Below are 72,089 nucleotides of genomic sequence, written 5' to 3'. Positions count from 1 at the left end.
AGAGAATGGAAAAAGCACATACTATGACATATACTACAGCATCATACCTAGCTCTAGCTGTCTTGTTATTATAAACAAAATGAAATCAACTAATTGATTCACTACTTTAACAGAATTTATGGCAGTATTTCTTAAAGTGTGGTAGAGGGGAATTATACTAAATAGTGCCAAAAAGAAAAAAAAAGTTCCTTTCTTTTTGTTTTATCTTTAAATTCCTCTGATTAAAGCAAAAGAACCAAGTTTCAGCTCGGTTCTATCAGATCTTTACACCTCTCTGAATGTAATCCTTATGTGAGCTAATAGGCCTTAGGGTTATAGCTTTAATGGTAAAAACCTATAACACTCTTCTATCATCACTGCATTGATTCTTAAAGATTCCTTTTATTTATGGCAAATATCTGTTCACTGATGGAAATGACATAGTTTCCTTTTCAAATAATTACACAACAACAACAACAACAACAGCTTAATACCTGAATGTCTCAAATTGGGGAAAATGAGACTATGGTAATTTGGAGAGTGCAAGAGAATAAATGGATTAGATTCCAAAAGTTAAACAAAACTAATTGCTCGTTTCTCTGAGGCTATAGAGTGGTTTTACCGGCCTAAGGAGTAATAAAAACCTAGAGAGGCTCAGTGAGAAAATCCCTGCCTGGCCTATGTACTTGTTGGTAGGAGGGACAAGACAGAGAAAATGCAGATAATATATGGAAATGATGATCAAGATTAGATATCATGAGGCTACTAATGCATGTGAGTGAAGGATTATAAAGTACATCAATGTAGGTTCAACCAGCGGGTAGCAGGAATACTCTAGCCTTAATTTCAATAATAAAGAGATTTTGGTTCTCAAGATACTACTATATATAAAGTTCAATGGTTCAAACTGCTCATTTTTTTTGTACCTACCCTGGTACTGTAATTTTGTAAAAATACCCTTAAAACCCTTAAAAGTTACTAGGCAATCTACTTGATCTTGACTTTACAATACATTAATCAGGAGCTTTTAAAAAATTAGCAAACTGTCTTCCCATTTTGTAAAAATACTATACACTGGAATTCTGCACGGATTTTTTTTTCCCTTAAGGGACTATCTTTTCTCTTTAAAGACATAGTTGATGGAAGAATATCTTAGTCTATTCATAAGTAAAAAACTACTTCCAAGATTTTATGGGAGGAAGAAAAATCAAAATAATTGGTTTAATCACCTGAAAAATGACACAGAGGCACACACACACAGTGCTGCCATGTATGTCATGCACCGTATGTTCTGGGAGTGCCATTCACATTACCATGATAAAGTTTCTCAGTTACTTTAACACTGGTAATCTATGATTTCTTAAATGCTAGTGGGAGGAAAATCAAGAAACACCTTGATTTGTGTGGTTAGGTGGTAAAGTTAGAGACAGCACCTAACTTAAGAATATTTTCTAGGGACTGTATTTCATTTCTTCATTCTTGATGATTTGGGGAATCAAATGCAATGCTTCCCTAGGCAAGTTACTCATAATCTCCCATATAGAGGAATAACTGATTGATTAAATAATTTAAACAAGACACCATAGCAAACTGACTTCAGAATCAAAAAGAAACTTGATCTCAAAATTTTAAAAATAAATTAAACTCAATCATTAAATAATTGCTTTAAGAGAAAATAAATTTATAAACTGAGGAGCCAATTTAGGGGAAGAATAAACCGTTTACTATTAGAGCTACATTTTCCCAAAACTAGTATTAAATCTTAAAAATGAATAATAAATACAGTAATAGCTTCCCATGTACAAATACTTACTATTAGTGCAATAATATTTACCTTGTTGGTTATTTTTTGCTCTGTTAACTTCTTACTTACATCATCATTCTGTTGTGCCTCCTGCATGACAAACTCTCGTACCATGGATGGATTATATTCAACCAAGTATGAGAATATATCAGTAGCAGCACTTCGCACCTGCGTATCATCCATGCCCTGCAGATAAAAAGCACTTACTTCTCCAGTAACTATAAAAATATGGAACTTATTTGCTATGCAAATCCAAAACCTAACAAAAACAAATTATAATAAACATTGCAATATAAAAGGTCAAGGAAATTCTGTTGCATGTAAAACTCCTGTTGTATAGATAATTACAGTTTCTAAATCACTTATTCCTGTTTGCCTCTCTACTTTTACACTTTAATAGTCTGCAAAGTTAAGAAATTATTAAAAATAGAGAAAATTCTTGTAACAGCATTCTTTCAATACTGTGTAAAGACTACGCAAACTCCAAAATACTGTGTAAATCTAGAATTTTATTACCTTCTTTAACTTGATGTAATGCACAGCTAATATTAAAAACTGGCTATAATCAAATACTTGCATATTATATAAAATATTATTTTGTGGTTAAAAACAATGGGAACTTAAAAAGTGGAGAAATAAACTTACAAGGATGACTTCTAAAGCTGGTAATATGCCCATGTTTGACAACGTCTTGAAAAAAGCATCTCTGTTTTGAGGTTGTAGCGTTTGGGAAAACGCACAAAATTCTTTTAAAAAGTTAACCTGAAATTAGGAAAAATGATAAATAAATATAAAACATTTGCTGTTTTAGCTTTATGCCCTATGTAACATCTCATTTCTTACCAATTCCTGTCTTTTTTCCTCATCTGTTGCTTCATCTGTTAGTTGTGCAAATAAATCTGTCAGAAATTTTTCATCTTCCTGTGAAATAAAAGGATAAATTTAATTATGTTAATGGTATGAGTGTACAAAAAATAATTTCAGGATGTTGTAAAAGAAGATATAAATTATACTAGCTGGAAAGAGTAACAATGGTATTGGTAATGCTGTTCTTCATTACAACAGAGAAGGAAAATCCAAACTTTCGAGGATAAACTCGGGATTCATAACAGAAGGATTATTCTTTATATTTTGGGAAAGTTCTTTTCCTAAGCCTATTGAAGGGCATGTGAATGGCTGACAAACTTTTTCTGTAAAGGTTGAGGTAATAAAGATCTTAGGCTTTGGAGGCCATATGTCTTCCGTCACAGCTACTCAACTCTGCTAGTGTAGTATGAAAGCAGCCACAGGCAGTATGTAAGTTAAGGATCATGGCTATGTTCCAAAAAACTATTTCAGAAACCAGTGTGGTCCAGTTCGCCAACCTCTGATTTTCATAAGATATATTACTTAAGAATTTACAGTTCTACAAGCTTTCAAATGAATACTGACAGTCAAGATAAAGCTTCCTTTACATTTTAAAGGCAAAGAAAGTGACAATTATTCAAAGCTTAAACATTATTTGAAGACACAGACACATACATGGGTACTAAATTATTCTGAAAATGAATCAAAGGATATTCTCATAGAACATTAATAGGAGTAAAATAATCAGAAGTACAGAATTTGGATAGAATCTCAGATGTTATCTTATTTTAAAATTGAGGCACAGGTACAGAAATTTACACAAATATTAATCACAACTAGTAGGTGGAGAGCCCTGCTGGTAACCCAATTTAGTTTTTCCCATCTTATTTATTCATCTATATTTTGTTATACTTTAATTCCATACTACCTCAATTAGATTCCATACTATCTCAGATCTATAAACATATCTAAGTCTATATATACACAAACACACATTTACATATGTATACAAGTGTGTATGTCCCATAGATTATAAATTCCATATTCACTGTTGTAGGTGCTCAGGAAACACAGGCTATATGATACTTAACTAGTTTGGTTATTCTCACCTTTACTTTTCCTAAAATATAAAAATAGGCCACACCTAATTGCATATAGCCTTAATCATATGCTTGCTACCAAACAGCATCCAATTTCAAGATGCATCCCAGATATAAAATTCTACCAATCAAATGCTTAAAAAGGTAGACTATCTGAACTGCTGCGGTAGGGGGAACAGAAGAAAAAGAATGTTTAACGGTATTATAAAGGAAGTATCCAATGGTGAGGAGAGAGGGTATGATAAGATGTGATTGTGTGTCTAAGGTAGGAGGGAACCTGCTTTAAATTGTACCACAAACACTCCTTGCCAAAAAAATATGTAAAATGTTCCTTCTCTTCACAATAGCACTTTGGATACAAGTATCTAGCATCAAGAGAAATAGAATATTTTACAGAGCACTGGCAGTCAGCATTTTGCATATATTGTAGGAAAGCAAAGCCTTAACAACTTGAAATAATTAATACTTAAAGATTAACATAGCCATTTCAAGGCACAAAGCCAAAAAAACATGGAAGTGTACAAACAGAACAAGAACTATATGGACCTAAAGAAAGGGATCAGTAGAACTCAGGACTATCCAAGGAAACCAAGAGTCAAAACTGGACCAGAATAGAGGTCCTAGTAGGCAGCTAGCAAAAATTAGATCCTTATCAAAGAATGAATGGGAATGTGTACCAGAATCTACTCCTTCCTCCATTATCATCACTCAAAATATGCTGAGGATTGCTATCATACTTATCAGACTATATTATCTATATTATTTGTTTACATGTCTGTTTTAAGTAAATGGAAAACATGCCAAATTAGTGAACATGAACTATTAAGAGTTCTAGGAAAGCGGTTTACCTAGGTAAAAACTGATGTATCTATTGTAATTTACATATTTATTTAAAGCTGGAAAAGGCAAGGACACTGAAAACAATGCAATTGTCTAAAAAAGAGCAAACATGAAGATTAAACACATTCCCGTTTGTAACGTATGCTACCAAGCAATGATTACTGACATTACTGGCCCTCATTTTTTTAAAAATTCATATTTATTGAGATACATTCACATACCATGCAGTCATACAAAACAAAGCGTACATTCAATTGTTTACAGTACCATTATGTAGTTGTGCATTCATCACCAAAATTAATTTTTGACATTTTCATTACCACACACACACAAATAAGAATAAAAATTAAAGTGAAAAAGAACAATTAAAGTAAAAAGGAACACTGGGTGCCTTTTTTTTTTCCTTTCCCCATTTTTCTACTCATCCATCCATAAACTAGACAAAGGAGTGTGTGGCCCATATTGGCCCTCATTTCTAAATTTAACAAATCTAGGTTTCAAATAGGTATTTCATTCGTAGACCTGAGGTGAAGTCTTACGAGGTAGTATCTTCTAAGTCATATCACATTATCTGTTTTTCTTATATCATGGGTATTAGAGAAACAAAAGAAAAAGACACGGAGGTGTGCAACAAATCTTTGCAATATGTAAACAACTATTTCAGTCAGAAGAGGCCAATTTATGTACTATGGGATAATACAGTGGGAGGTTCAAGCAATTAATAGGTATTTAATCAGGACTTCATTATCTTATTACCTGGGATTTCTATAAATATAAGCATTTATATCTACCCTGAATATCATGTCTCTTGACTCTATTTTATTTTGCTCTTCCAATCTATCTATTCTATGCCAACTGACAGAGCAATAACTCTAAAATTCTGTATTCAATAATTTCATTTAGATCATCCTCTTATAATTTCTGCAAGCCAGACTTCTTAATTACACTTACCTTCCCTACCCCAAACACAACTTTCTGGTCTCATAGCATTATGTATGATAATCTCTTGTAATATCACCAGAATATATGACTTAAGATACAAACATAATTAAAACTCAATTTAGGTTTTTAAAATGATTCCTGTTGGAGATAATTAGCAATTTAAATGGTATCAATCAAGTAGGGTATTTTTTTAAGAAGGAAAAAAAGAAATGCTCTAACTCACCTGCAACATACCAACAATTTCCACCTTATTGAAAAAGATAAAAGAGTGAAGTGTTGATAACATATTTTCTTCAAAGACTGAAGGGGTAGGTAGAACCATATCTTGTATGTACTGAACTCTGTATGTCTGATGAATTTTTTGTTTCAGCTCTGGATCTGATATGGGAATCACTTCTTTAAACTTGGCTGTTTTTGTTAGAAATTCCCTGTGTTTTCGTGGTTGCGATAAAGCAGGATCATATTCTAAGCATCCAATGACGTCCATTATACATTCCTCAGAGAACATAACTTCAAATAGAGCAGTTCGATTCAAGAGGAAGATACCTTTGATAATTTCATACAAGTGGTGCAGTCCTTCAATATTTTCCAAATCCTCACACACATGAAAAAGCTCTAAGAGCTTTTTAATATAACCCTCATTTTCCAGTGCTAGTGCAAGTTTTTCACGACGAAGAGGGGAAGGTAAAGATGATGCCACAAGTTCTGCAATTTCTTCCAGGCGACTTAATTCACATGATGGCAATTCTAAACCTGGTGATGACATATCATCAAAACGCTCCTCTTCAGATTCATCCACAAGGTCCTGAGTGATATCCACTGAAGGGTCCTTTCCTTGAACCTATTAAAAAGGATTTATGATAGCTGACAAAATATAAACCAGCAGATCTTTTTTTTTAAAACCAGCATATCTTAATGATATTCTTAGATGAATACAAGAGATGTTGCATACCCACAACGTAGAAGGCTGGTGCTAAAACATACACTTTCCTCAGGATTGTACTCCAGATAACTACAACCAAGCTCTTCAGTGTTTCATTTTAAGTAAAATTCAAATGAATATCAAATATCATAATGCTGTTATCAAAGAACATATATATAAGCGTAAGCAACAAGGAAGATAACTGATGTCAATTGATTCTAGGAACCAAGAAAGTGCATGTACAAATTGGCTTTGGATCAAGTAAATCACTAATTACTATAAATTTTGGATGGTGGCCCGAAAAATAAAAAAAATGAAGCCACACATGAAATGCAACCTGTATGCAGTACAGCCACCAAGTATCTGCTGAAAGTTAAGTAACCAAACCACGGAAAAGCTTTCCATTTTATGCACCCAAATCTGTACCCTTCACAGCCCCTCAGAAGCTCTAAAGTCTATGATAAACCCCAAACTTTAGGTCAATGTAGAGCCTCAAATTATAAAAAGACAACTTAGAAGTTTTAACAATTAAATACATTAAACGGACTTGAAGGTAAAAGCATTATTTCTACAAAAGATCAAGGATAGAATTTGAAATGAAATGTTTTGCTATCTTGGCTCTACAATTTGAGACAGTGACCACTAAGGCAGCCTAAAAGGCCAAGTAGAATGGTAAAGGGATGGTAAAATTAGGCCTCATATGAAATATCCAAAGAATCAAATTGCTTAGCATGGTTAAGAGATATTATTGGTAGACATAGAAAGGGAAAAGGGCCTGGATTATTTGTCTTGAAATACATGCTGCAAGGTAATATGATCTTGACCTTAACCCAGTGGGCAACAGCAGCGAAAGGAGGCTAGGCACACTAGTTAGCTTGTATACCTGGCATGGTCTCCAGCTGACTCTGAATTTGTTAATTACCTAAACTCTCATCATAGCTTTAGATTCATGCTATAGCTTTACCTATAGAAGAATGATAGAATTTTTTTAATAAACCAAATGAAAAGGGATGAGAGCCCTTCTTATAATGAGAATATGCCATCTTCTTGAGTTAAGATAAAGAAACAGCTCAATCACATCTTTGCAAATCTGAAAGAAGATAAATCAAAAAGTCTTATGTTTAAAATATTCTAGGAATCTGATCTTCTTAGGGAGAATTACAGTGACACTGCAATAATTCCATAAATATGCTTCAGGTCTTAATTCTAGAATATAATAATATAGGAGCAATGGAAGAACGGAAACAAAATAAAGGCAAACTAAGCTAGAAGAAACTTTTCCTTAAGAGAAAGGATGAGAATTTCTAAGTTAGGCTGAATAGGTATGAAGAAAATTATAATGTGAAGGCCACAAAAGAGATACAAATAAAGGGAAAGCAGTGCAGACAGAATCCATAAAAGAACGAGAAACAACACCTTAAACAAAAACTATAAAAATTTGGAAGGGAAGACCAGAAAACAACAACATGAACTAGCCAGTGTCTCCCAAGAGAGTTACTGTAGGGAGAACATGCAAGTATTACTACCTGTGCCATAAGTGAAGACAAGTGAAAAACTTATGGCATTAAAGACCAAGGAAAGATACCATATAGATCTAACAATATTAAAGGGGAACCAGGCAGGACTGTAACAGATCAAGTCCAGGGTTGTGCTAGATATTGGCCTAATAAAAGATTTTGTTCAGTGTGGGACTGTCCAAGACAGAAAGGTGAAGGAGAACTGAATTTGTCTGAATAATGGATGCTTTTAGCATACCATTAATCTTATTTCTCTTTCTATGGGAGAACTCCATTGGTCAAAATCTAGCTACAAAAACAACTGTATGCGCCAGAAAGCAAAAAGAAGACATTCAGATATTAACGGTGTTAGCCCCTCCTGTGTTAAGATAAGGAAAGGGACAGCCTGACAGGGATAGCCTGACAGGCAGTTTAATTTATTAGAACTACAGGTGAGCAAAAGACACAGCAGAAATAAAATTTACAAGTTAATGAAAAACTGTGTATGAAGGACACTAGAGCTTCTATTAAGGTGACCCTCAAACTTCAGGCTGCATCAGAACCACCTAAATCAGGGTCGACAAATCCAGCCTTCTGCCTGTTTTTGTAAATAAAGTTTTATTGAAACACAGCGACATTCATTTGTGTGCTGTTTACAGCTACTTTCATGCAACAGCAGCAGAACTGAGTAGCTGCAAGACTGTGTGGTCTGCAAAGCCTAAAATATTTACTACCTTGCCTTTTATAGAAAAAGTTGGATGTAGACGGGCTTGCTAAAACATAATTACTGAGCTTTATGCGGAAATTATGATTCAGTAAGTAGGTCTGGGTTGGAGGTTTCAGACTTCACATTTCTATCAAGTTCTCAGGTCATACTCATGCTGCTTCTCTGCGGATCACACTTTGAGACCCATCAAATTTAGGAATTTGCTGACAATTATTCTCCAGTTAAAGTAAATGCAGAGATGGAGAATCCTTCCCTAGGAAGCAATGGCCTAAATGAGTTCATAACAAGAGGCAATGGCTTTAGCCACTGAGCACATAAAAAAATGAACACTGACACAAGACTGTGGAGATTACATCACCAAACAGGTACCAGAGTCGCTAGAAAAAGTCTAGAATCAATTGGAACCATTCACCCTGAAAGGCAAGATGTGGTTGAAGAGACATCCAGTGACATACTGCTCAAGACCTTGTGTAAGGTTTGGGTTTTATTTCAAGAGCCATAAGAAGTCACTAAACAGGAGTGATGTGAGCAGACTTACATTTTTAAAAAGATTACTCTAGTTTCTATATGGATTTGGGAAGACCAACGAACCAGTCAAGATGAAAGCAAAAAATCAGCCAGAAATGATGGTGGGTTAGAAAACTGTGATAGCAGCGAAAATGAAGTTAAGTGAATGGATCTAAAATTTTATTACTGAGGGACTGAATGCATTTGAGGCATGAGGGAAGGATAAATATGATGCCCAAGTTTCTGGTTTCAGCAAATGGGTGGCATTTACCAAGTTCAGAGAGAGTGGTGAATTAAAAGATCGAGGTGAGAATATTAAGTTTGGTTTTGGACTATTCAAGTTTGAGAAATGCTAGTGAACTCTTCCAAGGGAAGCTCTCAAGAAGGCAGTTGGATATTAAAAAAAGCAAAAGTCTTGGCTGAAAAGACATAGGAATATTCTTTCCTATAATCAAGTTTTTCAAGATAGCAGTGAATTTAAAAGACAACTATATGAAATGCTTGTTTTACTTATTTACAATCCTGGTCATTAGCTAAAAGCATGGCCAAAACAAAACAAAACAAAACAGAATAATTAGAGATCATATTGGTTTTCTATTCTAAAAATTACCTGACATATTTTTTCCCAAATTTCATCACATCCAGCTTTTTCTTGAAAGCTAAGGGCCAAGTCATAATTTTCTGCTTCAGACCACACAATCAAAGTGTCCTTGGGAGAAAAAAAAGGAGTCTGAATAATTAAGATACATTATCAAGAACAACTGCAGAGTAAAAGGCAAACCAACCAACAAGGAATTGAGACCAACACTCATTTTTACATTTTGCAACATTGATAGTGGTTATTACCAATGCCTTTCTACACTTCACTTTGTTCTGCTTCTAAGATGAAAACAATGTTTTGCTTAAGGAGGTTTATAAACCAATATATAGAAAGCACTATAAATAAGTACATAAAGTTTACATACTAAAAAAACACAAAGTAAACCTCATACCATTCCTTTGCTTACACATTAAGTTATATGTTATGCCCTGGTCGAAATGCCCAAAGAGGAAGTCTGAGCACATAGTAACTAGGGCATGTCAGGAGGAGGTGATTAAACAAAGCCCCCCCCTCCTCTCTCTGCTCCACTGTCAACATCAGGTATTGTTAAGCTGAGGCACAGAAGTCCTTTATTGGCTAAATTTGTAATAAATGAACATTTACTTGGGCAGATTTTTAAAAAAAAAACTTTGTCAAAGTGCTGTGGTTCAAGAAGCAACAAACTCCTAGCATCTACCACCTCTTCAGTGCTACTCAGATAAACATCAATAAAAATATTTTTAGGGTCTATAATATCCTTTTGAACTTACTGACTGCAGATAAATATAGAGAGTCAAGGTGGTCAACCATTTTAAAAAAGGGCCTCTCATTAAGAGAGGTCTATAAACCATTTTATTTAAGAAATGTTAAATAGTACTAGGGAGTGTCACATTTAAAAAAGATATGGTTATCTTTTTTTCAAACTAGCCCAAAGAGAAGATTAGGAGTGAGTAGAAGTTAACAGTTAGATAAATCTGAGTAAAATATAACGAAAAAATAATTCAATCTAATAAACAGCCAAAAGTAGCCATGCAAAATCTGCCTGTGCATCTATCAGAATGATCAAGATTACTGTTACTGAGGAGGGAACATGACTAGATTATCTTTAAGGTAACTTAAAGGATCTATAATTCTATTACAGTGGTCCTTTTCACTGCCACGAACACCTCTTATGATATACAAATAGATCTCATATTTCAAAGTTTGTCTGCTACTCCTGGGGATGAATCTGGACCTGTATCATGGGATTGAGAACATCTTCTTGACCAAAAGGGGGATGTAAAATGAAACGAAATAAAGTTCCAGTGGCTGAGAGATTTCAAATGGAGTCGACAGGTCACTCTGGGGGACATTCTTATGAACTATATAGATAACACTTTTTAGGTTTTAATGTACTGGAATAGCTAGAAGTAAATACTTGAAACTATCAAACTCCAACTCAGTAGCCTTGACTCTTGAAGATGAGTGTATAACAATGTAGCTGACAAGGGGTGACCAGTGTGATTGTGAAAGCCTTGTGGATCACACTCCCTTTATCCAGTGTATGGATGGATGAGTAGAAAAATGGGAACAAAAAACTAAATGAAAAATAGGGTGGGATGAGGGGGATGGTTTGGGTGTTCGTTTTTCCTTTTATTTTTTATTCTTATTCTGAGTCTCTCTGGTGTAAGGAAAATGTTCAAAAATAGACTGGGGTGATGAATGCATAACTATATGATAGTAGTGTGAACAGTTGATTGTACACCATGGATGACTGTATGGTACATGAATATATTTCAATAAAACTTAATTAAAAAAAAGTTTGTCTGCTAAACTGTGTATTAATGCTGTTCTGTCACTTATATAACTGTTAATCATAAGACATGAGACTGGTAGTCTCTCACTGAATTAAAGTGATGCCAGGCAGAAGCAAATGACAATTTGATTAGGTTGTACAGCATTACTAGTAGGACAAATCCACAATTTTTACTCAGAGCTTTTAAAAATATCTCAAAGACCCTGCTTACTATCTTCAAGGACCTCTAGAGATCCTTGATTCCAGGCAGGCAAAGTGACTGCTATTCAAACTCAGTACTATCTATGCGTGAGTACTGAATAAATACCACTTGATGACAGTGCTAATAGGTACTAAGAAAAATATTTAATTTCAGATCTTTCTTGTTGGTCAAAATGGTACAAGAAAGAGAGTGTACTCAAATTGAAAATTATCTTCAAAAACTGTAACATCATTATAAAGCCCTATTCAGGTATGTAAGAATTCAGAATTCTATCAACACTCAGTTGCTATTTAGGAAGATACCAATATTCCTTCTGCACTAGCATCTATAACACCAAGGGAAGACATTTAGCTATGTTAGCAGCTAATTATCGCATAAATGCTCACTTTTTTTAAAGGAAGGAACAAGGAAACTGTTTTAGTTTTAACTTTTTTTTTAATTAAAATGATTGATTTATACACTACAGAGATTGGCAGAAATTCTATTTTAGAATTATGTGATGAATTTTTCATTATATAAAAGAATCAAATGGGATATAATTTTCATTCAGTCACTAAATTTAAAGGATAAAATGCAAGATGAAAACGTCTTCAAAATTTTACCTGTTGTTTCTGGTATGCAGTGTTAGGATTGATTTTGGACTCTAAAAGCAGAGAACCTAGTAAATAGAAATAGAAAAGACATTGCATCATATTATACTCCCTTATATACATACACATTTCCTTTATTGAACACAGAACTTCGATTAATGAGAAATTCGTCATTTTAAAAATAATACAGGTTTAAATATAATGTACATCTTTAACAGGAAGGACATGACAATCTGGAACAGGCATGACTACTGGATGGTAACAGAAGTTCTAACAATTTATTGACAGCATAGGGCAGTGACAGCACAGTGTGATCAACCCAGATGACATGGGTTTAAATCTTCGATATACTGTGTTGACTCAGACTGTAAAACTAAAATGTGAATTCATTTGCAAAAAGTTTACAACATCAAGCATATCATCCATCACCCAAGTACATTCCCAAATTACACTTAACCTTCAAAAAGTCTGGTATTTCTGTATCCTAATACAGAAATTGCCACACTTTTCCATCTTCAAATAATCAATCTATTCCTCATTGTAAACTAATCTGCACATTACCAATTATTCCCAGGCAGTACAATAAGACACTCATGATAGTTACGAAGTAACTACTGCTCTGTGTGAAAAAAACAAATTTTAAGACTATGAAATTATCATCCTCTCCCTTCAAAAACCAGTTCCATTTTATCCTCCTGGTGCATTACCTGGACCAAAAAAAAAAAAAAGTTTGGAAAGAAGCAGTTTTCTCTGCAGCTGCCTCTCCTCCACAGCTTTCAGTCTTTCTTACATTGCTTTACCCATTCAAAAGAGACAAGACAGTTGAGAAAAGGTGCTCTGAACATTTACAAATTTAGTTTGTTTTTATGTTAAAAACCAGCTGATGCTGTCCCATATAGTGATCATTCACTAAATGCTCAGAATGGTAGTGATACTGAATATGGTAAAGTGTTGGGATGATTTAATATGTTAATGCCCTGTGCATATGAACAACTTTCCCACTACACACCAATCTTCACACTGTGTCTAGCAGCACAGGTGAACTGCTCAACCCAAAACTACCTCTTTTCTGCACCTAAGGTATCTGAACATCCTCAACATTAGTGCCCCTCCAATTCACTTTATGCACAAAGGGATCTTTATTTTGGTGATTACTAAGAATTCTGCTAATAATGTGTAACAAGAAAAAGCAGCAAATGCATTAAAATAATACTCTATGACCCAAGTCCCTTATAAATACTTCTTCCTCTATATTAGTAAATATTCTCTTTCATTTTTTTTTTTTAACTACGAGAACAAAAATTGTTTTCTATTATTTTCCATTGAAATCATAAAGTATGTCAGGTACATTATGGATCATACTTTAAAAGATAAGTCAGGGCATGCATTTATATTTACAACATGTTTTCTGTGAGAAATACATTCCAAAAAACCTACTTTGAAATGCAATTTATGTCCTCAAAAAGTAATCCACCACTAGAAAACTACATAAATAATACAATGAACACAAAATTCGGATTACATTATAAAATCATATTTCAGAAGACACATGAAGTGTAATGGCATAGAATCACACCAAGAAAGTAAAGTGATTTTAAAATTTCAAGTATGCAAACACAAGTGACAATGATACCATCTTTTAACTGTGTGAAAAGCCAACATATAGAATGGGATAAAATATCTGCAAATCATGTATCTGGTAAGAGACTTGTATCCGGAATATATAAAGAACTCTTATAACTCATTAATAAAAAGACAACAATTTAAAAATGGGCAAGGATATGAACAGACATTTCTCCAAGAAAGATATACAAATAGCCAATAAGCAAATGAAAAAATACTCAACACCATCAGTCATTAGGGAAATGCAAATCAAAACCACAATGAGATACACTTCACACCCAATAGGATGGCTATTATCGTAAAAATGGAAAATAACAAGTGTTAGCCAGGATGTGGAATACTTCTACCCTTCATACATTACTGGTGGGAAGGTAAAATGGGGCATCCACTTTGGAAAACAGTTTGGTAGTTCCTCAGAATGTTAAACGTAAAGTTACCCAGCAATTCCACTCTTACGTATACCTAGGAGAAACGAAAACATATGCCCATACAAACACCTGTACACAAATGTTCACAGCAGCACTATTCATAATAGCCAAAAAGTAGATACAAAAACCCAAATGTCCATCAAGTGATGGAATGGATAACTAAAATGTGATATGTCTGTAAAACAAAATACTATTCAGCAATAAAAAAAGAGAAATGAAATCTTGTCAAATGCTACAACATGGATGAACCTTGAAAATAACATGCTATGTAGAAGAAACCAGTCACAAAAGACAACATATTGTATGACTGCATTTATATGACATGTCCAGAGAATGCAAATTTAGAGAAAGAAAGTGGATTAGTGGTTGTTTAGGACTTTAGGGGAAAGGGGAGGATGGTAATGGGTGAATGTTGTCTCAAATGAAATTGTGGTGATGGATGAACCTATGAGTATACTAAAAAAATTTAACTGTACATTTTAAATGGGTAAGTTATGTATGTATGTGAATTATATCAATAAAGCTATTAAAATAAATTAACATACAAGAATCTATACAATGGAATACCATATAGTAATGTTAATGAATGAACCAAACATATATGAATGCAGCAACATATATGAATCTTAGAAACATAAAGAGTGAAAGAAGCCTAATACAAAAGTACATACACTATAATTCCATTTGTAGAAAATCAGCCTAAGTTCTACAAGTTAAGGTGGTGGTTATCCATGGGAAGGGACACAGGATAGGATTCTAGAGTGCTACTTACATTCTATTTCTTCATTTGAGTGATGGCTATTTTGTGAAAATTCATCAAGCTGAATACTGATGATCTGTGTACTTTTTTGATGTGTTATACTTCAAATAAAAAGTTTAAATAAAATGTTAAAGGGAAAGGGTCAACAGCAGCAGGCACAGGATGTTGCAGCTGTGTATCACTTCAAGCTGAGCTTTTAAGAAAAGACAGACCCCCTTGAGTTGGCAGCAGCTAAAGCAAAGCAAAAAAAAATTAGCAGTGGCATGCCATTTTCAGCTACCTAATATCAATTAGCAATTATCTTCCAATTATCAGTTTGCTTCTGCATTGGCTTCAGAACTCTCAGAACTGTTTACAGGATTAGGGCAATTAGAAAGGAAAAATCACAGTTGAAAGTATGAAGTAGTCACAGATCTGGGTATGCCTGGGTTTCTTCCTGAAGTCCTGGCTAAAACAAGAATAAACACATGTAGTTATACTAAAACCTTCTAGTGTTGACAAGTTTTTTTTTTTCCTCTGGGTCATTCCATATGATGCATTGTTAGAGGGAAAATCTCGCTTAAAATCAATTTCAGTCATTTCCATGACTTTGGTCTGGGAGATCACTTTAGGAAGTCCAGTTCTGTTTCCCAAATATCAAGTTCCCTAAGAGAGTACTAGGCTGTAAAAGCTAGGGCATGGAAAACTAACCTAGTCTTTTGGTCTTCAGTAAGATGAAACCAAAAGACATACTTCTACTTTACTCCTAGTTCCCCTTTTATACTATTTTATGCCACTAATGGGGGCACTGTGTTAAATAAATACAGTCTAATACCATGCTACTTTTAAATGAGATAGATCTATGCATCCTGACATAAACAGATGCACAAAATATATAGCTAAAATGGAGGTGCTTACACTCAGGAAATGAGTGAACAATGAAATAGGAGAGGATACTGCTCAGAACATCACCAAGACAGCTGCAGACAGAAGCAGTCACACAGTGCTATCAAGAAAAAGTGCATAGAACAAATAGTACAATTATCAGTTCTGACAATTAAGTCATTAAAAATGTTCCCTCCCTTGCTGTATGACAGTTTGGTTCTTCCCATAAAAAGAAATGTGAGGGCCTTTCTTATATCCTGTTGCCAACTCCCACCACACTCCCATCAAAACAAAACAAAAACACATCTGGGGAGTAGGTGCAAGATGAGAGCCAACTAGCAGAGATTTGAGACCCAATCTTTGAAACAAATGACACACACACACGCAAGATTAGTGAAAATATTTTCAAATGGGAAAATTTCACATAAAAATCTAGGTTTCTGAGTGCAGAAAAAAAGATCCACTGAACTATTCCATTAAGGAGTTCATGATAAGAAAAATAATACCTACATCTCACAGGATTACCATGAGTATTAACTGAAAGTTTATATTAAAGTGCTTTCCCCAATATCTAGTACATAAATGACATTCAAACAATATTCTGTTTTTTAGTACATGATCACATTTAAGTGGCATCATCATACTGTTGTATGAAAAACTAGTAATGATGATCCAGGAACACATTACAAGCAAAAAGTTAACCAACACAGATTCAGTATATCATTTAGGAAAGCATTCTAGTATGCAACATTTGGGAAGCATTTCATGAAAACTGCCAACATTTTAATATTTCTGATACACAAAGATAAATGGAAAATCCACTCATTCAGAAGATCTCATTTCCTTTCACTGGCTAAATGAGGCATTATAAATAGTACCTATAACCTTTATGATTCTGTCTTCAGTATTAACCAACCAAAAACCAGATTTAGGTAGTATGGACGAACTTCATTTGGGGTTAAGAAACTTAGGTCCTGGCCTTAGTTCTAATTTGGATAAATACTGAAGGATTTCAGAATAAATATCTTAGCCCTGTAACCCTGATTAAGCTGTTCAAGACTTGAGGCCTCTTAGCTATGTTGTCTTTACCTATGTTCAAAGTCAAGGACAAGGACTTAGGTAAATGCTATCAGATGGAAGAAAGCACCACCAAGAATGACTTACTGGAAGTCCAAACACTCATCAGAGTAAAAAACCAGTGTAAGCTTTAAAACTATGGCAAGTGTGTGTTCTGTTTCTTTCCTGAAACCACCCCCCATCACCCCAACAATTTACACAATGACATTTAGAAACTGAAATGAAATCTCAGGGAAAAACTTGGTAACATTATATTAAAAGCTTCCAACACACTTAAAACTCCATCAGCTATAACCTGTGTAGCTGATGGCCCTTAAACTTTTCAAAGTGAAAACTTTCCCCCAATTCTGACACTGAGCTCTTCTTGGTAGCTAAATATAAAACTGGAATGCTTACTGTATGCAAGATTCTATACCATTTACTGGTTCATAAGAATAGCAGAGAAAAAAACGCTGATGCTATCTCTCTTCATTTCTCCCACCACAGTAAAGGAAAAAAAAGTTTTTCACCAAAGTGTTCTGACCTCCTTTTCTAATTATAGTAGGTATAAAGGTAGACCCACCTACAACCAAGGTAGAATTCTATAAAGAGGCTGAAGAATGGGATTCCAGTTTTACCATTAGTTAGCAATGCTACACTGAACAAAACATTTCCTCATTTCTAATTTTCCCCATGTTCCAACAGTTCATAAACTCTGAAACAGACAAGTCAAACAGATAAAATATTTTGAAATATAAAAATACTTTATAAAACTTAAGACTAAAAACCAAGCATAAGAACAGTATTCTTGATGCTTGACAAATAATGCAGAATATCAGCATGGATAGGATTTTATATCCAAAGACATCCTTCAGCATATGGAGAAATTTATTTACTTCTCTTTAGTAATACTAAAACTCGTGGGTGAAGGCAGTAAAAACCATAATGGAGAAACAAAATAGAATGATTTGAACACAAAATGAGAAGTCAGTGAGCTAACAAGTAGGTATGGCATAAACAGAAAGAAGAAAAAACAATACTAAATAATCTTTGCTGGAAGATGTAACATTGTAAGTACATGGCTATTCTGCCAAGAGGAACCTACTCAATTAGGATGAAATCCAGGAAATGGGCTCCATAGCTTGGTGGGGCATCTGTCACCTCCAAAAAGGGATGCAGATCTACCCAGCCACTCAGCATCTGACTGGAAGGGCAAACGCACCCATGGCAAATCTGCCCTGTAACATGGAGGCCACAAACACTTGCATTCAGAAATTGCCTTCCTGATTCTTAGGTAAGTTTATGAGCACCTCCAACAAGAACTGAGCCTGCAGTTGAGATACAGCATTATTACAGTCTCCCTGCCTCTAACTTAGACCCAAATGATGAGAAAATGAAAACTATACAACCTTGCTATACTTATGTCGAAACTGTAAACATTTTTTTTAATCCCCAAACTGTTTGTAATTTATAAGCACTATGTATAGCAGATACTGTCCTGGGCTTGAAATAAATGACTTGAATTTGAATCCCAAACCTACTTCTTAATAGATAAATGACTTTGGGCAAGTTTCTCCACCTTTCTGAGAGCACAGACCTATAAAAAAGTGATACCACCACCTATTTCACAGGGATGCAAAAGCCCCCATCACCCTAGCTAGCACAGGGCAGTTTCTTACAAAACTAGCTGAAACGGAAAATAGCAGCCTATTTCTAAAGTGGAAAATTTACACATTGGAAAATTTTCTAATTTTTACAGACTACAAAATATTTGCATAAGTGTTAAAAATCAAATATTTATATTGTTTTAAAGAAATGGTCGGAAAATCTAAGGAATCTTGTAAAACAGCTATGGGTAAATTAGTACTGGACTCATTCAATCCGGTAGCTTTGGAAAAACAAAAACGCCCAATGATTAGGTCCTGCCCAAGTACAGAAAAGCTCAATAATTTTGTTTCTATTGAGTAAATGACCCATTTTATAGAAAATCAGAAACTTTCCATTTTGTTCATTACAATGAAAAGAAAATCTCAATTATCCTATAATGGAGAATGGAGGAAGCACACAAATAATGAATGACCCAAATAGCAGTTAATACAAAACTTTCAATGTGTGGTTTGAAGATAATCCATACTTTTAAATATCTTTTGGCTAAAAATTATTTTCATTTTCTTTGAATTAAACCAAGTCTAAGTATAAAGCAGCAAATGCCAGTAGATATCAATATGGCTTCATTGTTAGTTAATAATAATAATTAAATGATAATTGATAATACCTAACTTCAAGCCATAGGCTACAAGTCTCAATCAAACCCAGACTGGCTGGAGTTTGAACACCAGCTTTGCCTCTTAACCTAGCCACATGATCATAAGCAACCTATTTAGCTTCTCTAAGCCTCAGTCTCCCTATGCATAAAACAGCTAATAATAGTCTACATTATCTAATGATTTATAAAATACTCTACTTTAATAACCTACTTCAGAGGAGTGCTGATATAAGTCAATACTAGTAAACTGCCTGAAGATTCTCTGGCATATAATAGGCACTCAATAAATTCTGACTGTTACTCCTTTTTGGAGATTTCCCTTTAGAAAAAATGTTAATCATTGAACTTTATTTACAATATTGTTATTTACAATAATATTTCACAAGCATGTTGGAATTTTTTCAGTTCATTGTTTGGATTTAATTTTCCTTACAACTTAAATTTAACAAGTAATCATCAGTGATTTAGTTTCGCTCTAAACTGATTTTTCCAAAGTGGTAAAAATCAAAATAAGAAAACAATCAGATTCCTATATTATCATGTTAGAAGACTATGATTCCCCATGAGAGTATGACATTAAGCCTTAATACTTAAAAATAAACAAAGAGCTTTATATAACAAATCAAACACATGATGTGAAGTTTTTATGTATTATTTTTATCTAATGAGATTTCAAAGATCCACATGCTTTCATTTCAAAAATTCACAGCATGCTTTCATCTCAAAAAGTAACCAAACCTAAAAGCAAAGCCTACACTTTCCAACCCATATGTAAGAAGGTTCCAAATGTCCAAAGATGTAGCACATTAACATTCGACAAATTCGTATTTTAAAAGGCAAATAATAAATAGATCTTGGAGAAATATCCTTAACGTATTCAAAACTTTAAAAAATGCCTCCAAAAGGAAATAATTTTTCTCCAGTTTTAAGTTAATTTGTGTAGTCTTATAATTTATGGATAATATAATCCAAATTACCCCTTTCCAATTCAATGTCCCTAGAATCTCCAGTCACGGGTGAGTTTTGTTTGTTTTCATGGAACTGGAGTTCTGGGTAGAGGATCCAATTGAAGCAGACTGCTTGAAATGAGTTTGTAATAGTTGAGACACAGAACGATTACGAATAACAATAAACTGGAAGTAAGCTACTATAAAATCGTAGGCTGTAACGTAACAAGACAGACGGAAGAAAACAATTTGAAAATAGTTTTACCTGAGGTGAATACATTCTTTAAATAAACGAGATTCACAGTATGCCATTAAGAGAAGTGGCAGTCCTTAAAAGAAATAGGTCTTTAAAAATGCGACTGTTATTTTCAAACAACTTGGTCTTTGAACTCTGAGACTTGTTTCAAAATATGTGCAGCACGAACACTAGGGCAGATGTGAAACGTTTTAAAAGTATCTGCCAACTTCTCCCCACCTGTTAACTAAGCCAAAATATGAATTTATACTTGAACAATCAAAATTCTCGCAAAAGTTGATTCCAATTTTGCAGGACTTTTACAGACTAAAACTTCACGCAAAATTCTGCTTTACTACCCAGAAAAAGACAACTAACACTGGCGAACACAAATCTATCTTCTCACGGCAAAGAAGCATTTTCTCTGCCGAGGGTAACTGCCAGACCCATGAACCAGTGTTGCCAACTTGCAACCGGAACAGAAAGATGTAGCGGAGATAATGTTCAAATGAGAGTGAAAACGAGATAAAATGCTCTTCAGAGAAAGAAAGCGCTAACTTTCTTAGTTCCAAGAAAAAGTTTTATGACTGCCTTACAAACGGGTGGATTAAGGCAGAAGATCGGATTAACCAGTCCCCTTCTCAAGGTCACTCTAGGCGCGCAAAAGAACAACACACTCCCGGCTGCCGATCGCCAGGTCCCCGACCCCTCCACACTCAGGGCGGCAGAGCTCAAAGGAGCTTGGATCTACACGAGCCCAAATAAAAGACCAGACACTCTGAGAAAGGACACTTCGAGCGTTCTCCAGGGGCTCCCTAGGGCCCGCCCTCCCACGAGGCGGCTGCCGCCCCCAGCCCCAGCCGCCCCCTCCGTTCTCACCGGGAGAGGGTCACCACCCCCAGGGGACCACAGAGGAGGCCCACAGCAGCAGGGGCGGCGAGGGTCCGGTCGCGAGGGGCGCTTCACCTACCGTCGCTCTCGGCCCTGACAAGCAGGGACATGCCCTTCAGCCGCTCCACGTAGCCCGACGACACATGCCCGGTGCCTCGGTCGTCCCACTGCCGATCCTCGTTGAGGGTGTAAACCTTCACCCGCCGCCGGGTGTCGGTCATCGTGCCGCCCGGGGGCCGGGCCGGGGCCCCGCCGGAGTGGCCCGGGGTTTGGGGGAGGCGGGAGGGCGCCCGCAAGCCGACCGCTCCCCGGCCTCACTGCCGCCACTGGCCGCCGCGGGGCCGCGCCGCCGTCCGCATGGCCCGCTCCCGGGACCGAGCTTTGGGCCGCCGCCTTTCCTCGCCTCCGGCTCCTTGGCACTATTGTCCAGGCCTGGCGAGCCCCGCCGCCCCGAGAAAGGGAGGCAGCGCTGCGCGCGGCCTTTTCCCCGCCGCGCTAAGAACTCGGGGCGCGGGTCACCGTCTTGCTCCCGCCTTCGCCATGAACTCTGCGAAGTCGCTTCCCGCGTCGCCGACGCCTCCTCAGGCCGCTACCGCCGCCATGTTTTCCTTCCTCATACCTGGCTCTGCCACCGCAGTCGGTGGCTCCGCTCCGCTCCTCCCGCTTAAAATGTCCTAACCCGACGGGCGCCTAGCTCCTGCTGCTACTGCTATCACTGCTCGTTACATTCCGAGGGCCCGCAGCGGCCGGAGCACTCCTGGCTGTTGGAAGTCCCTTCCCTTCGCTGCCGCCACCACCTCTTCCGTCTTCCTCAGAAAGCCAAAGCCGCCGCCATCTTGGTTCGCCCCTCAATAGCGGCGCGCGGGGCTTCCCAGGCAGCAGCTGCAGGGGCGACCCGTTAGCCCCACCATTTAAAGAGATAGAAGCGAGGCTGAGCGCCTCGCTGCGGCGGAGGCCCCGGACGGAGGCGGGAGGCGGGCGCCGAGTTGCCTAGGTGGCGGGAGCGGGAGCTGGGTAGGCCGAGGGCTGGTCGCGCCGGTGACGGCCCTAGGCTCCCTCGCGCTTCCCTGCACGCACCGCCGTGCGCGCGCGGAGCGGCGTGTGCGTCCGTCGCGCCCTGTGTTCGTCATCAACCCCGCTCCAGGATTCGGAAGGGGTGTGGGGTTGGTTTGCAGCCTTTGCGTTCCCGGCCTGCTTTCATTCAGCGACGCCTTTGGCGTCTCCGGCTTCCAGTTTGCCGGCTGCCTCCCCTGGTGGGGTCTGTGTGCAGCCACCGCTGCCCCTGCTCTGATGGGACCGGGCGGCTAGGGCCTGGGGCTCTAACCACGGCGCGCCCATCTCCGAAAGTGTCCTTTCCGGGCCGCCTTTGGGGCTGGGCTGGACACTCGAGACCCACCCGGTCGCGGGGTTCGGGAGGCGCTGGAGCCTTGTGTACTTCAGGCAGGTCTTTGGGATGGAATTGAAAAGCTTCCGGGAAAGGCCACAGGATTGGTCAGCGAGGCCAGCCGCGCGGCTTGGGAGCAGCGTGAGGCACGCACTGTCGTGGCGAGTCTAGAAACTTGGCCGTTTTAGTTCTCGAGGTCTGGGATTAAGCTCGGAGTGACGATTCAAAAACCTGATTTTGCAATCCCGCTACCTCCGTTCCTTTTTTCTTGATCAGAACTTCTGTTTTCTAGCCCTCGTTAAAAAAAAGAACATGAGGGGCTTGTAAAGACAAATGCAATACTGTATCATCAGAATGAGTAATTCTCAACATTAAATATTGTTTTTTGTTTTGTTGAACACCAGCTTTTTTAAAACATTTATTTTTTAAAACTTTATTGTTTACAAAATACATAAATAAATAAAATAAGTGAATTAAATAGCATTTTCATTCCTATCATGCAAATAGCTACCACTCTGGGGGCTTTTACTATTTTCCAGACTGTCTAGGGCAGTGCTGTCATTGGAAATATAATGCGAGTAATGTGTGATTTTGAAGTTTTCTAGAAGCTAATTTTTTGAAAAGTAAAAGAAACAGATGAAATTCATTTTGTTGTATTTTATTTAATGTATTTTCAAAATATTTCAACATGTGATCATATAAAAGATGCTAATGAGGTATTTTACATTTTTTTCGTACTGTCTACAAAATCTAATGTGTAATTTACCCTTAGAGCAAATCTGTTCAAATACCAAGTTTTAATTGGAAATTCCTGATCTGTGTTTAGATTTTGTTAAATTTTCATTTACAAAAAGTAGATTCACATACTCAAGTTGTTCTAAACATACTTAAAATTTTCCCAAAAATGGAAGCAAGTATCTTTTTTTAATTTAAAATTTAATTAGTTGAAATTAAGTAAAATTAAAAATTCAGGTCCTCCGTGGCACTAACCACATTTCAAGTGCTCAGTAGCCACTTGTGGCTAGTGACTACTGTTTTGGCACGTTCAGGTGCCTATCAGGTGTGTAACGTTGCCATGAGTTTTGTAATAATCCTGCAGTGTAGTTTGTGTTATACTCATCTAATTTAAAAAGAGGTCTTAATAGCATGACCAACCTTCCTTGTTTACTTGGGGCTGACGGGTTTCCCGGTTCGTGGAACTTTCAGTTTCAAAATCAGTAGTTGAGAACTTTTCCCATGATATCAAATGCAAAGAAGTGCTTGTGAAGAGCACCCTGCAACTTACATCATTTAAAAACAAAAATGGTTGCTTTTTCTGAAACGTAAACTAATTTCAAGCATCTGGGCATGAGAGCAGTTTTAAATTTATTCTATGACATAATTAAATTTATTCACATGTTAATATTAATTTGATCCTTAAACCAAACGTGAAATAAATAACTTATTTGTGGAAAAGTATACTTTTCCTTATAAAATTCTTTTAAGATAAATTAAAGACCAGGAATTGTTAAATGGAAAAAGGTTAAAATTGTATCTTATGTTACAAATAATATTTAAGATTAGGTTTAAATGAACTTCTAATACAGTCTTAAATAAGAGCCAAAAAAAAAAAAAAAAAAAGCCAAAACACTTCAACTTATAATCATTTAAAAATCATGTACCATGTAGAAATGGTACAGGATTAAAGAATTCCTAAGGGAGTTTGATACGGGAATTTGTAAGTCACAAAAAATACATTGTCATAATGCTCAAGGGTTTGGGAGTTGAATTGTGAATTCAGGTTCTGCCTCAGTGTGCAAGTTTCTTAACCTCTCTGTGCCTGCTTCTACATCTGTAAAATAGAAATAATTTCTAGGGCAGTTGTAAGCATTAAATAAGATACTGATTCCTCCTTTGCTGTAAACACAATGAGCCCTTGTACCTTCTTCACCTACATGCATAACATAAACTTGTGAAATATGTATTGGAGCCTATTCATCACGAGATATTTCTACCTACTCTGTGTTACTTATCCACATTGCATTCATCGTTGTATAGTGTTGTCTGCTTTAAACTAAAACTCTGGAAAGAACAGGAGAGTGCGCCATCCACATGCCCTCTGTGTTTGACAGTGAAGACCATGGTGGCTGCGTGGTGGGAGGGGCATGCCATTACACGATAGAAGAGTGGAGTCCTAGTTTTGATTCAGCCACTAAGTTAGTGATCTTGGATAAGACCCTTAACCTCTCTGGGCCTTATTTCTAATCTGAATGAGATGATTTTTGAGAACACTTTTAGCTTTCAAATTCCATAAGTGTGCAACGATGATGGTAAGAACAGCAGAAGTCATTAAATTCTATAAAGACAAATGCTAACACTTTACATGAGCATTTTCATGACATTCATGAGCATTTTATTACAAAGCACCATATAATATAAACAGGTGAAAAAAATCAACAGAAAAAATACTCAGCAGAAAAAATACTCCAGCAATGATAAATAATCCATTTTATTCTAAACTGTTTTAATGTTATGTAAATATTTAATTTGCTATGTAACATTTGTGACAAAATGTTAGTTTTCCTTGACCTACCCTTATCATGTTATCATGAACAAAGCAGAAAACAAAAGTAGTTATAGATAAATGCTAGCGTGTCAAAAAACTACCAGCTTTTAGTAGTTCCTACCACCCATAATTCATTTCTTTAAATGCAAAAATTGCCTCACAAAATGCTGAGCAATTCTTCATGGATTAACGGCAAGCAAAACAAATGGCAAATACAGTTACAAGGAACAAATTGAGTTGAAAAGAAATTGTTTAAGTCTGTCATTCAGTTAGGATGCTTAACTTGAGATACTTCTAGAGAATGAAAATTGCATTTGGAATTGTTACTGTGATTTGTTCTCTTCACTGTGTAGGTTTCTATCCAAGATTCGATTGAAAATTTGGTTTGGTATAGAATTCCAGGTTGGCAATAATTTTCTTTCAGAATTTTGAGAGCCTTCTCTGTTGACCTCTTTTTTCTGGTGTGACTGTTGAGAAATTTGAAGCCATTTTGATCCCTGCTCTTTTGTATTTGAACTATTATTTTTTTCTTTCTGGAAGATTTTAGGATCTTCTCTTTGTTCCCAGCGTGCTGAAATTTCATAACGATATGCCATAGGTCTGTTTTCATCCATTTTTGTGGGCCCTGTGGAACCCTTTATATTTGGAAACTCACATCCTTCAGTTCTGGTAATTTTCTTGAAGTGTTCCATTGATGACTTTTTCCCTTTCATTTTCTCTATTCTCTCAGTAATTCTTGTTTCCCCCTTTATTAGAGAAGTTGTGGATTTACAGAACAATCATACATAAAATACAGGATTCCCATACACTACCCCAACAAAAACAACTTGCATTGGTGTGGAATGTTTGTTAAAATTGATCATAGCACATTTTTATAATTGTGCCATTAATTAAAGTCCATGGTTTAACTTGGGGGTCACTGTTTTTTCAGTGTAGGTCCATGGTTTTTTTTTGTTTTGTTTTGTTTTAAATTTTGTTCTATTACCATACATACAATCTATTAGTTTCCCTTTTAATCATACTTGGATATGTATTTCAGTGCCATTAATTGCATTCACAATGTTGTGCTATCATCACCACCATCCATTACCAAAACATTTCCATCATTCCAAATAGGAACCCTGCACATTTTAAGCCTTAACTTCCCCTTCCCTATCCCTGCCCCATCCCCTGTGTTCCGGTTTGCTAATGCTGACGTTATGCAAAATATCAGAAATGGATTGGCTTTTATAAAAGGGGTTTATTTGGTTACAAATTTACAGTTCTGTAGCTATAAAAGTGTCCAAACCAAGGCATAAACATGAGTATAACTTCACTGAAGAAAGGCCATTGGCGTCTGGAAAACCTTTTAGCTGGGAAGGCATGTGGCTGGCGTCTGCTGATCCCAGGTTGTGTTCCAGTTCCTCTCTCAGCTCCTGTGCATTCTTCAAAATGTTTCTCTTGGGGCATTTGTCCTCTCTTAGCTTCTCTGGAGCAAATACTGGGCTAGCATCCCCAAAGTGTCAGCAAAAGTTTGCTTTCAACAGCCGTCTCCAAAATGTCTCTCTAAGCTGCCCTCTTGACTGCTCTGAGGTCCTTCTGTTTGTGAGCTCTTTTATAGGACTCTGGTGATTAAATCAAGACCCACCCTGAATGGGCGGGGTCCATATCTCCATGGAAATAATTTAATCAAATGTGTTACCCACAGTTGGATGGGTCACAACTCCATGGAAACAACCTAATCCAAAGATTCCAGCCTAATCAACACTATTGCTTCTATCCCCGCAAGACTGCATTAAAGAACATGGCATTTTGGGGGACATAATACATCCAAACCAGCACACCCTGTTAACCTATATTCTAGATCCTGACTCTCTGAATTTGCTTATTCTAATTCTCTCAAATTGGTGAGATCGTAGTGTATTTGTCCTCTTGTGTCTGGCTTATTTCACTCAACATTATGTCTTAAAGGTTCATCCATGTTGTTGTATATATCAGGATTTCATTCCTTTTAATGGCTGAATGATATTCTATTGTGTGTATATACCACAATTTTATTTATCCATTCATTGGTTGATGGACACTTGGGTGGCTTCCATCTTTTGGCAATTGTGAATAATGCTGCTGTGAACAACATTGTGCTAAATTCTGTTCTTTCAGTAATTCATATTCAAATTTTGGAATTCCTGAACTGCTCCTCTAATATAACATTCTTACCTTTTCTCTCCTAATTTCCATTTGTTTCTCTTTCTGGGAGGTTTCCTCTATTTTTTCTTCCAACTCCTCTCTTTTTCATTTCTGTTCCTATGTTTTTACTTTCTCAAAGCTCTTTATCATTATGTTGTTCTCTCAATGTTCTTTTTATACTATCTGGCCGGTTTGAATGTATTGTGTCCCCCAAAATGACATTATCTTTGATGCAGTCTTGTGTGGGCAGACATATTAGTGTTGATTAGATTGTAATTCTTTGATTGAGTGTTTCCATGGAGATGCGACCCACCCAACTCTGATTGTAGGTGGGTCGTAGGTGATAACTCTGATTAGATAATTTTCATGTAGGTGTGGACCTGCCCATTCAGTGTGGGCCTTGATTAGTTTACTAGAGCACTATATAAGCTCAGACAGAAGGAGCAAGCTAGCTGCAGCTGAGAGACACATTTTGAAAACGGCCATTGGAAGCTGACATTGACATTTTGGAGAACGCCATTTTGAAATGCATCCTGGGAGCAAGTGGACACCAGCCATGTGCCTTCCGAGCTAACAGAGGTTTTCCAGATGCCAATAGCCTTTCTCCAGTGAAGGTACCCGATTGCTGATGTCTTATGTCGGACACTTTATGGCCTTAAGACTGTAACTGCAACCAAATAAACCCCCCTTTTAAAAGCCAATCCATTTCTGGTGTTTTGCAAAACGGTAGCATTAGCAAACTGAAACACTATCCAATTCTTGTTTCATGGATACAATATCTTTTCTTATCTCTCTGAAGACATAAATGAGAATTAAAAATAAATTATCTGCATTATGTCTATATTGCCGAAGTTGCTTTTTTTTCTATTCATGTATCTGTTTTGGCCTGTGTATTCTATATTACAGAGTTTGCTAAAATGTCTGGTGATTTTTCATTTTTTCTGCTCACATTTTAGAGTGACACACTAAAAAATTGATTTGAGGAGGAGAATCAGTAAAAAGACATCATGAAACAACAGCAATAATAATAACCCCCAATAATAATATTTCCCATAGCTCTAGACCCCAAATCTCTCTTCTCAATCCTATTGCATCTGACTCCTTCCACAGGGACTAGAACCTCCTCATCCAACGAAGACTTGACTCCCACAAACCCAGCTGGACTCCAAGTGACTCTCTCCTCTCCATTCATAGGATTAACTGCCCTCATAGACCATGTGACACTTCCTTATTATTATTCCTGCTTACCACCCAAGATGTGAGCCTTAGTATTATCTATTCTTTTCTGTACTATCAGCCTCATCTGACTTTCTCTTTCCTGACCCAACCTCCCATTGCTCTCATCTTTCCTCACTCTTTCCTCTCTGTTCCCTGGTAAATAACAATGCAATTATACAGATGGAAGGCCTACCCTCTTCAAGTGCCAGGGCATACTCACCCTTTCCACATACATGGGTGGGCTTGCTCTCTTGGGCCAAGAAGATATCTTTGGTACAGAACTCAGCTTCCCTGGTTCTGCCTTTGAAGTCATTTTTCCTTTAATCTGTCCCTTTCCTGTCCTTTTTGGTTCAGATGTCAGTGGTTCCATTCATACAGATCTTGCAAAAAAATCCTGTCAGTTTCACTGTAGTACACTTTCCAAATTTAGTTTAGAAGTCTCCTCAGCTAAATATTGAAGCTCATCACTTTCAAATTCTGCCTTTCATCTGACATCAGGACTCAATTTTGCCAAGTTCTCTGCCACTTTAAAACAAGGGTCATCTTTCTTCCAGTTTGCAATGACATATTCATCATTTCTGTTTAAGGCCTCATCGGAAGTACCTTTAGTGTCAATGTTTCTACCAACAGTCTCTTCAAAGCAATCTTGGCCTTTTCTATCCAGCACTTCACAATTCTTCAAAGCTTTTTTAACACAATGTTCAAAGCTTTTTTAACATTTTTGGTATTTGCAATAGTAGCACCCCACTCCTTGTACCAAAAGCTGTTTTAGTTTGCTAAGCTGCTCAAAGCAGAGACCATGAAATGTGTTGACTGCAACAATAGGGATTTATTAGCTTACGAACTTACAGTTTTGAGGCTGAGAAAAATGTCCAAATCAAATCATCAGGCAATGCTTTCTTCCCAAAGACCAGCTGTTGGCATTCCTGGACTCTTCTGTCATATGTCAAGGCACATGGCAGCATCTGCTGGTCTCTCCCTTTTCTTCCAGGTTTCTTTGCTTTCAGCTTCTTGCTTTCATGGCTTTCTCTTTCTGTGTCTTAATTTTATTCTCTTACAAAGGACTCCAGTAAGAGGATTAAGACCCACCCCAGGCCATGCCTTAAGTGAAGTAACCTAATCAAAAGGCCTTACTTCTAATAGGTTTACACCCACAGGAAAGAATTAGCTTTATAAGAACATGATTTTCTGGGGTACATACAGTTTCAGACCATCCCAATGACCATTTAAATATGTGAGTATTTTGGTTCCATGTTCTTGATTCTGTACCTCCAATGATCTTTTTCTCTACTCTACTCTAGCTAACTTTTCCCAGGCTACATCCTGATCCCTTAAGGTACTTATCTCTGAAATAACATCTAGTCATCTCAGTTTCTCTGAATGCAACCAGCATTCTCATTTACTTATTCTTAAAACATCAGCTCTAAGAGCTCATTGGAACTTCCTGTATGTTTTCCATATCTATCAGCCCCCTACTGCCTATATCTTTGCTTTCCTCACTTAAATTCCTTAATTTATTACTTCATTTTCTTGCTGGTATCCTCAGCTCCAGCAGCCTATTGTCTTTTCATCTCATCGACCTAGTAAAACCTCAATCTTATTTTACTCTCACTTTCCCCCTTTTCTGTGCCTATACCTAGGCAACATGCTGGAGAAAATCCCATAATCATGAACATTTATTCTGCTTTAAAAGTAGTGTTCTTGATTCCTTCCTCTCTCTAACCCTTAAATCCAATCCAGAATTGTTGCTACCTCCAGATAGCTCATGTATATGCCCACTTATCTCCATCCTTACTGCCATCACTGTGGCTTAGGATATCTTTATCTCTGGCCTAAATTATTAAAACATCCTCTGTAACTGGTCTTACTGCTTTCATTCTTACTCCCTACCAAAACATTCACTATGTTACAGCTAGAGATACTTTTGTGCTAGTAAGTACAGTCTGGCCAGACAAAATGTTTTTATTTCTATTTTCCTTTTTTTCCTCCTGTGTAAGGTAAAGCACTTGAGTCATTGAAAGAAAATTCCTCTCACTTCTGATGGGACCAATGAAAATCAAATCTGTAATGGCAAGTATTGGTGGAAGGGGAACTGTGGCATGGAACACTGGTGTCTAGTGGGGAGGCCAGTTCTTCTGTTGTACTCCATGCTGCTTCAGTTGATGCTTTCATACTTGATCCAACTTCCCAGGTAAGAACAAGCCATGCAACTGAAAATGGAGGTCCAGAATTAACTAAATCATGGTCTGAGATGAACTGTTTTGAGCTAGGAGAGGGAAATTGGTGGGAAGATGAGTGATACCAATATATCTTTTTCTTTTTCTCCACCACACCTTATAAAAAAAGTCTCCTCCTTTATTCTGTTTTAGAGACTGGTGTCAAAGAGTGCTGTATTAGGTTGAAATGAAGCACCTATAAAACAAGTTTTTCCAGAGCCATTTTCTAACATTTCAGAGCAATTTCTTTGAGTCATTTTTCACTGATCTTTTCTTTGCCCTTATACCTAGTTCCTCACCAAGTCTTGCCAGTTTTCTTTCCTTTCACACCCTCTGGATTTGATTCTACTGTTTTCTTTCTTTGGTCATTACTCTAGTATGTGCTGTACCTGAAATTCTCCAACTAATTTACAAAAGGTGACTCCAGCAACTGTTGACGCTCTGAAATGGAAGAGTTCAGGGCCCCGAGAAAAAACACACACAGTCACTAGCAGCAAGTAGAGTATTAACATCAGCATTTATATTAGTTTACAGGGAAATGAAGAGCCCAGATACATCTTTCAAAACAAATGCTGCAAAGACAGTTTCCCACCCATCTCCCTAGTCCTTGTGCATAACATTTCAGAAGTAAAAGCAAGGATCCTTGAAGATCAGCCAAAGGGAATAGCTGTAGCAATGAAGAGAAGGATGGGATGGGCATTAGAATTATCTGTGGGGATTGTTGAAGTGCCAGTGCTTTCTCAATTTTGTAATTTTCCTCAAGGCTTATGCTTAGAAGTGGCCAGCCCCTTTCTGCTTCCTCTTGCTAGGTATTCAGACAGCTCTAGCCCTGCATATTACCCAGGTGACATCAAATGTGGTGGCCATGAAAATGTGCCTCACAGACCTCTTTATACAGACAAAAGCCCCAAGCTGCTGCATTCTGAAATCCATCACTGTGCTTTGCTGGAGCGTGCCTCTCAGGGGCTGCTTGCCACCAGCCTCTGAATACAGCGGAATACCAAGGCAGCCAAGTTCCTGGGAGATTTGTCTTCCTTTGTTGGCTGATTTGGCTCAAGGACTCTCTTACTGACTTTGTGGGATCTTCCTTACACTGCATTGCGGTCTATGATGTTTCCACCCAGCCTTCTCTTCCTCTTTCCTTCACTTGGGGTCAGACTTGCATTGCTGACTGATACCTCTTCCAGTCTTCCTGGCTCCCTTCCCATTTCCTTTCACACCATCATTTCACCTGATAAAATCCTTGCATGTTTAATCCCATCTTAGTGTCTGCTTTTATGGAGGACTCAGACTAACACAGCAAGGTAGGACTAAGTTCAGCATTTAGATACGTTAGGTCTTTCTTTAAAGGTAAAACAGATAATATAAGATTTTCACTAAAAATAAACTAAAATTCACTTACAGTTATGCTTATGTTGAGACCTGCTGGATTATATACTGAATGTTGATATTTATGTTCTAAATGTCTTTCGATTTTGATAATGTTTGTTGGAACACTTTCCTCTATAAAATAAGAACAATAATGTTTCTAATACAACCTTGACTTTGTTCTTTTTCAGACATTTTTGCTTAATAATTCTAATACCAAAATTTTACAATACAAAAAGAGATCCTCTCTTATAAAATTTATATCCGCTTGAGTTTTGAGAAGGCCTTCAAAACCTCACATGCATGCTCCCCTACCCTACCCCATCTGAGTAGACTGGATCCAGTTTGGATCCTGTCAAATCTGGATTTTCTTTTATGTCAGGCAATCCCTACTAACCCCAACCTTGAGTTGTATTCAGCTTAATATCCTTGGTGTCCCATCAGGAGGGCTTCTCATTTTCCAGTGGTGCTTTGATGTATATAATTTTTTCAGATAACTGTCAAAGAGGATATAATAAGTATTTTCTTAATGATGAAAAGCATTCAATTTTTCTCAATTTCTTTTTCAACCTTTTGATAGCCAAAAAGACAGTATGGGTGACCAAGGATGATGGTTTAACATAAAAGTATTGAACAATTTTATTTAGCTATTTTAAAATCAGAAATTGTTTGATTGTGACTTAGTTTTTGCCATCCCCAATGTTCTTTGTATGTGAGCAGACTTTGATTATCCTTAAATGATGCAAAAATTCTGACTTTTTATTAATAGACTGGTTTTTAAATTTTTAAACTATGATGTGAAGAAATATGATATAGGGAGTAACCAAATGGAAATGGATTTATCTGGTGGAGACAACTTATTTTTACTATTTTCTTCTTATTATTTAAAAAAATTGATCATTTTTATTCATCACTTTAACATTTAAAACTTTAACCTCAAACAGTAATTGGTTAAGAGTTAATAAGAAAACAAGTAAAAAGAGAAAATACTCTTACAGAATTGTAATAACATGGATTACAATTCCAACCAACTTTTCTTTAGTTGAGTAAAATGGTTTTCAAACTCTTCCCAATTGAAATCTTTTAAAAATACCTTTGAGACACAGAACCCAAATCATTGAAGCTCATAGAATAGGGGCATCACACATGCACCAGTTATTTCCAGTGGTTTGCTGGTAGACATTTAACAGCTGACCCTGGCAGGAAAAACCCCTGATTTGTAGCATTTGCCAGTTTCCATTGCATAAATACCCCCACTATAGACAATTTTAAGCTACCAAAATGAGATCACTGCATGCAAAGTTGGGAATGCACAGTTGGCCCTTGTGCATCAGTTTAAGCTGGTTCCAGACACCACTGAATTTCTAAAAACTTTTTCCAAAGAATCCCCTTGTGAAATCAGAGAACTATATGAGCCTCTTTTTGTAAACTCCTTATCTGTGCAACATTTAAAGTAAAAGTTTTTCAGAAGTGGCTAAGCCCTACTGATTTTCCAGTTTTTCCTCATATTCACTTCAGTCACAGAAACAAGATTGTGGTTCCAGTGGGACTGAGCCTTCTTCACTATAGATTTCCAAAGGGATAGGATATTGGATAACTGGGAACTTATAGCAAGAAACCTAAAATACAAATTGCAAGAGTGCTATTTTATGTCCTTTAAAATGTGATAATAACATCTTTTGTACTTTTACAATGATTATCTCCTTTGAGAAGGACATTTATGATGCAGGTTTCCTGTAATTTTTTTTGTCTTATTTTTTTCAGGCATGGAAAATCACTTATTCAACAAGGCCAGTGTGGCATAACACTATATAAACAGTATTGTGTAATCTCAGAGCTTTTCTTTGGTTTAAAATCATGTTTCCATTAGATGAATTTAGAAATATAGCACTTATTGTAATATTTCTACATGACTGATTAGCTGTTTGCTAAACCAATACAGTTGATAATTTCAGTTCTGCTTTAGTGGATATTTTTTGCATATTTTTTTCCTTTGGGAATCTGTCACTCTTTGCCTTCATGTGATTCTCTTAGGCTGCCATCATAGGACCCTGTCCTCCTGACCATGAGGTGTTCATGTGGCCCATGCTAGCCAATTAGCCTCTCCCAGAATTTGAACCTTTAGAAGAAACCCACAGGGGCAGAAAGCAAATGGAACTGAGATATTTCAACAATGTCCTAGAATGACTGAAGTTCTACCACTGAAGACTTTGGAGTTCCTGATTCTCATTCACTACACAGAAGCCTTCCAATAAATTTTTTTTGTTGTGGTTAACCAGAGTTTATGACATTGGTTATATATGCCTCTGAGGGTTTACAGAGTGTAAAGAAGACACATTTTTTATTTGCTATTATTTTTAAGGGACTGACTAAATAGAAAACCAGTAAACATCTGCACATACAATTAAGTACACATAAACTCTAAGCCTGCAATAAGTAAGTTAAAATAAAAAACAAGCATCTCCTATACATGGAGAGGCAACATGGGTATGGTAAGTGTGGCTATGGAAAATTTAACCACAAGGTGGGGTTTGAGTTATGTTTGAGAACAAGATGAATGAATCTTGGTGAAATAGAATAAGGAACTTATCTTGAACCTGTTGGAGAAGGTGTTCAAAGACTTAAAATTGTGTGTGGGAATATTGAGATTTACCTGATGAAATCAAGCAAATGAGTACCCATATCAGTGATGATAACTGTAATAGTTACAAATTAGATTAAAAACTGAATTGGAACACTGTGTCATTTCTGAGTGGCAGTTAAAGGTCAGCATTACTTTCCCAAACTCTATGCACAACCGATCAAAGCTGAGAACCTGGGCTTGCAAGATTAGTGTGGGAAAGGAGAGCAGTCATGGTCTAAGAGGCAGATTCTCAGCCAAGACTGATCCAGCAAGGCCAGGAGGAAACACCAGAGCTTAGCAAGAGAGTGCCAAAAGCTGTAACCAAGAGCAGAAGCCAAGGAGAGGGAATCCAGGAAAAGAGCCAGGCAATCAGGAGATAGGAAAACTAAATGTATTTTTGGAATGGGGTGTTTCGTAACTTATTTAGAGCCACTGTGTGAACTATTACCCTGAAGTGTCTTAAACAGATGGGATGGGTGGGCCCTTCCTTTCTCCCTTGGTTTCTTCCCACTGATTAGGGTGAGATGATAACAGGTGTGAAATAGGATCCCAGATCCTTTCTGTGGACCATCTTCTTCACAATCCATCAGGTTTTCTAGTCTTTTCTGGTATTGATGGGAATTTGGTACAGTCTAGATGGCAGTTTTAGTTTTATCAGCTATTAGTAGATGTAGGATAAAATGGTGGAAAAAAAAGTATGGGTTTCTGCTTGGTTCCACATACTGGGGATTGAATCATGTCTCCCACAAAAGGCATGTTCAGGTCCCAACTCCCGGTTCTGTGGGTGTGAACCCATTTAAACAGGACTTTTGAAGTCCTATTTAAGGTGTGCTCAAAATTAATTAAGGTGGACCTTAATCCAATATGGCTGAAGTCACTATAAGCAAAGGAAATTGAGAGAGGAAGCCATGGGAAGCAGCCAAAATCTGAAAGTGAATGGAACCCAGAAAAGAGAAAATGCCACCACATGCATCACCATGTGACAGAAAATCCAGGAACCCCAAAGATTGCCAGCTAGACAGAAGATATCCACCCTGGGAGAAAGCAAGCCTTCTACCCTCTGAAACCATGAGACAATAAATTCCTATTGTTAAGCCAATCTATTGTATGGTATTTATTTTAGCAATCAGTAAATTAAAACATCAGAAATCCCAGAAGACATGGAAGGAGATAGGATATAGCCCCTTTTGACCCACTGTAAGGAAAATAATGGCATATGTAGAATATTTGACCTGGTCGGGATATTCAGATTCTCAATTTAAACTAGGGGAGGAATAATGGCCAATGCATCTATTTATAGCATTTTCCCCAGCAAATAGGTCCATTCATTCATTCAACAGATACTTGAATGAATTGAGAGGCATTGGGAGTACAACAGTGAATAAGAGATCGTTCCTGTCCTCTAGGAACTCAGTCTATGAAGCAATATGACTCAATTTGAGTGAGGTTCCAGAAAACAAGCTTCCGAATGTAAGCATCTGCTTAAAATGTGTTCCTCAAGATCTGCTTCTACATGGATAATTGCAGCCCATCAGATAAGTTTGCTTGAAAAACACACACCTGGAAACAGTAGGTTGGCTTTAGGATTCTCTTAGGATAAAATGGCATCAAAATGCCAATGACGATCAGAGGAAGAATAAGAAGGGAGATAAAATGGCACTTCAGACTCAAGAATGTTCTTTGACGCCCAGATTCTTAATTCCTCAGGAAGTGCATTGGTCAGCACAGAGAAGTGGAAATAATATCAAACTGTAGTAATCATTTGACATCAGTGATGTTCAGAGGCATTCTAGAAAGTCACTAATTTTGTTCAGGAGCATTTGGATTCCTTGTGGGGAGGGATTTGACAGTGGAGCTGTAGTTAGATAGATCTTTATTTAAATACTAGCTTATACCCTGTGTGACCTTGGTATGCTATTTAGCCTCCCGGAATCTCATTTTCTGGGATGATAATAGTACTTACTTCATAAGTGATTATGATGATTAAATTAATTAATGTAAAATAGCTAGACTGTAAAGTCCAGGACAGTGCCTGATGTTTACTAGGTCTTCACTATTTGTTGAATGATTGATTGAATGGACAAGGCTAAATAACTGACAGTTGTTATTATTATCATGTGGTGTTGGAATACTACCTTTTGGATGGGTTTCCCACTTAAATCTTCCAGAGTGGCATTCTCCAGAAATTTCTTATATTTCCCTTGTTCTCTTTCTCTCTTTCTTTCCTTTTGCTCTTTCTGATTTCGTCTCCAACCCTCCCAACATTATCTTTCTTTTTTTAACCTGAATTATTGTTGTGGATTTGGTGTAAATGGTACGAATAGACAACTGTTCTAAAGAACTGACGCCTGGTCAATAAAATTCTCCAAAATGAGTCTATAAATTCTGCATGAGGATACCACAGTCTCTCAATCCTAGTTTCAGCCACAGTTATCATGGACATGAGTACCTTTTCTGCCAGGCTAGGGTGTTTCTATACATTAGAGTTGGAGACATTAGACAAGTCAGTCATCAACAGAAGCCTCAACACAAGGACCACTGGTAGGTTTACTGGGTCAAATAAAAGCCATTTGTGTTTGCCCACTGAATTCCCAGCTCTACCAGTTCCATAAGCTTGATCTCAGGTCGCATGCTTACTGGGTTAGAAATGGAAATGCCTTGAAGTTTCCAGATGTGGCTTCTAGGGTCTGGTATGAAGTCTTCTCTAGCCATTTGGCTATCAAAATGTGGGTTTGACCACATCTGCCACATGGGCCAGTTTATTCCAGCCCTTCTGGAACTAGTCACAGGATAGTGCCACTTTAGGCCCATTCGGTGTGGATGTATAGGTATGATAAGGTGGCATATTGGCAAATGCTTGTTTGGCAGCTGGAAAGCACTGTCATTGATGGGCTGCCTCGCTGATGCCACTTAGCGCCTGCAAGAGATTGCAAAGGGGTTTCTTATGTTGTTTGAATAAAAGGCTGTGGTCACTTAGGGTTATCCTTATCTGTACCTGCTGCATAATATGTTCATTAGGAAAGAACAGTGTAGACACATAGAACCCCATCTTTTCATCTATCCATTCGTTCATTAATTCATTCATTTATTCATTCATTTGTTCAACTAGATGTCAGAAAGGGGAGCTAAACAGGTAAGAAGAAGCCAATCTTCAGCATTTAGAAGCAGAGGTGCATTTTTCTGATTTTCATTTTGGTTCCTATAATTTATTGATACCTTTATTTCAAAGTCATCCAGGTGTAGGATTTTTGGCCAAAATACTATTTATTATTAAAGTAGTTTGTTTTCTCATAACTATACCTTCTCCCTGTAGTCTGAGAAAGCAACATGATATGAAAACTTCTGGCAAAAAGTGCAATCACACTCTTCTCGACTAGATTTATTTGCACTCTGTTTGTATTTCTCAGACATCTGCAAAGGAAAGGAGAGGTTGAAAATCTCAATCTGGACTAAAGGAAGGAATTTAGGAGTGAGGAATTCATAGTAAATTAAAGAAATTCTGGTTTGAAAGACATTAGTCTCACTGAAGTGCACCAAAATCATGCATTAGTTGGGATTATTCTGAATTTCATAGTAATGGGATCCAGAAATGTCCTTCTGTCTGATTTCTGGTCAATTTCACCTTAGATTCTATTGGGAGAACATGGAAGGTGTACACAATGTGCAGCCCCCAAACATTTGGTTTTAGCTAAGGGTTATAGGCCAAACTTTCAAACTACTCGTTGCACATCTACCCTCTAAGAGGCTTATACACTAGGGGAGAGTGCTAGTCAAACTGCAAAATGTTAGACTATCCCCTCTCCCCACGTGGCTTTCAAATGGAGGATGGGGAAACAAGCTACACACCAGCAGGAAGCCTTTGGGGTCACTGGGAAGTTTGCTGCTGTTTAAATAATTTTTGTTTCTTGACTTACCTCTGTTTAAACAGAAGACCTGCTTGTTGTGCTTACTTAGTATTCCCTCACTGATTGCAGAAGACTATTTAGCAAGACTATTCTTCTCAGGATACCTTTCGCAAATCTAATGAGTATTCTCTTGGCTATTTAAAGTTAATCACTAACCTGAAGGCCAATTCTAGTTGAAAGAACTTTAATATATTCTCTCTAATTCATCTTTCTTCCCCTCCTTGGAAATAATTCTTGGCCAGTTTGTTTCCTTAACTACATAATAGTCAATAATAGCATCTCAATTTTGTGAAAATTAAGTCAGTCAATTAAAAGCCTGGTTGAACAAAAAACATATTGTGTACATATGTATTTTGTTCTCTTGACCTATTTTCCCTTTGTGATAGAAGTCTGATGAAATGTATTCTTCAGAAAGACATGATGTTGATTCCTGAGAAAAACACTCTGGCCCAATTTATTTTCCTCATGATACTTTTTCACCACTTGCAATTGCACAATTGCATAGTTTATTTGTTGACTTGTTTACTCCATCTCCCTGAATCAGGATGTGCAGGGGTCTGGCCTCGCTTGCCCACAGCTGTAGGGTTAGGGTTATGATTATGTTTGCTTATTTGTTTACTATACCTTGTTTGTTTCTCCACACTAGGATGTGCTCTGTGTGAGGACAGGGAGCCTGGCAGTATACTACAATACACTGTGAAAAGTTTTTCTTCTCCATAAATTACATTTTTCTTCAATTTGATCTCTTTAAATAATGAATATGAGGATTTTCTTTCCTTTTATATTCTTAACTTACTTATCCCTTTTTTGTCTTTGTTTTTAATTATTGATTTTACTCCCACAAGTGTGCACTATCTTCTCCTTGAGTTCAGTTGGTTTATTTTCCCCTATCAAAGGCTTTCTTACTTTCTTTTTTATTCAAAGAAGAGAGAAAGAGAGGGAGCAGAAAGGAAGAGAAGGGAAGGGAAGCAAAGGGAAGGGGAAAGAAATTTTGAATTTTCTTTTTGAGTTGCCACCAAGCCCTATTTCTAAGTATAAGAACTGCAAATATATATATTGATTAGAAAGACATTCCCTCCTCCAACCCCCCCAAGCTCAACTTGCTTGCTCTGCCCTGAAAGAATCCTAGGGAACTTGTGTGTTTCTCAAAATGAAATATGGTCCTTGCCTGTAAATCATCTGGCACCAAGCCAGGCTTTTTTAGGCAATTCATTATCATCACAGTTCAGTCGATTAAGAGCACAGGCACTGGAGCCATTCTGCCTAGGTTCAGATCACAGCTCTGCAAATTACTGGTGGTGTGACCTTAGCCAAGTTTCTTAATTTCCCTGTGTCTCAGTTTCTTCAGATGTAAAATGGAATAATAATAATAACCTACCTCACAGAGCGATGGTGAGGGTTAAGTGGCTTAGTATTTACCAGGAGCTTGTAACTGTGCCTAACTGACTGACCAATTAATTTAGTTACTTAGTAGCTGCTGCTACTTTTTATACCTCTGAGAGAAATGAGTGATGCTTATAGCTACAAAAACAGTTGGTTAAGTAGGGAAATTACTTACCCTTCACATGTAAAAGAGATTTCTTGGTATAGGTTTGCTAGGATCAACATGATAAACATTTTCTGTGAGTGGAATAGCAATTCCCATATTAGATGGAGGCTTGTAGTTTACCTATATGTAATTGAAGAACAGCAACAAAAAAGAAAAACAGAAAAAGAAATACATATTCAATAAATTACTTAAGTGAATAGTAAGTCAACTAGTAGTTTTAGGCTGACAAAAAATCATTTGTCTTGAACTGCATACAAGAGCTGTTTATATTATCACCAGCAAGAGGCATTTTAGGTTATCTCCCCTGATAACCTGGCCCAGCTACTGTTTCCAGCATGGAGCTCAAGGCCAGGGTGGAGGTGATCCCAAGCACAGCATCAAAAATTCCACTAGAAGGAGCCACAGGTGTACCCAAGAGGTTAGAGTTAGAATAAAACTTCAACAACTTGGTCTAACTGGCCAGGAAACCTGCAGGACATGATATTTTTAGAGTAATGGGAATTTATTGGGAGAAATATAAATGGATAGACATGAAGTTTTTTAAAAAGGGTAGGTGGTTTACAGCTAAAGACGGCACATTGCACACACATAGTTACATTCATTCTCTTCCCAAACCTACTAAAATGACTATAAAAAGATAAATAGCCATAAGCCCTAAAAGAATGGAAGGGGAAAAAACTACAAAAAACATGGGAAGCTGGGAGGCAGATGAGTAAATCAAAACTGATTTAAGAGCATTGAGAAAGCCAAATTATAAACCAGAAACTTAAGAAGCTACCCAGTCTCATCACAGAAATTCCAAAAGGCTTAGGAAATGGTGGAACCAGACAACTACAGAAGTAGAGCTGCATGCAGGACTGAAAACAGGAAGCTTGACTAAAAGTGTGTTTAAGAGGTTGGGACCCAATAGATCCCCTTCTATACTTTTATCTTCACCTGTCCCAGCAGAAGTTTGGAGACTCATTCTCTGGAAAAGAATGAAAATGAGGTTCTTTGACTGGAGGAGATGAGGCACAGTTGAAGTTGAGGTGCCTTAGCCAAGATATCCTGAAAAGCAGAGCCTGAGACAAAGACCCGAAAATTGGTATTTTGTTGGGGTATGTGATCCTAGAGAGAAAAGCCAGGAAATAGGGTGCAAAGTGGAGATGGAGGAGGAGGGTCAATACAGAGAGATGTTAGCAAGATGGCCATTGCCAGAGTGACTGCTGATCCCACCAGGCTATCAATCTGCGGAGAAAAAGGGGAAGCATTTGTCCATTGGCTCCCATGTCCTTAGGTCAAAAGTTTATCCTATGAAGTGTTAATTTCCTTGTACTTCTGGGTTATGCATGGGCATCAAGCAGGTTTTCCTGGCATCCCACATTATAGCATCAGAGAGGACCTGGGAAGGAGGGAAGAAGCATGGTGAGGCTGTCAAGTTGCACCTCTGTGGATCTGATCACTGCCCATGCAGAACTGGTCACCACAGTGACACCTGGAATAAGAGACAGATAAATCTTAAAGTTGGGGTGACTAATTTAAAAGATAAGTGATTAAGTGAAAGCCTTTATACTGAATCTTGAGACCTCTGAGAAGACTTTTCCTCTACTTCGGCAAGCAGTTGAAAGACTCTTCTCTGAAAAACCTGATCATAAGGGAAAAAAAAGTAAAGATGCTAAATTACTGGGTTTCTCAACAAAATGGCCTAGCTAGATCATGCTACAATGGGTTCATGTTGAAAAATCTAACCCATTTACGTGGTTTTCAAACAGCTTTTTAGTGTCCCACTCTTGAATGTGAGTAGACAGCCAAGAACACCAGACATTTGAGAAAAGCCCATGATATGGAAGACAGATGCTGAAACAATAAATAAGCAGAAAAAGCAAATTGGAGGAAACAGAGACTATTTTTGGAGAAAAAAAATCTCAAAATTTATCACAAATATCTCTGGATATAGATGTGGCATCTATGAAACAAAAAATGGGATGCTTTAAGAAAGAGATATGCAGAAAACCAAAGAAAATTCTTAGAAATTAAAAGGATGATAATAAATGAAAAATTCAACAACAGGTTGAAAAGAATCATTAAGGATATCTCCTCAAATTAGAGCAAAAGGATGTGTATATACTACAGCATCCAGCCCATTGCATGGATACAGAACAAACCAAGGGATGATTATTATGATATTTCAGAACACTAGGGACAACAGAAAGACATCTCAATCTTCTTTTAAAAAGGAATCAGGGAGGGCAGAGCAAGATGGTGGCATAGAGAGGTGTGGAATTTAGCTAGTCCTCTAGAACAACTAGTATATAACCAGGAACAACTAGTAAATGATCTGGAACAACTGTTGGGAGACATCTGTGAATGGACACACTTTGTACAGCAGCCTGGAATGAGTGGAACAGCTGAGACTGCAGCACAGAATCACAAATAAAGCTCCGCAAACCCCGAGCTGGCACCCCTCTCCCTTTGGGCAGCTGAGATGAAACACTGCCCTGTAGAAAAAAGAAACAGGCTACAGGGAAAGTAACTCAACCAAGCTCCAATTGTGGTTTAATTAACAAATTTGGACTACTGAATACAAGCTACAAGAAGGTATGGAGCAGGAAGGGAAGCAGGTATCCTCCACCAGGGAGGAGGCAGAGCTGGTGGGGAAAAAATACATAAATAAATAAAACAGAGTCCTTTTGAGACTGCTGAGGTCAGAATACTGGAAGACGGCTGTGTGCCAAGAAAAGGGGCACAGAGAACTGGGTACCAACTCCAGTAGACTGGCGAAAATGAGGAGCTGGGGACTGGCTCTGGAAAGGGGCTTTTGCTCTTTTTCCATTTTTTTCTCTCATTCCAAGCAGCCCATTAGAGAAAGCCTCAGGCATCTTCATTTCCATGCTGACCCAGGCAAGGGTGGAGATAACAGAGCCAGAAAGACAAAGGAGGAATTCAAGTTGAGAAGATAACTCCCTAGGGGGTATATCTTCCCTAAGAAAAGTGGGGTGGGACTGGCTCAATTGGCGGCCCTCCTCAGAGAATTCAGACCTGGGGAAAACAAACAAACCAGAAACTATATAACTTTGGCTTCTGATGCCCTTGGCCCCTCCCCTCACCAGGTCAGGGTCCACTGTGAATTAAAGGGACAGCCCCTCTTTACACCAGTGGGGAGCTGGGGCTGACAAGTGCCACCTGCTTGGCTGGATAGCAAAAGCACAGAGTCTACAGGCCTCACAGGCAAGTCTGTCAATCTTCTAGGACTCACTCTCAGGGAAATCTTATACAGAATACAGCCTTCTCCTGAGACCTGAGCCCCTCTGGTCTGGGAAAATCTGATTGGAGCAATCAAGGAAACCAGATGCCTAGACCACAGAAAATGAAAAATCACACTAGGAAAAACAAACATATGGCTCAGTCAAAGGAACAAACTTACACTTCAACTGAGATACAGGAACTGACACAACTAATTATTAATCAAACAAATCTCCTAAATCAATCCAAAAATCAATCAAAAAATCAATTTAATGAGTAGAGGGAAGATATGGCAAAAGAGATGGAGGATACAAAGAAGACATTGTGCGAACACAAGGAAGAAATTGGAAGTTTGAAAAGACAATTGGCAGAACTAATGGGAATGAAAAACCCAACATAAGAGATGAAGGACATAATGGTGACATACAGCAGCAGATTTGAAGAGGCAGAAAAAAAGATTCATGAACTGGAGAACAAGACATCTGAAACCCTACACACAAAAGAACAGATGGGGAAAAGAATAGAGAAATGTGAGCGAAGTTTCAGGGAACTGAGTGACAACATGAAGCACATGAATGTATGTGTCATGGGTGTGCTGGAAGGGGAAGAGAAGGGAAAAGGGGCAGAGGCAATAATGAAGGAAATAGTCACTGAAAATTTCCCATCTCTTATGAAAGATACAAAGTTACATATCCAAGAAGTGTAGCAAACCCCAAACAGAATAGATCTGAATAGACTTATGCCAAGACACTTAATCAGATTATCAAACATCAAAGACAGAGAGAATTCTGGAAGCAGCAAAAGTGATCCCTCACATACAAGGGAAGACCAATAAGACTACGTGCAGATTTCTCAGTAGGAACCATGCAGGCGAGAAGGCAGTGGTTGATATATTTAAGATACTGAAAGAGAAAAACTACCAACCAAGAATTTTATATCCAGCAAAATTGTCCTTTAAATAAGAGGGAGAGTTTAAAATATTCTCAGACAAACAGACAATGAGAGAGTTTGTAAGTAAGATACCTGCTCTACAGGAAATACTAAAGGGAGCACTACAAACAAATAGGAAAAGACAGGAGTGAGAGGTTTGGAGCACAATGTTGGGAGATGGTAGCACAAAGATATAAGTACACTGAACAAAGAAGACTGTGGGTTTGGTTGAGGGAGAAGAGTTGGGGGTGTGTGGGACACAAGAAAGAAAGACAGAAGTTAAAGCCTGGGACTGTGTGACCTAGTGAAATCTAGAGTGGCCAATGATTGTGATAAAACATATAAATATGTTTTTGTATGAGGGGAACAAATAAAAGTCAACTTAGCAAGGTGATTAAAAGGGGGTGGTATTGGGGAAAAATACAGTCAATGCAAACTAGAGTCCATAGTTAACAGTAACATTACAATATGCTTTCTTCAGTTGTAACAAAGGCAATACACCAAAGTTAAATGCCTATAAGAGGGGGACATAAGGGAGGGGTATGGATGGGATTCTTGACATTAGTGGTGTTGTCTGACTTTTTTATTATTCTTTTGTTTCAATTCTTTTTTTTTCAGAAACAAATATGTAAGTGCTAATTCTGGTGAAGAATGCACAACCATATGATGATCCTGTAAACAACTGATTGTACACTGTAGATGATTGTATGGTATTTGAATATATCACTGTAAAACTGCAGGAAAAAAATAAACAGAGGGACATAAGTGGTGGAGAGACCCTGGAGAGAGAGATGTATGTATTCACTGTTGGTGAATAGTATAGCCTATCTGGAGGACAGTATGGTGGTCTCACAAGAAGCTAGGTATGTGGGGTTTCAAGTCCTGCAATCTCAGTGTGGGGTATATACTTGGAAGATCTGAGAGGGGGGACATGAATGGACATTTATGCACCAGTATATATGGTGGCAGTATTCAGTATTCGCAATGGACAGAGGTGGCCTAAGAGTACATTGACTGAGGAAAAGAGTGGTGAGCTGTTGTGTATGCATACAATAGAATATTGAGCAGCTACAAGAAGAAATGAAACTGAGACACGCAACTAGGTGAATGGATCTTGAGTGAACCACACCAGAAACAATAGGACAAACATTATAATGCCTCACTAATATGGACTAACTATAATGTGTAAACTCTGAGAACTGAATCTTAAAGCACAGCTTATCAGGGAAATGCTTATTGTACTATTCCCTAGAGAGTAAGTTCTTACAGCAGTCACATCTATTCCTGGGTTGTAATGTTTATCTCTAAATCCTGAGATGCTGAGCTCCTTGTATATAACTTGGTTGGTCTCTGGAACTCTGAGTATCTGTGTGACACATGAGACTCAGATCTAGAACTTGGCAGCTATGAATGTCAGTATTATCCCATATGGCAATTGTTGAAAGAGCTGAAAAAGAATTCAGGATCTGGTTAGGACTAAGGCAAATCAGGCCCAAGGATAAAGAATGATACTGACTGAGTTTTACAACTATAACTTTTGTGTGAGACCAAGGGAGGAGATGTTTATTTGGTGCAGGATCTATATTTTCTGTAGCACACTAGATAATTTAACTTGTACAATCAGTTTGTTTGAACACCATAGATGCATGGAACTTTGAATGGGAAGTGGGATTTGGTGAGTTTGTACAGGCTGGGGTGAAATCCCGACCCAACCTAGAGTGATATGGGTATGAAGTGTAAGTGTATTTGCAGGGGTGGGGTGGTCCCTGAGGAGCTAGGGAGAAATGCGGAAGTGTTGGACTTCCCCACCTGGGCTATTGATGATTTTCCCGCAAACATTGGGACTGCCAATTTAATGGGCCAAGCCCTCGATCTGGGGGCTTTCCCCTGTGAGGCTAGTTGCCGCAAGCGAGAGGTTAAGCCCACTTATAATTGTGCCTAGGAGTGCCCCCTAGAGAGCCTCTGTGTTGCTCAGATGTGGCCCCCTCTCTCTCTAAGCCCACCTGTCAGGTGAACTCACTGCCCTACCCTCCTTTGTGGGATGTGATTCCCAGGGGTGTGAATCCCCCAGGCAACATGGGAAATGACTCCTGAAGATGAGCCTGGACCCAGCACTGTGGGATTGAGAGGATCTTCTTGATCAAAGGGGGGAAGAGAGATGAAACAAAATAAGGTCCAGTGACTGAGAGATTTCACATGGAGTCAAGAGGTCACTCTGGAGGGTATTCTTATGTGCTATATAGATATCACCTTTTAGTCTTTAGTGTGTTAGAATGGCTAGAGGGAAAAACCTGAAGCTGTCAAACTGCAACCCAGTGACCTTGATTCTTGAAGACAACTGTATAACTGTGTAGATATCATAGTGTGGCCATGTGACTGTCTGTGAAAACCTTGTGGCTTGCACTCCCTTTATCTAGCATATGGACAGATGAGTGGAAAAATGGGGACACAATAGATGAAGAACGAAGTGGGATGGAGGGGATAGAAAGATTTAGGTTTTTTTTTTTGCTTTTATCTTTATTCTGAAGTAAGGGAAATGTTCAAAAATTGATTCTGGTGATGAACACACAACTGTATGATGGTACTGTGACTAACTGTACACTGTGGATGATGGTAGGCTGTGTGAATATATCTCAATTAAACTGTATTTTAAAAAAGTAAAAGAACAATGGGGAAGGAGGGGAATGGGATGTGTTGGATGTTCTTTTTTTATTTTAATTTTAATTTTATTTTTTGGAGTAATGAAAATGTTCAAAGTTTGATTGTGGTGATTGTGTGACAATACTGTGAACTGATTTTACACTTTGAATGATTGTATGTTATGTGATTATAGCTCAATAAAATTGCATAGAAAATCAGCCTACCAAAAAAAAAAAAAAAAAAAAAAGGAATCCGGGAAAATAAAGACATTTGATTTCTCAACAGCAATACTGAAAGCTAGAAGACAATGGAGCAATGCTTTCAAAATTTTGAGGGAAAATGGTTTCTACTGTAGAATTCTATACCCAGGCAAACTATCAATCAAGTGGGAAGTAAAGTCATTTTCAGACATGTAAGATCTCAAAACTTGATCACCTATGTACTTTCTAGAAGCGTCTGGAAGATATGCTCCACCAAAATGAGGAACTAAATCAATAAAGTAGAATATATGGGAGACAGGAAACAGAAAATCAGGGGAAGAATATGGGGGTGAAATAGTGTGAAGTGCATAGAAAACTAAGTGAAAACAAGAACATCATTAACATCAAGGAAAATAAGTTTTTCAGGAAAGGAAGAGAAACATGGCTTAGCTGTGAATGTGATTTATGTTGTTATAAGAAATAAGCAGTGAATTTTGGTCTGATCAAATTTTGGTAAAACTATATTGGGGTTATGGGCAGAGAAGTGGTGGTGGTGGGACATGGAAGAGAACTAAATCTTCATCTTCCATGGTGGAAAGTTAATAGGTAATACTTATAATTTTTAAGTGGCAGAATAAGCAAGTTATTTAGAGATAAAGGGGTAAATACACAAAGAAATATCTAAAAGAATTTTATGGGGCTGTTTCTGAGGAAAGCGAAATGGGAGAGGGATGTACACAGGGAACTTTTTTTTTTTTTATAATAAGCCTGTGGAATTATTTGACTTTTAAAACTATGTGCAGGTACACATTTAGTGAAACTGATAAGTGAAAAACTTAAAAGAGCAGGCTAGGGCTAGCTCAGGTTAATGAATGATTTTCAAAATCTCAAATCATGTGATCATCTCAAAGATGCTGGAAAAGCATTTGACAAAATTCAGCATCCTTTTTTGATAAAATGCTTCAAAAGGTAGGAATTGAAGGAAACTTCCTCAATATGATAAAGGGCATATATGAAAAACCCACAGCAAGCATAGTACCCAAAGGTGAGAGACTGAAGGCTTTCCCCATAAAATCAGGAACAAGATAAGGATGCCCACTGTCACCACTATTATTCAACATAGTGCTAGAAGTTCTAGCCAGGGAAATTAGGCAAGAAAAAGAAATAAAAGGCATCTACATTGGAAAGGAAGAAGTAAAACTTCATTATTTGCAGATGACATGATCCTATATTTGGAAAATCCTGAGAAATCAATGACAAAGCTCCTTGAGCTAATAAACAAATTCAACAAAGTAGCGGGATACAAGATTAATGCACAAAAATCAGTAATTTTTCTATACATTAGTGATGACCTAATTGAAGAGGCAATCAAGAAAAAAAAATTCCACTCACAATAGCAACTAAACAAATCAAGTATCTAGGAATAAACTTAACCAAGGACGTAAAAGACCTCTGCACAGAAAATTACAAAACTTTGCTAAAAGAAATCAAAGAGAGCCTAAAAGGTGGAAAGATCGTCCATGTTCATGGATAGGAAGCCTAAACATTGTAACTTCTACCCAAATTGATCTACAGATTCAATGCAATTCCAATCAAAATTCCAACAATCTACTTTGCAGACTAGGAAAAGATAGTTATCAAATTTATTTGGAAGGGAAAGGGGTCTTGAATTGCCAAAAGCATCCTATAAAAGAAGAACAAAGTAGGAGGAGTTAAACTTCCTGACTTTAAAGCCTAGTAAAAAAGCCACAGTGGTCAAAACAGCATGGTATTGGCACTAAAGATAGACAAATTCATCAATGTAATTGAATTGACAGTGTGGAAATAGACCCACACATCTATGGTCAATTGATTTTTGACAAGGTACCCAAATACACTAAACTGAGACAGAATGGTCTCTTCAACAAATGAGGCCTGGAGAACTGAATATCCATATTTAAAAGAATGAAAGAGGACCCCTACCTCACAACCTGTACAAAAGCTAACTCTAAGTGAATCAAAGACCTAAATATAAGAGACAGTACCATAAAACTCCTAGAAGATAATATAGGGAAACATCTTCAAAGACCTAGTAATAGCAGGTAGCTCCTTAGACCTTATATCCAAAGCACAAGCAATGAATGAAAAAATAGATAAACGGGAACTCCTCAAAATCAAATAGTTCTTTGCCTCAAAGGACTTTGTCAAAAAGGTGAAGAGGCAGCTAACTCAATGGGAGAAAATATTTGGAAACCATATATCTGATAAGGGACTGATATTCAGCATACATAAAGAAATCCTACAACTCAACCACAAAAGTACAAATAACCTAATTATAAAATGGGCAGAAGATATGAAAAGACATTTTTCCAAAGACAAAATACAAACGGCTAAAAAGTACAAGAAAAAATGTTCATCTTCATTAGCTATTAGGGAAATGCAAATCAAAACCACAAGGTATCATTTCACATCTATAAGAATGGCTGCCATTAAACAAACAGGAAACTACAAATGCTGGAGAGATTGTGGAGAAATTGGAACTCTTATCCACTGCTGACAGGAATGTATAATGGTGCAGCCACTCTGGAGGACAGTTTGGCAGTTCCTCAGAAAGCTAGATATCAAGCTACCCTACAATCGGCAATTCTGCTTCTAAGCATATACCCACAAGATCTGAAAGCAGTGACACTAACAGACATTTGCACACAAATGTTCATAGTGATTTTATTCACAATTGCCAAGGATGGAAACAATTCAAGAGTCCTTCAACTGAAAAATGGATAAACAAAATGTGGTATATACATATGATGGAATATTATGTAGCAGTAAGAAGGAATGAAGTCCTGAAATGTGACAGCATGCTGAGTGAGGACATATGCTGAGCGAAATAAGTCATACACAAAAGAAGAATATCACTAATATGAACCCCCTGGATAATGTAAAATCAGAGTCTTAAAATGTAGAATATAGGGGGACTAGAGATAGACAGAAGCTAGAGAAGGGGAGACAATTACCTAATATGTACAAGCTTGTTAAGGAGGTTGAACTTAAAGGTATGAGTATGGACAGGGGTGATGATAGTTCATTAATGGAGTTATAAGTATCACTGTCATATTGAAGGCAAACATGATTGAAAGAGGTTGTTTAAAGTCATGCACTTCACAGATTAGCACAAAAATATAATAGTGCCATTACAAATAAGTTTGTGCATGATCTACTTCTAAGATATGACACTTATACAAAGAATTAACAACAGAGTGGTATATGGGAAAAACTACCCATTGCATACTATGGACTATATTTAATAGGAATAGCTTACCAGTACCATACCAATACTATGGGTAAATTGTTGGGATAAGGATAAGAGTCATGGGATGTTTGGGGTTATGATAATTGTCTAAAATTGAGAGTGATGATGATTGTACAACTAAGTGAGGATAATGCAAAACATTGATTGTTTATTTTGGACAGAATATACGCTATGTGAAATTAGGGATCCCCTACTTAATAAGTCAAGCCCTCGCTCTTGAGGCTTGCTCTTATGAAACTTACTGCTGTAAAGGGGAGGCTAAGCCTACCTATAATTATGCCAAAGAGTCACTCCCAGAGAATCTCTTTTGTTGCTCAAATGTGGCCTCTGTCTCTCTAAGCCCAACTCTGTAAATAAACTCATTATCCTCCCGCTTACGTGGAACATGACTCCCAGGGGTGTGAGGCTCCCTGGCGATGTGGGATGTGACTCCCGGGAATGAACCTGGCCCTGGCATTGTGGGATTGAGAATGCCTACTTGACCAAAAGGAGGAAAAGAAATTTAACAAAATAAGGTTTCAGTGGCTAAGAGATTTCAAATAGTGTCAAGAGGCTATCCTGGAGGTTACTCTTATGCAAACTTCAGCTAGATAATGCAAATTGTCACAGTATGCCAAGCCCAAATCAATAGTATTCCTGAAAATCCTAAGGAATACCCAGGTCTCTATCTGAGACTCAATGAAAGTTTCACTAACTTTTATGTTTTAGAAACTTAGAACCTCCAGATTTTTCCTATGCCAGATAAGTCCACAAACTCAGAGGCACTAGTCTCTTTAAGAACATCAACCAGCTGCATCCCCTTTCCCCATAATGCCAACACCCCTTTTCAATATAAACAAGTTAGAGCTGTCATTGCCTAGATATCCCTGAAGATTGAGATAGTGATCAAATGAGAGGGAGTAGTAGCAACAGACAAGATAGAATTTAACAAAGGTTTATGACTACTGAATCATTGAAAATTTATTATATATGTATGTATGTATATAAGTCTCTAGTGTATTAGAATAACTAGAAGGAAATAACTGAAATTGTGGAACTGTAACCCATACCATACTTTGAAATTTTGTCTATAACTATTTGTTAAACCATATTTTGAAAGTTATCCCTGTTCTGTATATATGTTATATTTCACAATAAAAATGTTTAAATAGGAAAAGTTTCCTTTAAAAAAGTTAAAAAAAATCTCATAGACATTTGAACTTTCCTATGACGTTATTTACTATGTATCTATTTGGTGGATTCTTTGTTACTCAATTGCAGTCCAGGTGATATTGCTTTCAAGTTTATTGAAAGTATAAATAAGTATTTATTCTTCACTTTTTTCATTTTTATTTAACAGTTTCCAAAGCACATAAAATTCTTCTTATGGTTTCTAGCAACTATTGTGCAGCATAATAGTAGCTACATATCACAGCAAGGATATTTATTTGCTTAAAAGCCCATTGGGTAGAGTTAGATTATGCTAGTGAAGAGTAAAATATTCCCTAAAAATTAGTTTTAAAAAGGCCCAACATTCTACAATCTTAGAAATGGTATTGTAAATGGGATGAAAAGATGTTTTAAACAGTGAGAATAGTTTGGATATGTATTTAAACCATCTACTAACCAGATTTTGATTATGGGTATAATTATCTGATTCACCTATTAAACTATGAAGAATTTTGAAACTATGGAGAGCAAAGTAATGGTTCTAGCCATAAAATGAAAATGGAATTTTGAAAAGTACATTTCATATTACTTTAATTAAGACTGGGGATGCTGGTATTCATACAGTGATGAATTCTGTCAGAAAATTTCATGATCCTGGGGGATGGAATAGCGTTTTGCAAGATGAGCTTTTTGTTCTACAGTGACCTAGCAACTTGAAATTCTTGAAGTTCAGTGTCGCAGCCCAAGAGGGCCATGCCAGTCCAAAGGCCAAAGAAGACAACGAGCATTTCCTGATACATGAACCTTTATTCAGGGCTTACTTACAGGGTGAGAAGTCGTGGAGAGATCATAATGGCTTTCTCAGGCCAGGCAGGCCTCGCATTCACAGGAAAGACAACCGAGCAATGCAAAAAGGGCAGACAGCCTTTTATAAGGGTTTAAGACAAACGCCCTCCTAAGGGGAAACATAGATGCAGGAACAGGTTACTTGGACCTGGGGGGTGGTGCAGGAAGGACTAGAATAGCACTTGAACCTTTTGCCCTTTTTGTGAGATTAAGAGCCTCTCACTTCCTGCCTGCTTGCATAAAGTTACATTTTAAGGTCAATTTACCCTTTTTCCCTTTACTGGCTTAAAAAACAATAGGTTAAACATTTAGCTGGCCTAGATGGGAGAAGAAAGTGATTTTGTTTTTTTCCATTCTCTTTTTGTTTTAGGGTCTCATTTCTGACAGCATCTGCATTCTGTGACAAGTAGTTTGATGTGGCTGGAGTGCAGGGGTCTGGAGAGGAATGACAGGAGATGGTGCTGAGAAAGTTGGGAGAGACCAAAACCTAAGGCCTTTCCCTGTTTTGCATTTTATTCTGGTGGCAACAGGGATTCATCAAAAGATTTTAAATAGGGGAGTGCAAAGACTGGATTTGCGTTTTATAAAGATCAAATGGAAGCAATGTAGTAAAAGGATTGGAGGAAGGCAATATCAAATTGGGGGACACCATTTATAAATTTATAGTCCCAGAGCAGGCAAGAAATGACAAATACTTGAATTAAAGCAATGGCAGCATGTGTAGGGAGGAAGGGATGGATCTCAAGCTATTGAAAAGAAAAAAATGGATAGGACTTGGGTCAAGGGAGAAGGACAAGTCTGAGATGATTCCCAGTTCCCTGGTTTGGGCGACTGTGTGGTGTCATTCACAAAGGTCCAGCTTAGAGAGATTCTGTTTGGGGCATGTTGAGTTTATTCTGCCTGTGAGACCCCCAAGGGAAGACGTCTGACAGGAAGTTGACTATGGAGTTCTGGAGCTCTGACTAGAAATTGAGAAGTCATTTAACGTGGGTGGTAAGACTGCCCCTGAGAGTCCTAGAGTGACAGAAGAAGTCTGAAGATGAAACTTGAGTGAATATCTGAGGGGCAGGAAAAGAATGAGGGAGAAGAGGAAGAAAAGCACAGACAGTGAGAAAGAACAACCACAACAATAGGGGAACAGTAGTGTTTGTAAGTCAGGAACACTGCAGCCAGAAAGGAGGGTTAACAGTGTCAAAAGCTTCAGCCAAGAGAATGTCTGAAAAGTGTCCTTTACCTGGCAATCAGGAGGAGATTAATTTAGGGCAAATTGGATGATTTCAGTAATACAGATTTCAGCTATACTAAAATTATACTTATATACTTACTTTTTCTCCATTTTTCCATTTTAATTCATTTCTATTTCAATTTAGCATTTCCAAAGGACATCATTTTGTTAGATTTTTAGAAGTGTAGTTTTTTTTTCAATTGGTGGAATGACAGGTATAGTTTTTTTTTTTTAAAATTAGAAGCTTTAGACTAAAAATAAAGGCAATTTCTTTGGTATCTAAAATGCATTTCATCATAAGAAGGTCCCATTATTTAATTTATTTAAAATAATGTAACTTACATTTGAATAGGTAACATGTTTACATGGTTTAAAATTAAAAATGGACAGCAGTGTAAAGTGAGATGTCTCATTACCACCCCCTGCCACTCAGTTCATCTCTGCAGATATAAATAGTTTCTTACGTATACTTCCAGAGATATTCTATGCACACAGCAAATATTTTTATTTTATTTTCTCTTTTACCTAAATGGTAGCATACTATACTACATATACTGTATTGCCCTGTTTCCATTTAGTCCTATATCTTGGAGACGGTTCTATATGAATATATAAAGAGCATACTCCTTTTTTATAGTTCTATAGTATTCTATTGCATAGATGTACAGTGCTTTCTTTAACCAGTCATTTACTGATTGGCATTTAGACAGTCTCCAGTCTTTTACTATTATTAACCCTTAGATAATTCATTTTGAAGATATGCCAGAATATTTGTATAAATTACTAAAAACAAAATTGCTGGGTTAATGGATATGTGAATTTGTAATTTTGATGGCTACTTCTCAATTGCTTTTCTTAGAGGATATGGGAGTTCTTGTATATTTGTAAGTATGTTATGTATGAAAGTACCTATTTCCCCATAACCATAACTACACTGTATGTTAGCAATACCTTTGATCTTTGACCATTTGAGAAGTTAAAATTATATCTTGGTATAGTTGTACTTTGTATTTCCTTTATTGTGAATGAGATTAAACATATTTTAACATTTAAAGCAATTTATATTTCTTAATGGTGACTTTTCTGTTAATATCCTTTGACCATTTTTCTGGTAGATTGCTTTCTTATGGGTTTGACAAGATCTTTGTATTTGGAATATAATGTTTTGTGATGTGAGTTGCAAGTATATTTTTTTAAAATTTGCTTGTCTTTTTGCTATTTTTATGGTGATTTTGATATGTGTATATATATATATATTTATGTGGTTATTTGTCAGTTATTTATGTGTTTTGAGTTTGAAAGACCTCTTTTTCTCTAAGATTATTAAATAAATTCTCCCTTCATTTCTTTCTGTAATATAATGGTTTCACTTTTATAAAATAGAATCTTTGATATATCTGGAATTTATTTTGTTATAAGGTGTAAAGTAGGAATTGAACTTTTATTAAAAAAAAAAAAACACAACCCAGCTTCCCCATGTCCATATTTTTTTTAATTAAACAATTCATTGTTTCTCCACTGATTTAAATTCCCTCCTTTATTACATACCAAATTCTCCTTTGCATTTGAGTCTATTTCTGAACTTTATATTGATTGATTGATACATTAGTCATGTGCCATACTGTCTTAATTATTATTACTTCATAAGATATTTCAATATCTGAAAAGGCTAGTCATCTCTCATTATTCTGTTTTCTCAGAAATTACTTTGGTCTTCCTGCTTGTTTATTTTCCCATATGAACTTTAGAATTTGCTTTAGTGGCACAAAAAAGTTCCTGTGGGTATTTTTTATGTAGTAATATTACACTTGTAGATTAATTTATGAAGTATTGATCTTTATGATTTGACTCTTCCTGGCTAAGAGTCTGGTATGTTTTCCCTTTATTCCAGTCATATTTTGTGTCCCTTACTTGCATTTTATGGTTGTCTTCATAGAGATCGTTCACTGTCTTGGTAGTTATTTTTTATCGTAGGTACTTTATCTTTTTTATTTCTATTGTACTTGATATTTTTTTCCTTCTATTATCTGTCCTAATGTAGCTTACACTTGGGAAGGACAATGATTTTTGTATTTTCATTTTGTACTCAGACTCCTTACTCAATCTTTTATGGTTTTAATTGTTTTCCTGTTGGGTTTTCCAGAAATACAATCATGCCATCTGTAGAAAATGACATTTTTGCCACCTTCTTTCTAATTTTAAACCTATGTTTTATATATCATGTACAATTTACCTGGTAGTACCTCCAGGTTAATGTTCCCTAATAGCATGAGAATGGTATCCTTTTTCCTGACTTTAATGGTAATGCTTCTTTTGTTTTCCTGTTAAGTATGATGGTAGTTTTTCTTTTATTTAAAAAATTATTGTGGTAAAATATACACAACATAAAATTTGCCATTTTTCACCATTTTTAAGCATACAACTAAGTGGCATTGATTATATTCACAATGTTGTGCTGCTGTCACTACCATCCATTACCAAAACATTTTCATCATTCCAAACAGAAACTCTACATCCATGAAGCAATAATTTCCCATTCTCCTCTCCACTCCCCACCTCCTCCAGCCCCTGGTAACCTCTAATCTACATGCTGTCTCTAGGAATTTTGTTATTCTAGTTATTTCATATAAGTGGAATCATACAGTATTTGTCCTTTTGTGTGTGACTTCTTTCAGTTAGTGCAATATTTTCAATACTCATCCATATTGCAGCATGTATTAGTACTTTGTTCCTTTTTAAGGATGAATAATCTTCCATTATACGGATACACCACATTTTGTTTATCCATTCATTTGTTGATAGACACTTAGGTTGTTTCCACCGTTTGGCTATTGTGAATATTGCTACTATGAACATGGGTGTACAAGTATATTTTTGTGTCATTGCTTTTAATTACTTTGGGTATATACCTAGGAGTGGAAATGCCAAGTCATATGGTAGTTCTATGTTTAAATTTTTTGAGGAACCACCAAATTGTTTTCACAGCGGCTCCACCATTTCACATGCCTAACATTTAACTTTTTTTTAAATTTAATTTTATTGAGATTGTTCATATACCATACAATTATCCAAAGATCCAAAGTGCACAATCAATTGCCCGGTTGTGCATCCATTACAATTAATTTTTTTCAATTTTTAGAATATCTGCATTACTCCAGAAAAGAAAGAAAGATAAAAAAGGAAACTCAACTCCTCCCATACCCCTACTATCCCCCCTCCATTATTGACTCATAGTATTGGTATAGTACATTTTTACTATTGATGAAAGAATGTTAAAATACTACTAACTTTAGTACATAGTTTAAAATAGGTATATTTTTTCCCTGTATACCCCTCTATTATTAACTTCTGGTTATAGTGTCATACATTTTTTCTAGTTCATGAAAGAGATTTCTAATATTTGTGCAGTTAATAATGGACATTGCCCACCACAGGATTCACTGTTTTATACATTCCCATCTTTTAACCTCCAACTTTCCTTCTGGTGACATATGTGACTCTAAGCTTCCTCTTTCTAACACATTCACGCACCATTCAATATTGTTAGTTATTCTCACAATAACCTGCTACCATCACCTCTTTCCATTTCCCAACACTTAAGTTCAACCTAGTTGAACATTCTGCTCATAATAAGCAACCACTCCTCATTCTGTAGCCTCGTTCTATATCCTGGTAACTTATATTTCATGTCTATGGGTTTACATATTATAGTTAGTTCATATCAGTGAGACCATGTAATATTTGTCCTTATGTGTCTGACTTATTTCACTCAATATAGTGCCCTCAAGATTTCTTCATCAACCCATGTTTTTTAAAATATGGTTTTGTTCACCCATCACACATTCTGTCCTAAGTAAACACTCAATGGTTCCCTGTATAGTCACGATTTATGTGTTTACCACCATCACCATTATCTATATAAGGACATCTCCATTTCTTCCACAAAGAAGGAATAAGAGTCAAAGAAGGTAGAGAGACAAAAGAAAAAGAAAGAAAGAAAAAAACATGACAGCTAAAAAGTAACAAAAGGAAAGATAGAATTAAACTAAAGTAGAATAAAAGTGTCAGATACCATCACCAATGCCAAGAGTCCCATACGCATTTCTTATGTCCCCCTTTTATAGGCATTTAACTTTGCTATATTGCTTTTGGCCAATAAAGCATAATACAATGTTTCCGTTAACTATAGTTTCTAGTTTGCATTGATTGTATTTTCCCCCCAATACCACCCAATTTTTAATACCTTGCAAGGTTGACATTCATTTGTTCTCCCTCAGGCAAAAACATATTTGTACATTTTATTACAATTGTTGAGCACTCTAGGTTTTACTGAGTTATACAGTCCCTGTCTTTATCTTTTCTCTTTCCTTCTGGTGTCCCACATGCTCTTAACCGTCTTCTTTCAACCATACTCACAGTCATCTTTGTTCAGTGTACTTATATTGTTGTGCTACCATCATCCAAAATTGTGTTCCAAACCTCTCACTTCTGTCTTTTCCTATCCGTCTGTAGTGCTCTCTTTAGTATTTCCTACAGCATAGATATCTTGTTCACAAACTCTCTCATTGTCTGTTTATCAGAGAATATTTTAAACTCTCCCTCATATTTGAAGGACAGTTTTGCCAGATATAGGATTCTTGGTTGGCAGTTTTTCTCTTCCAGTATCTTAAATATATTACACTTCCTTCTTGTCTCCATGGTGTCTACTCAGAAATGCACACATAGTCTTCTCAAGCTTCGTTTGCATGTGATGGATCACTTTTCTCTTGCTGCTTTCAGGATTCTCTCTTTGTCTTTGATGTTTGATAATCTGATTATTAAGTGTCTTGGCAAAGGCCAATTCACATCTATTCTGTTTGGGGTATGCTGCATTTCTTAGATCTGTAATTTTATGTCTTTCATAAGAGATGGGAAATTTTCATTGGTTATTTCCTCTATTATTGCTTCTGCCGCTTTTCCCTTCTCTCTCCTTCTGGGACACCAGCATTTTGTTTTGTCCTTAAGTTCCCAGAGATGTTGCTTATATTTTTCCATTCTTTTCTCTATCTGTTCTTTTGTGTGTAGGCTTTCAGGTGTTTTGTTCTCCAGTTCCTGAGTGTTTTCTTCTGCCTCCTGAGATCTACTGTTGTATGTCTCTATTGTGTTTTTCATCTCTTGTGTTGTGCCTTTCATTTCCATAGATTCTGCCAGTTGTTTTTTCAAACTTTTGATTTCTACCTTATGTTTGCCCAGTGTTTCCTTCATAGCCTTCATCTCTTTTGCCACATCTTCCCTGAACTCATTGATTTGGATTTGGATTTGATTTAGCATATTTCTTTGAAAGTCTTTAATAGATTGTTTCATTAAAGTGAAACAATATCTCAACTGTATCTCGATTGTGGTGTAAGTTTGTTCCCTTGACTGGGCCATATCTTCATTTTTTCCTAGTGTAGATTGTAGCTTTCCATTTTCTAGGCATCTGGTCTCCTTGGTTATCCCAATCAGATTTTCCCAGACCAGAATGGGTTCAGATCTCAGAATGGGTTTATACTCAGTTTCAAGTCTCTCTGCAGGTGTGTCTTAGAAATTGACAGTCTTTCTTGTGAGGTCTCTAGCAGCTGTGCCTTTCCTAACCTGTCCAGCAGGTGGCGCCTGTCAGCATTTGCTCCTGGTGTAAGCTGTGGCCCCTTTGGTTTCTGTTTTGATTGTTTTACACCAGGCTCTGGAGTCTGGTCCTAAAGGGAAGGCAGGTAGTAGAGCTGGGCCCCACTTCCTTCTTCTGTGGGAAGATACACCCCCTATGGAGTTATCATCTGCATTTGAATACCTCCTTTTGTCTCTCTGACTCTGCTATCTTCACCCCTGTCTAGGTCAGAGCACTGCGAACTGAAAATGGCTGAGGCTTTCTCCACTGAGCCACCCAGGTTGAGAGAGAGAAAAAGGGACAGAAAACCCCTTTTCAGAGTCAGTCTATGGCCCCCCAATTTCACCTGTTGGCCAAAGGTAACACCTGGTCTTCTGGGCTCCCCCTCCCGGGACAGAGGTGTCCTCTGGCTCTTTAAGGTCAGTCATCACCAAAAGCCTCTGTCTGCTTGTTGGGGATTTGTAGCTTGTATTCAGCAGTCCACATTTGTTAATTAAAACACCAGTTGGAGCTGGGCTGAGCTATATTCGCTTGCTCAGGGAATGCTGCTTTCTACCACAATGATGTTTTGCAGCTCAGCCTCCATGGGGGGAGGGAGCTCCTGGCATGGTTCTGCAGTTTTTACTTATAGATTTTATGCTGTGATCTCAGGCATTCCTCCCCATTCAGGTTGGTGTACGATGTGTGGACAGTAATGGTTGTCCTCCACCAGTTATTCCAAATTATTTACTAGTTGTTCTTGGTTGTTCACTAGTTGTTCCAGAGGACTAACTAGATTTCACTCCTCTCTATGCTGCCATTGTGTCCCCTCCTAACTATAGTTTACCTTAGGGTTTATTGTGTTGTACAGTCCATGGAATTAAAAAAAAATGTATTCTAGAAATATATACACAATCTAAAATTTCCCCTTCTAACCACATTCAAATATATAATTCACTGCTATTAATTACATTTCCTATGTTGTGCTACCATCACCACCATCCATCACCAAAAATTTGCCACCATCCCAAATAGAAACCATGTATAATTTAAGCATTAACTCCCTGTTCCCTACCCCCACCCCATCCCCTGGTAACCTATATTCTAGATTTTGACTCTATGAATTTTCTTATTCTAATTATTTCATATCAGTGGCTATGCTGGTTTGACTCTGTTATGTCCTCCACAAAAGCCATGTTCTTTAATGCAATCTTGTGGGGGCAGACTTAGTCTTTTTTTTTTTTTCTTTTTTTTTTTTCATTTTTATTGAGATTGTTCAGATACCATACAATTATCCAAAGATCCAAAGTGTACAATCACTTGCCCCTGGGTACCCTCATACAGCTGTGCGTCCATCACACTTAATTTTTGTTCAATTTTTAGAAACTTTTCATTACTCCAGACAAGAAATAAAGTGAAAGATGAAAAAAGAAAAAAAGAAAAGGAAACTCTAATCCTCCCCTATCCCTAACCAAACCCCCTCAATTTTTGACTCCTAGTATTGATATAGTACGTTTGTTACTGTTTATGAAAAAATGTTGAAATACCACTAACTGTAGTATATAGTTTGTAATAGGTATATAGTTCTTTCCTATATGCCCCTCTATTATTAACTTCTAATTGTATCGTCATACATTTGTTCTGGTTCATGAAGTGATTTCTAGTATTTGTACAGTTGATCATGGACATTGCCCACCATAGGATTCAGTTTTATACATTTCCATCTTTTGACCTCCAACTTTCCTTCTGGTGACATATATGACTCTGAGCTTCCCCTTTCCACCTCATTCACACACCATTCGGCACTGTTAGTTATTCTCACGTCTTGCTACCAACACCCCTGTTCATTTCCAAACATTTAAGTTCATCCTAATTGAACATTCTGCTCATACTAAGCAACCACTCCCCATTCTTAAGCCTCGTCCTATATCCTGGTACCTTATATTTCATGTCTATGAGTTTACATATTGTAATTAGTTCCTATCAGTGAGACCCTGCAATAATTGTCCTAATGTGTCTGGCTTATTTCACTCAGTATATTGCCCTCGAGGTTTTGTCATCGACCCATTTTTTTTAATGTGGTTTTGTTCACTCACCATACATTCCATCCCAAGTAAATACTCGATGGTTTTCTGCATGGTCATACATTTATGTGTTCACCACCTTCACCACTATCTATATAAGAGCATCTACATTACTTCCACAAGGCAGGAGGTAGAGTCAAAGAAGGTAGAGAGGCAAAAGAAAGAGGAAAAAAAGAAAATGACAGCTAGGAAGCAGCAAAAGGAAAAATAACCTTAAATCAAAGTAGAATAAAGAATCAGACAATACCACCAATGTCAAGTGTCTAACATGCCTCTCCTATCCCCCCCTCTTATCTGCATTCACCTTGGTATATCACCTTTGTTACATTAAAGGAAGCATAATACAATGATTCTATTAGTTACAGTCTCTAGTTTATGCTGATTGCATCCCTCCCCCAATGCCTCCCCATTTTTAACACCTTGCAAGGTTGACATTTGCTTGTTCTCCCTCGTAAAAGAACATATTTGTACATTTTATCACAATTGTTGAATACTCTAGATTTCACCAAGTTACACAGTCCCAGTCGTTATCTTTCCTCCTTTCTTGCGGTGTCTCACATGCTCCCCATCTTCCTCTCTCAACCGTATTCATAGTTACCTTTGTTCAGTGTACTTACATTGTTGTGCTACCATCTCCCAAAATTGTGTTCCAAACCACACACTCCTGTCTTCTATCACCCTGTAGTGCTCCCGTTAGTATTTCCTGTAGGGCAGGTGTCTTGTTCACAAAGTCTCTCATTGTCTGTTTGTCAGAAAATATTTTGAGCTCTCCCTCATATTTGAAGGACAGCTTTGCTGGATACAGGATTCTTGGTTGGTGGTTTTTCTCTTTCAGTATCTTAAATATATCACACCACTTCCTTCTTGCCTCCATGGTTTCTGCTGAGAGATCCGCACATAGTCTTATTAAGCTTCCTTTGTATGTAATGGATTGCTTTTCTCTTGCTGCTTTCAGGATTCTCTCTTTGTCTTTGACATTTGATAATCTGATTATTAAGTGTCTTGGTGTAGACCTATTCATATCTCTTCTGTTTGGAGTACGCTGTACTTCTTGGATCTGTAATTTTATGTCTTTCATAAGAGATGGGAAATTTTCATTAATTATTTCCTCTATTATTGCTTCTGCCCCCTTTCCCTTCTCTTCTCCTTCTGGGACACCAATGATACGTACATTACTGTACTTTGTTTCATCCTTGAGATCCCGGAGATGTTGCTCATATTTTTTCATTCTTTTCTCCATCTGCTCCTTTGCGTGTAGGCTTTCAGGTGTTTTGTTCTCCAGTTCCTGAGTGTTTTCTTCTGCCTCTTGAGATCTGCTGTTGTATGCTTCCATTGCGTCTTTCATCTCTTGTGTTGTGCCTTTCATTTCCATAGATTCTACTAGTTGTGTTTTTGAACTTTTGATTTCTGCCATATACATGTCCAGTGCTTCCTTTACAGCCTCTATCTCTTTTGCAATATCTTCTCTAAACTTTTTGAATTGATTTAGCATTAGTTGTTTAAATTCCTGTATCTCAGTTGAAGTGTACGTTTGTTCCTTTGACTGGGCCATAACTTTGTTTTTCTTAGTGTAGGTTGTAATTTTCTGTTGCCTAGGCATGGTTTCCTTGGTTATCCAAATCAGGTTTTCCCAGACTAGAACAGGCTCAGGTCCCAGAGGGAAGAAACATTCAGTATCTGGTTTCCCTGCAGGTGTGTCTTAGAAAATTGCTCCACCCTTTGATGCCTCGGGTCACTGTGCTTTTCTGCCCAGCAGGTGACGCCTGTTAGCCTATAATTCTTGACTGGTGTCAGGCGGTGTGGCTGTGTTCCCCCAGGCTCTGGGGTCTGGTTCTGAATGGAAAGGGCCCCACCCCTTTCCTCCTAGAGAAGACAGACCCCTCAGGTGGAGGTCATTAGCATTTCAATGGTCTCGCTCTCTGCTTGTGCTGTCTCTACCCTTCCCCAAGTCACAGCCCTGGAAACTTAAAATGACTGGGGCTTTCTCCACTGAGCCGAAAAAGAAACAGATAGTCCCCTTCAGACCCAGTCAAGGCGACCCTCCGGCTCTCCCAGGTCAGTCGTCACCCAAGGCCTCTGTCTGTTTTTTGGGGCTGCGTACCTGTAGTGAGCAGTTCACACTCGCTACTTAAAACCCCAGTTGGAGCTCAGCTGAGCTATATTCGCTTGCTGGGAGAGAGCTTCTCTCTGGCACCACACGGCTGTGCAGCTCGGGCTATGGGGGAGGGGGTCTCATGACCTGGTTCCGCAGGTTTTACTTACAGATTTTATGCTGTGTTCTCGGGCATTCCTCCCAATTCAGGTTGGTGTATGATGAGTGGATGGTCTTGTTTGTCCCCCCGCAGTTATTCTGGATTATTTACTAGTTGTTTCTGGTTTTTTGTAGCTGTTCCAGGGGGACTGCTTAGCTTCCACTCCTCTCTATGCCGCCATCTTGCCCCCGGTCCCAGACTTAGTCTTTTGATTAGGGTGGGACCTTTTGATTGGCTGTTTCCATGGAGATGAGACCCACCCAACTGTGAGATCTTTGATTAGATCATTCCCATGGAGATGTGACCTCCACCCATCCAGTGGTTAGTTCACTGGAGTTCTTTAAGAGAGCTCATGGAGAGAAGGAGCTCAGAGAAGCTGAGAGAGACATTTGGAGAATTTGCCCCCAGGAGAAGTTAAGAGCCAACACAGATCCAGATGCTTGGAGATACTCAGATATACAGACAGAAAGATGTTTGGAGATGCTTAGCTAAGAGATGAAGCCCAGAGTTTGCTCCGGAGAAGCTAAGAGAGGACCTCCAGATGCTTAGAGAGAAATGCCCTGGGAGACACAAAGAAACAAGCAAGAATGCAAGGAGCTGAGAGAGAAGCAAAGACAGAAACCCAGATACATTTTGGAGAAAGCTGTGGAGACCAGAAACTAGCCCTAGAAGAGGCCCAGCAGACTCCAGCCATGTGCCTACCCATGTGACAGAAAAACCCCAGATGCCATTGGCCTTTCTTTGGTGAAGGCATCCTCTTGTTGATGCCTTAGTTTGGACACATTTATGGCCTTAGAACTGTAAATTAGTAAACTAATAACCCCCCTTTATGAAATCCAATCCATTTCTGGTAATTTGCATAATGGCAGTTTTTGCAAACCAGAAGAGTGATATAATACAATATTTGTCCTTTTGTGTTTAGGTTATTTCAGCCAACATAATGTCTTCAAGGTTTACTCATGTCATTACATATATCAGAACCTCATTCCTTTTTATGGCTGAATAGATTCCATTGTGTGTATATATCACATTTTGTTTATCTATTCATAAGCTGATGGACATTGGGTTGCTTCCATCTTTTGGTAATTGTGGATGATTCTCCTATCAACATCAGTGTGCAAATATCTGTTTCAGTCTTTGCTTCAATTATTTTGGGTATGTACCTAGAAGTGGGATGCCAGGTCACATGGTAGTACTATGTTTAACTTTCTGAGGAACTGCCAAACTGTCTTCCCCAGAGGCTGCAGCATTTAACATTTGCACCAACAATAAATGAATATTCATATTTCTCCAGGTCCTCTCCAACATTTGTAATTCTCTGATTTTTACATAGTAGCATTGCTGACTGATCTTTGATAAGGCCCCCAAAGCCACTGAACTGGGACATAAAAGTCTTCAACAAATGGGGCTGGGAGATTTGGATATCCATATCCAAAAGAATGAAAGAGGACCCCTACCTCACACCCTACACAAAAATTAACTCAAAGTGAATCAAAGACCTCAATATAAAAGACAGTACCATAAAACTCCTAGAAGATAATTTGGGGAAACATCTTCAAGACCCTGTATTAGGCGGTCACTTCCTAGACCTTACACCCAAAGCACAAGCAACAAAAGGAAAAGTAGATAAATGCGAACTCCTTTAACTTAGAAGTTTCTGTACCTCAAAGGAATTTGTCAAAAAGGTGAAGAGGTAGACAACTCAATGGGAAAAAATTTTTGGAAACCATCTATCTGACAAAAGACTGATATCTTGCATATATAAAGAAATCCTACAACTCAATGACATTAGTATAGACAGCCCAATTACAAAATGGGCAAAAGATATGAAGAGACAGTTCTCTGAAGAGAAAATACAAATGGCCAAGAAATACATGAAAAAATGTTCAGCTTCACTAGCTATTGGAGAGATGCAAATTAAAACCACAATGAGATACCATCTCACACCAATTAGAATGGCTGCCATTAAACAAACAAGAAACTACAAATGCTGGAGAGGATGTGGAGAAATTGGAATGCTTTTTCATTGTTGGTGGGACTATATAATGGTTCAGCTACTCTAGAAGACAGTCTGGCAATTCCTTAGAAAACTAGATATAGAGTTACCCTTTGATCCAGCAATTGCACTTCTTGGTATATACCCGGAAGATTTGAAAGCAGTGACATGGATATCTGCATGCCAGTGTTCATAGCAGCATTATTTGCAATTGCCAAGAGATGGAAACAACCCAAATGTCCTTTGACAGATGAGTGGATAAGTAAAATGTGGTATATACACATGATGGAATACTACGCGGCAGTAAGAAGGAATGATGTCATGAAACATATGACAGCATGGATGAACCTTGAAGACATAATGCTGAGCGAAATAAGCCAGGCACCTAAGGAGAAATATTATATGCTGCCACTAATGTGGATATTGAAAAATGTAAAATAAATGGTTTATAATGTAGAATGTAGGGGAAACTAGCGATAGAGAGAAACTAGTGAAGGGGGAATGATAACCCAATAAGAACAGATAAGCTATCATGGGTAAATTTAATGTTCTGGGAATGCCCAGGAATGACTATGATTTGTTAATTTCTGGTGGGTATGGTAGGAACAAGTTCACAGAAATGTTGCTATATTAGGTTATTTTCTTGGGGTAGAGTAGGAACATGTTGGAAGTAAAGGAGTTATTTTAGGTTAGTTGTCTTTTTCTTATTTCCTTGTTTTGGGTTGTTTGAAATGTTTTTTTATTGTATGTTAAAAAATTTTTTTGATATAGTTAATAGTTAATTTAAAGAAAAAACAAAAACAATGAAAAAAAATATGCAGAGCCCCCCTGAGGAGCTAGGGGAGATGCAGGGGTGTGGGGCTTCCCCACCTCAATGGTTGCTGATGTGCTTACAGACATTGGGGACTGGTGGTTTGATGGGCTGAGCCCTCTATCACGGGACTTGCCCTTGGGAAGACTGTTACTGCAAAGGAGAGGCTAGGCCTGCTTATAATTGTACCTAAGTGTCTCCTCCCAAATGCTTCTTTGTTGCTCAGATGTGGCCCTCTCTTTCCAGCTAAGCCAACTTGGCAGGTAAAATCACTGCCCCCCCCCCAAGTGCAATCTGACACCCAGGGGTATAAATCTCCCTGGCAACGTGGAATATGACTCCCAGGTAAGACTCTAGACCCAGCATCATGGGATGGAGAATATCTTCTTGACCAAAAGGGGGATGTGAGATGAAATGAAATAGGTTTCAGTGACTGAGATATTCCAAAAGGAGCAGAGAGGTCACTCTGGTGGGCACCTTAGGCACAATATAGATAATGCTTTTTAGGTTCTAACTAATTGGAATAGTTAGCAGTAAATACCTGAAACTATCAAACAACAACCCAGAACCCTTGAATCTTGAAGACAATTATATAACAATATGGTGTATGAGGGGTGACAATGTGATTGGGAAAGCCATATGGATCACACTCCCCTTTGTCCAGTGTATGGATGGATGAGTAGAAAAACAGGGGCAAAAAAAAAAAAAGAAAAAAGAAAAAAAAAGGCATCCCGTGTTCTTTTTCATTTTCATTTTTTTTTTTTTTTGAGCTTGACAAATTTATTGGTATTTTAGTAAAGATATTCATCTAGTCATTTGTCTCTCCCTTCTTGACCTTAAGTAAATATTTCATTTGGGTCAAGAAAAGAATATATAGGAGAGGGATAGTTGTTATTTTAACAAACAATAAAATGGATGAAAATATAAAGTCTGTCTATATTTAAGTAAGTTAAATCCACATTATCTTGATAAAATTAAATCATATAAGAAGTAATAGTTCTATCTATATTTCCATTGTTTTACTTGGGGCCTATTCTGAACTTAAATGCAAGTGAACAAAGTGTTAGAAATATACAAGTCAGGCTGCTTCTCTGGAGTTGTTAATTACCTATTAGAAGAGATCAGTGAGCAGTCACCACAAATAAAATAGTCTGAAGCTGCCTCCAAATTTAACATTGTAGGAATTTTTAAGGAAACCATTATACTGAATGTTTCTTTTATTTGTGACTAAGCTTTTAAAGATGCATTTAATTGTCACATTAAAAAAAGTTCATACACAATACAAAAATACCAAAAACAAAACCAAACCCTACAACATAGAGAACAAAGTATATGTGATCAGAGATTCCATGGACTAAATTTGAAGATGCATTTTCCTTTCTTCTATTTCACTAAAATGTGCTTTTGAGAGGTCATTCTTCAATACATAGACACTTAAAATAAGCCATATTATTCTATTAATAAGAAAGTTAAATTCAAATTGGATTTTACAAGTCAGTAACCTAAATGCTTGGACAAAGAACAGAGAGTGCATATTCTCATTTTCCATCTTCATACAATGTTAATTTCTTTTGGTGTTCGTATCTTTTAAAAAATAAAAATAGCCAAATATTTAAGCAATATGTACATTTGTATATATATTTTTTGGTGGTTGTTTGTATTTTAAAAGAAACAACTTCCTTATGATTTACCTCAAGTTCTGGTGGAAATGCTGACAAGAACAAAAACAAAAACCAATAGAAGCACATTCAAAATACTGATTTACTTTGGTAGCAAATGGTCATTCTTTGAAGACTAATGAAGGTAGACAAGACCCATTAAGCAAGTGAGCTATTTCAAATACTCATCAGTTTACATAAAATTTCAAAAAGTGTTTATTTTTAAAGAGCTAAGCCTGTATCCACTGCTAGCGATGCAATAACTAGTTTATGATGACTTGAAACAAAACAAATGCCTGTAGGAAAAAAAGCTGTTTTTAAAATTGATTTAAATTTACTTTCAGTCAATAGTCCAGTAACATTCTCCTCCCAATACAATACTCCCCCCTTCTATAAGGCTGTTCCTGGGAGCCAGACAGTTCAGGTCATGAGGGAGTTAAGAGAGCAACTGCTTGCATTTTGAAGAACCAGGTTAAATAGGCAATTAACTTTTTGTTTCTCTCTTAATGTGCTAATAATTGTGTCTAAAAAAATATGCAATTCTTAAAAAGGTACCATTTCTGATTTCTTTATTCTCTGTAACCTTTGGAAACTAATCACATGAAATTACAAAATTAGCAAATGTCTTGAAATCTGTATATAAAACATAAATTACCTATATATATATAGGCTTTCAAAGATGAGTAGATCAAGGCAAGGAGACTCAGCTCTAGGCCTGGTTCTGCTGCAGGTTTAGCACTTGGGCCTGTGGAAAATTATTAAACCATTAAACCTCTCTGTGTATCTGTTTATTCACCTGACAGGGAAGGAAAAGGATGAGATCACTAGTTTTATCCTTTCTGTTTTCAAAATAAGATCATGGCTTCAAACAATTGAAATCCCATATGAAAAACTGATAATGGCAGAGAAGCAGTGATTATCTTCCTGGGTCCAATTTATTTCCAGCTGGGGTTGGAAACTCAGCTTACTGGGGATAGAAGAGAGGGTGGGCAGGACTGCTGATGGCCCTGATTTGCACTGCCACCTTCAGACCCATTGCTGCCAAGTGGGTGTGGAGATTCCACCTCATGCAGGTCCTCACTGACCACATGGGTGGCAGAAAGTGGGAGTGCTTACTATTCCCACCTGGCATCATCTTGTTGAGTCCCATAGATGCTGAGTGGAGTGGAGGCTCAGCTCTGCTCTCAGCCTCATGGCCCTCTTAGGACAGGGGAATTTGGGCACCACCTGCTCTTCAGGACAGGGATGGAAAACCAGCACCCACTGTCTTTCAGACACTATCACAGCAGGAGATGGTTCTGCCAGGTGGAGAAAAGAAGATGAGCTCTTTTTCTGTGTCTGCTGGCAGTTTGGGTTTGGAGGCTCCGGCATTACCCTGAAACATATAGTAGGAATATCCAGAAGGAACGAAAGCTGTGTGCAGTTTCCACTTGCCCTTTTCTAAGCTGAAAACCAGTTTCCAATGCATTATGCATTTTCACCACTAGGTGGTGAGGACGGACTGTTTCATCTGCTGAAGCATCATCAGCAAAAGTTTTAGATGTCAAATATTTGAATACAGCAGTTCCAAATAACCATAATATCCATGGACAACCTTAATAGTTTAGGGAGATGTGCTTTGGCGGCTGAGTAGGTGCCTTCAGACTGGAGAAGAGTGGGCTTTCTTCTCCCGGCCTCCCTGGCCAGAGTGAATGCACCATACCAGAAGTGCCTTCCTTCTTCCCTGTAGGTTTTTTATATATGCCCTGTGTCATGTTGTGGATGTTTTCTTCAATTCCTATTTTCTTAAATGTTTATATCAAGAAGTGGTGATGGATTTTGTCAAATGGATTTCCTGCATTGAGATAATCATATGTGTTTTTTTCCTTCATTCTGTTAATGTGATATATTACATAAATTGATTTTCTAATGTTGAACCACCTTTGCATACCTGGGATAAATCCCATTTGATCGTGGTGCATAACTCTTTTAACATGCTGTTTGTCAGTTTGCTAATATTTTATTGAGGACTTCTGCAACTATATTCATAAGAGATATTTGGTCTATAAGTTTCTTTTCTTGTGGTTTCTTTATCTGGCTTTGGAATGAGGGTGATGTTGGCTTGTAGAATGAATTAGGGAGTTTACCCTCTTCTTCAATTTTTTTTGAAGAGTTTGAGCATGACTGGTGTTATTTCTTCTTGGTAAGAAATTCTTCTTGGTAAAACTCCCATGTAGCAATCTGGTCCTGAGCTTTTCTTTGTTGAGAGATTTTTATTACAGATTCAATCATGTAATTGGTGTACAGAGATCTTCTATTTTTTTCTTGAGCCAGTGTAGGTTTGTCTGTTTGTAGGAATTTCACTTAGGTTACCAAATTTGTTGGTGTACAGTTACTCATAATATCCTTTTATATTCCTTTTAATTTCTGTGGGGTTGGTAGCGGTGTCCCCCTTTTAATTTACGATTTTCATTGTGTCCACGCTCTCTTTTTTTCTTTGTCAGTATAGCTAAAGGTTTGTCAATTTTATTGATCTTTTCAAAGAAACTTAAAACTGTTGGTTCGCTCTCATTTTTATCCTTTCATTTATCTCCACTCTAATCTTTGGTATTTCCTTCATTCTGCTCACTGTGGGTATAGATTCCTCTTCTTTTTTCCATTTCCACCTGTTTTGAGGTTAGGTCTCTGATTCTAGATTTTTCTTCTTTTTTAATCTATCCTGGAAAATGATGCATGTGCACTTGAGAAGAATGTGTATTCTATTGCTGATGGGTGAAGTATTCTATATATGTCTGTTAGGTCTAGTTGGTTTAGAGTATCATTCAAGTCTTCTATTTTCTTAGTGGTCATCTGTTTAGACGTTCTATCCATTATTGAAAGCGGTGTATTAAGGTCCCCTACTCTTAATGTAGTATCATCTATTTCTTTCTTCAAATCTCAATGTTAGATCTCCGCAGACCAATCGCCTAGAGAGACACCAGAGAACCCATCACGGCCCCCTGCGCATCCCTGGCCTCTGGTATCCTGTTGTTGCTGTGGCTGATAGCCCCCAGCAGAGCCTGCACCTGTGCCCCACCCCACCCGCAGACGACCTTCTGCAGCTCGGATCTCGTCGTCAGGGCCAAGTTCGTGGGGCCCGCGGAAGTCAATCAGACCGCCTTATACCAGCGTTATGAGATCAAGATGACCAAGATGTTCAAAGGATTTAACGCCTTGGGAGATGCCCCCGATATCCGGTTCGTCTACACCCCCGCCATGGAGAGCGTCTGCGGATACTTCCACAAGTCCCAGAACCGCAGCGAGGAGTTTCCCATCGCTGGACAACTGCGGAACCGAAACTTGTACATCACTACCTGTAGCTTTGTGGTTCCCTGGAGCCGTCTGAGCTTTGCTCAGCGCCGAGGCTTCACCAAGACCTACTCAGCTGGCTGTGAGGAATGCACAGCGTTTCCTTGTTCATCCAACCCCTGCAAGCTGGAGAGTGATACTCGTTGCCTGTGGACTGACCAGCTCCTCGCAGGCTCTGAGAAGGGCTTCCAGAGCTGCCACCTTGCTTGCCTGCCACGGGAGCCAGGGCTGTGTGCCTGGCAGTCCCTATGGCCCCGAATGGCCTGAATCCTGCCTCCATGGAAGGCTGAGCCTGCCAAGTGTTCACCCCCTTTCCAATTCCCAACTTTCTCCCAGATGATGAAATAAAAAGAACTACTACCCAGAAAAAAAAAAAAAAAAAACCCTCAATGTTAGCTTCATGTATTTTGGGGCTCTTCTTAGGTGTGTATGTGTATATAAAATTGTTATATCTTTAACAGTATATAATTAACACAATTTGTCC

The 72,089-nt window shown here is 37.7% G+C and overlaps 2 protein-coding genes across 3 annotated transcripts in view; one reads left to right on the top strand and one right to left on the bottom strand.

The window, feature by feature from the left end:
* PPP4R3A (protein phosphatase 4 regulatory subunit 3A) overlaps positions 1-22,467 on the bottom strand; it is a 34,208-nt gene extending 11,741 nt beyond the window's left edge. The window contains exons 1-7 of one of the 2 annotated variants that reach the window (XM_037832051.1): positions 21,480-22,467; positions 12,343-12,398; positions 9,774-9,872; positions 5,735-6,352; positions 2,627-2,704; positions 2,429-2,545; positions 1,814-1,969 (exon numbers count right to left, since the gene is read on the bottom strand). In XM_037832051.1, coding sequence (XP_037687979.1) covers positions 1,814-1,969; positions 2,429-2,545; positions 2,627-2,704; positions 5,735-6,352; positions 9,774-9,872; positions 12,343-12,398; positions 21,480-21,621 — 1,266 coding nt within the window. In that variant the 5' untranslated portion in view covers positions 21,622-22,467. The remainder of the gene's footprint in view (positions 1-1,813; positions 1,970-2,428; positions 2,546-2,626; positions 2,705-5,734; positions 6,353-9,773; positions 9,873-12,342; positions 12,399-21,479) is intronic. The other variant, XM_037832052.1, reaches the window with a different exon arrangement.
* Positions 22,468-25,087: 2,620 nt separating this feature from the next.
* On the top strand, positions 25,088-71,872 carry LOC119532567 (metalloproteinase inhibitor 1-like). Its single transcript, XM_037835020.1, has 2 exons — positions 25,088-25,093; positions 71,228-71,872. Exons 1-2 carry the CDS (start codon positions 25,088-25,090, stop codon positions 71,870-71,872), a joined length of 651 nt encoding a protein of 216 aa, XP_037690948.1.
* Positions 71,873-72,089: the final 217 nt, after the last annotated feature.

Source organism: Choloepus didactylus, chromosome 4 (genome assembly GCF_015220235.1).
Source record: "Choloepus didactylus isolate mChoDid1 chromosome 4, mChoDid1.pri, whole genome shotgun sequence".
NCBI lineage: Eukaryota > Metazoa > Chordata > Mammalia > Pilosa > Megalonychidae > Choloepus > Choloepus didactylus.
This window is presented reverse-complemented; position numbering and strand designations above follow the sequence as displayed.